The sequence below is a fragment of the Pleurodeles waltl genome, chromosome 3_1, assembly GCF_031143425.1.
Source record: "Pleurodeles waltl isolate 20211129_DDA chromosome 3_1, aPleWal1.hap1.20221129, whole genome shotgun sequence".
Taxonomy (NCBI): Eukaryota; Metazoa; Chordata; class Amphibia; order Caudata; family Salamandridae; genus Pleurodeles; species Pleurodeles waltl.
Window position 1 is genome coordinate 536783111 of NC_090440.1, and position 72089 is coordinate 536855199.

General features: G+C 44.2%; 1 long non-coding RNA gene across 1 annotated transcript; it reads right to left on the reverse strand.

The window, feature by feature from the left end:
* Window positions 1–6658: 6658 nt before the first annotated feature.
* LOC138284275 (uncharacterized) lies at window positions 6659–44739 on the reverse strand. Its single transcript, XR_011201372.1, has 3 exons — window positions 44602–44739; window positions 15557–15599; window positions 6659–14894 (listed from the first exon to the last, which is right to left on the reverse strand). It is a non-coding gene; the product is annotated as an uncharacterized lncRNA (long non-coding RNA).
* Between the last annotated feature and the right edge of the window lie 27350 nt (window positions 44740–72089).

The following is a 72089-nucleotide window of genomic DNA, read 5'->3' on the forward strand; positions in this document are numbered from 1 at the left end:
GGGTGGCGAATGGGGGCCTGAGAGGGGCGGGCCTGAGGGGGGCGGGCCGCAGGGGACGCAGCAGCGGGAACGGAGAGACCGGGTAGGTCAAGCAAAGCAGAAACGGGCAGAAACAGGCAGAGACAGCAAAAAAGGCAAAAGCAGAAAAACGGCACACAAGCACAGAAAACAGATGGCAAGACAAACACAGAAGATAACAAGACCAACACACAATACTTACGTCTACCACTAGACACCAGGGATGAGGCGCAGGCGGGTGCCTGCGGGTGGTGGAGGGCCTCTAACTCGCGGCAGCAGCGAAAGCGGAGTTAGGAGCACTAGAGCAGTCTGGTGGAGCTGCTCGGCATGCAGAGTGGTTCCTGGCCTTAAGTCAGGTCAGGGATCACTCTGAGCACCGCGCAGGGCCTCCATTAAGAAGGGGAGGTGGGAGGGAGGAGCAGCTGGGAGGTGGGAGGGGTGGTGAATGGGGGCACGAGGGGGGCTGCAGGGGACGCAGCGGCGGGAACGGGGAGACCAGGCAGATCAAGTAAAGCAGAAATGGGCAGAAACAGGCAGAGACAGCAAAAAAGGCAAAAGCAGAAAAACGGCAAACAAGCACAGAAAATAGATGGCAAGACAAAAACACAAAAGATAACAAGATAAACACACAATACTTCTGTCTACCACTAGACACCAGGGATGAGGTGAAGGCGGGTGCCTGCGGGTGGTGGAGGGCCTCAAACTCACGGCAGCAGCGAGGGCGGGGTGAGGAGCACAAGGGCAGTCTGGTGGAACTGCTCAGCGTGCCGAGTGGTTCCTGGCTTTAAGTCAGGTGGGGGGTCACTTGCCCTATAATGTCTGGAGGCAAATCACTTCGGTAAGAGGGCATCTACGAACTTTAGAGTATGATAAGGCTAGCTACATACTTGCCACGGTAGGAGCTCATTTTCACAAAAAGACAACAAAGCAGGTACATTACAAGCTAATGAACTCAAGGCAATTCAAGGCTGTAGATAGATTGTAGAAATTAGAGACTGGAATGAGGAGGCATAGGTGAGTGAGTAAAGGAAATTACAGGCCTTCCCTGCAGATTGTCAGACTCCGTTCACTTCACAACTAACCCTAATTATCCAATAGCTATAAGCTTGTGTCTTAGCTTCTTATACCTCCACACTCTAACCAAGCCTGAGGCAGAACAACTGGCGGACACTCTAACGAAAACCCAGAGGCAAAATAAAGTCTGAAAGTAGACAGGGCCACTGGACTTGATGTCTACATACTCACTTTCTACAAGCAGTTTCATTGCCTCCTCTATCTTCCCCACCCCCACACACACTCCTGTTAATTCTCATACTGTCAGGGCTACAACAGCTTCAACCATGAACAAAAATGTCTCACACAATGGCAGAAGCAATGATTACACTAATAGCAATCACCTGCTGCACATCTATCGCCCAATTTCCAAGTTGAACATTGTTAGAATCCTCACCAAAACATTAGTGAACTTGCTTGACCTGGTCATGCCCTTCTTAATCCACACTGATATACAGGTTTCATATTAAACTTGTAGACCAGTGGCGACACCAGAAAAGTCCTCCAGGTTATAGACATTTTGCAAAAGCACAGCAAGGAAGCAGTGCTTTTTCCCCTCAACATGGAGAAAGTGTTCAACATAGTGGATTGTGGCACGACAGCTGCACTGAATAGAGTTTCCTTTGGAAGCAGTTTTTTGGAGCTGGGTGATTGCCTTCTATTACTCCCCTTGGCCCACAATACAGGTGAATGGCAGGCATAAACCTATTGAGAGCCACAGGGGACCTCATCAGGGGAGTCCCCTCTCCCCACTCCCTACTGGCTTCTATCTAGAACTTTTCCTGAAAAAGATTAGCGAACACTCATCGATTTAGGAGAACACCTTACGCCTGGAAACTTTCAAACTGTCAGCATTCACAGATGACATCCTGCTGTGGCTCATGGACCGAAAACAATCCCTGAGGGAACTGGTCTCTCTTTTGGAAGAATATCAAACACTAGAGGGTCTCTGAATTAACTTTAGTAAGTGAGTAGGGCTGATCCTAGTTGAGTGCCCCCCTTCCCTGTCTCACAACTCCAGGCCATATCCCTGTTGAGATGTTTGCTGCAAGACATACACCTTTGCAAATCTAACTGAAATGTAATATCTATCTATATGTGAGTGGAAACCTCAGGACTCTCCTTAAAGAAGTTAAGGCCTCTTTAACTTCCTGATGTAAGTATACTATCATAGATGGGTAGAATAGCAGCACTTAAGATGATGCTGGTGCTCATGTTACAAACCCTCCCACTCACCCTTATGAAAGATATGATTGCACTTTTGCAAGCTATATTTAACCCATTTATTTTGACTAGGGGGAGGCCATGACTTTGACAAAGCATGCTCAAAACATTCCAGATAGAGTGGACTGGGGATATTACAGTTACATCACAGTAATTACATGTTTTATAATTACATAATAAGTAGGTTCTAACTTAATATATATTTTCATTTATATTTATATTTTCGCCTATTGAAATAGTTTAATTTAACATTGTTTTCTGTTGAGTTTTATTATAAATTCCTGTCTCCATTATTTTCTTTGAGAGGGTGTCGCAGTGTCAGTAGTTGGCCAGGTGCAGTGTTGGACTTACTACAAAAGTGTTAGGTAAAACAAAAGTGCCATTTGTGAATACCAAAAAGTAGTAAATCTACTCAAAAGTGTAAACTTACTTGAAAGTGTAAGCTACCTTTGTGAATCAGGCCCTTGGTGTTCAATATATACGCAGTCATTAATACATGCTAGCCCTTCCTAATTACGTATCCTAAAGGGAACCGGAAAAGGATCATAATATTAACTTAGACCACAAACAGTTGGAAGAAATATGCATTCAATAGACCAGTTTTGCTCATCACGCACACGGGAAGAAAGTGTTATGTAAGATATTATTTAGATGGCAGTGGACCCCCGGTCTGCAGAACAAAATAGATAGGACCAAACCCAACACCTGTTGGAGGCACTGTGCGGATACAGGGACTATATTGCACATGAAGGACACAAAGATTGATTGGCGGTGGAGTGAGGTCCTAATAACTATGTCTCAGATTGTAGTCAGAGGGATTGATAAAGCCAAGAGATGGCCATTCTAGACATCACACCTCAAGGACTATACACTGTATGCTTGATCACGGGGAAGAGTTTCTACATTTGCTACTGGCTGCAAAACAAATTACCCTATCATTATGGGGGCAAAACCTACTTCCAGCATTTGATATTTGGATTTAAAGACCATGGACTCTTCTGGGTCACAAAAAGGTAGCCATTTGACTTGAAAGTCGAGGCACAGAAGTTTAATAATCTGTGGTATCTAGTGTTAAGTTATTTAAAAAACAATAATAGGGATCTCACATGTCCAAACGGACTACGAGCCCCAAGATGGACAGAGAGATTTCTATTGTATATGGTAACCAACACAGCACGCAATCTTGTGGTGGTTTGAGGCTTGTGGATGCAGATGTAGATTGTAGTCAGAGTGACTGATAAATGCCAGGAGATGGTCATTCTAGACATCACACCTCAAGGACTATACACTTTATGCTCGATCACCGGGAAGAGTTTCTCACATTTGCTCCTGGCTGCAAAACAAGTTATCCTATCATTATGGGAGCAAAACTTACTTCCAGCATTTGCTATTTAGATTCAAAGACCATGGACTCCTCTAGTCCATGAAAAGCTAGCCATTTGACACGAAAGGCAAGGCACAGATGGTTAATAATCTATTGTATACAGTAACCAACATCGTGCATAATCATGTGGTGGTTTGGGTTTTGGGGAAGCAGGCATTCAGATTCTCTATGTGGATCATAGAGGGGAGATAAAGTGCTGCATCTTATCTGGTTTGCAATTGGTTGTTTTGTTTCTCATCAAGGTGGAAATTCCCACCTCAAGTGTGTTGCCATGAGAGCCAATAAAAATGACTGAAACTTAAAGTTAAAAATGGGACAAGAAGGTGCAAGGATGACAGCGGGACAGCTTTTGGGGGGTGAAGTTTGTTGCAAAGCATTGCTTAGGAGACAGAGGCTCGGGAGCAACGGAGGAGCCGGGGAGGAATATTTTAAAAAGCTAAGTATGATGAGGGGTAGGTAAAGCAACAGACAGGTTTAGGGATGGGGAAAATGAGGAGGGAGGTAGTGGTAGGGATGTGAAGGGTAAGCTGCCCATGGGAGGGGCTAGGTCAGAGAGCAAGAAAGCACTAGCACTCTCATGGAGTGCTGCAAGTGAAAGAAAAAAGTAGTTCCCTAATGTAAGCCATGGGAGGATACAAATGATCCAATCAAAAGGATGGTAAATAAGCTGTTTCAGGGGATTGACAAACACAAGAAGAATTTAACCATTAAATATAAAGCAAGCAAATTAGATTGACAAGAAGGGCAACCAGTGAAAAGCAAAGGCTCGACCCAAAGCCCGCTGTAGCTCTTGGTTTGGTACACAAGTGTTTCGACAAAGCTGTCTGCAGACGAGACCTCAATGGACAAAGTACAGATCAAACACTCCACAGGAAGCTAGCACAAAGGATTTTTAACTCGCAGGGTTGGGGAGGGAGTTGATGTTCTTGTTTCAGAGCAATGGTATTGTTGAAGGCCTGGATTTCAAGGTGGTACTTGCAACCAGTGGCGGACTGTAATTTTAAGAGGGAGGGGGGGGAAACAGGACACACGCACACCTGCACACTCACTTACAGTTATTCATTCACACACTTATGCGCACACACATCCATTCACAACACTCATTACCAAATATTCAATCATGAACACATGCTCCAGACATTCATTAAAAAAAACAACACACACACTTACCCGCAGCTCAGCCTGGGAGGTCCCAGGAGGGTTGGGAGTACTGCCTCCCTCGTTGGTTGACTTTAGGTTAGCCAGTGAAGGAAGGCAGCAGTCCCAACCTTGTCACAGAGTAGGATGGGGTCAGCAAGACTGCTGACCTCACCCCACTCTGTGTTGAGGTGTCACTGATTGACACTCGAATTCGGTGCTTCAGGGTTTAAAACTGAAGCATCCAGGTTGGAGGCAATGTACCACTCGTCACCGAGGGGGAGGGTCTTGAGGACTTTTGCTGAGCTGAGGAGGCCCACCAGAGGAGCCGTGACCTCCTCAGCCCAGCAAAGTTAGTACATGTTTAGCTCCTGGATTCCTGACCTGAAAATGAAGTGTGTCTGTCAGGCTGACCTTGGCTCAGCCTGACAGACACTCTTCTTGAGGGGCAAAAGGCGAGGGGGCATGGCCCCTCAGCCTCAAAGGATGGGCTGTGGCTGCTTGCAACCCTCCATCTATTGCCCACCTTAGAATATTCATATTTATGGATTAAAGCATACAGCATTGGGCCTCAAACAGATGAACTGGCCCACAGGTAACCCAGACATAGGGGTCACATCTTTAGTCACCCAGTCTTTCTAGGCTAATTTGGATTTACATGATTACTCATAAGACAACATTGGCTTTAAAGAGCAAGTTTATCCAAACGTTTACCAATATCATACAGGCATTGCATTCAGATTACAGAACTTTATCACTTGATTCCAGACCATACCGGTTCAGGTTTTACACAAAAGTATAGTCCCTCACTCCCAGAAAATGTAAGTTCTCTGGTGTTTGCCTCAAGAGAGCAGAGCTAGAGCCAACCATCAGGTTACACAGATCAGGCAATATTAAGCTTATCCAATACTCTCTTAAGTCTCCTCAGGGAAGTCATGGTGGAACAGATCTTACCCCTTTCTCTTAGTTATACGTCTCATAAATGCAAAGACAAACAGAAGCAGGATTTGTTCAAAAGACTTATCGAAGCAACTACATTCTGTGAAAAAAGACATGATACCATACTGTCACAATAGTGAATCTAAAATCCCTACCTGCAATACTAAGATTCTACATGAGAGCAATAGAAATGTTAGCCATAATCTGCCCATCTAGTCACTGGAAGGAAACCCAATCTCCATACCTGTGCTATAGGTAGAGAAGAGGCCTTCCACTTGGATGAAGAGAAGACGCAGAGTCTCAGCAGAAACTGCGACAACAGCATGCAACATAAGATGGCAGGCTGGCTGAAATGTCTCCTCTGAGGTGATGGGGCAGTGTAGTGTTTTATAATAAAATACTGGATGTCCTAAGAGCTGCCCTGATGTGACAACACTTTTTTTCCTGTGTAGGGTAGACACCTTACTCTTTGTACTGGCAATGCACATTTAACTATTGTGTGCAGCCTTGGGTTGAGCACTGGATGAAAATGTTGTGCAAAGAAATGAATAACAAATTCTGCATGGAAGGGCAACTAATAAAAATAATAAAACATCTCCACTAAAATGAAGCTTTGATAATATATTAAGAGGAATGAAAATGAAATATAACTAGGTGAAAGGGCACAGGCTGCAGGCCCAGAGCTAAAATAATGTGCCAGTATAAATGTTAAAATACCCTCAAAACACCCTTCCCATTGTTGGTTTAAAAATGCAGAGGTCTACAATTACAAAACAAAAATGTTCATGTTGATAATCAGGAAAGACCAAAGCTGAGCCAAATTAAAAAAAGGGTAAATTAAGAATTTGAATAATAATCGTGATCCTTTCAGAATTTGCCAGCGTCATCAATGGCTATTGAATCCAGGAAAGACCACACTTCAGTAGGTGATATATCAACCAGTTTGTTTACAAGGAACATGACATGAGGGAGCGCTCAGGTTCTGTTGCCTCAGTCATTGCTCTGGCTGATGCAGCAGCATCCTGTGCAGTGCCAGGCGTTGTAGCACCAGGAGTCACTTGATCCACAAGGGGCAGCTCACGGGAAGCTTCTCAGTGCGCTCGCAATCTCAATGTACATGTTTGATGATGAACCCTCATCAAGAACACCATCAGTCCTCCTTGTTGAATTGGGGCAGCCTTTGCGAAGGAAAGGTAGCAACAATAAAATGCAGCCAAGTAATGCCAAAGTAACAGGGCATCCCCCAATTGAAATCATTGAGTGTATGGCTGAAGGTTTTATGCCAAAGATAGAAGAGAAGGTGCTGACCAAATCAGAACTGGCAGCCCTACAGAAATGTACAATCACAGCAGTGTTAGACACATTGAAAAAGCGACTTATACGTTCACCAAAATGTTTTATAAAGTTGGTATGCAAAAGAGACTGTATCTCTGCGGGTCACCTCGCCACTTGGAGAGCATAGGTCTCGAGGGCAGATGTGAGTGCCATGTGTTTTTGAAACAAAAGAGCCTTCAGTCTTGCCAAAGAAGTCTTGCATTCGCTTCCGCTAAGAAAAATCTCTTTCATGCCATTGAAACATTTGTGCGTAAAGGGTAACTTCTACACCTCAGGAATGTGCTTCAAGCCAGAGGTGGATTGAAGTGTTGAAGTGTTGAAACGGGCAGATTAATAACCCCGTGTATTAATCAAACTGGATATGGTATTTCCACCACAGGAAAAGGCAACTTTTCTAACTTTTCATTGTTGAGCATTAGATAAGTCACTTCTTTCTTAGCCATTATCTGTTGATTTGGCTTCAAGTTAAGCTCAGCAAGTAGGTCCCTGGAGCTGACGTGTTTCCAGGGCACTCAGCCACTTTTCAGAACTTGTAACGTCCAACCTACTTTATAATGGACCTAAGTTAGCTTTGTCTATGGTTTAAAAATGACATATTGTTTTGTATGATGTCTATTGCAGATGAAACAATGTTGTTAAGTGGGTATATGCGGTTGGACAAAGTGTTCATTCCATTATCTACAACGGCTCATGCTTTCTGCAAGTTTTCCTGATCTAGCTGCTTCAACCGGGCGGCGGCTTCCATTTGGGATAATTTCCAAATTTCCATTATATATTGCATATAAGAAGCACTTTGAGCATGATTTTCTAGGACCTCACAAGAAGTCTTGTAAGTCAGTGTTTTCTGACAGGATACTAAGGCTCTCATTATATACATGGCGGTGTTTACCGCCGTGTTCAGGCTGGTGGTCATTTAACTGGCCGCCAGCCCCCCTGGTACTCCGCCGGCCGCATAATGAATATTCTGCTGGGCCGGGACATTGCCGGTGGCTCCACATGGAGCCCTCATCAATGCCCCTGTGCAGCGGGTGCAGCTGTACCCGTCGCGCAGATCACTGCCCGTAAATCGGGCATTGACCTGCGCGATGGGGCACTGCACAGGGGCCCCCAAATCGCCCCAAGATACCCATTCCTCCAGCCATTCCCTGGCGGTGTGAACCGCTGGGAAAAGGCTGGCGGAATGGGTATCATTATCCGGAGGGCAGTGCTGATTGCATCGCTGACCTGTCGGATAGGAATACACCGCCCGCCAGCATTACCGGTGGCGGTGTATTCCGCCGTGGGGTTTTGGGCCGGTCATTATATGGTGGTCTGGACCGCCATGCCGTATAGCGGTATTTACCACCACCGCTGGCATGGCGGCCCAGACTGTTCTTTACCAGCTGTTACTGTGGAAGATTTCAACCATCTTTGACATAGTTTTCTCTCACTATATGTGGTGATGATGTCAGAGTATTATTGTGAGATGTAATGAGGGTCAGGTCAGCTTCCTCTAAAACCCCTTGTAGAGTTTACAAAACACACGTGACAACTATTTGTGTCCACTGCTGTTGAAATAAATGTTCCATTTTGGACCCACCCTTTGAGCTGTTCTTCAATGACATTTAAAATATTTTTCCATTTAGCATATTTAGCTGAAGACCGAATACTGGGTGGATTCAGTTCCTTAATTTTTACCGAGCCCAAACAACTTGTTTGCTGTACAGTTTCATTTAGAAACATAATTTGCAACAGAGTAAAGTAAGGCATGCTGTAAACAAAGCTTCCCTTCCCTGTATTTGCCAGTCTGTAGTTCCCCACAACCTCTTTAAGTCAATCGACTTCGACCAGTATTCATAGCCTTCTATAGCGAACTGGGAAAAAACACGAATCAGAATAAATGAATTTGGTGTCTGTTAACAGAATGTTCTGCAGTTTAATTGGTGGCAATTTAAAATAATAAGACTCAGCTTTTTTGACGTCATGCCTATTAAAATATGCAAACATTTCAACGTATGTTTTAGAACTCCCCATTGGTGGAGTTAGACAATGTTCTCATTGTATATAGTTATAAACAGTTCTCGGGGTGCTGGCTTTATGTATAAAATGATGTCCATAATGATAGAAACAGAAAATTTCCCCATAATTTGCTGTTGTTTGCTGAACATCTTCACTTTCAAACGTAGTGTAATATTCAAGCTGAGAAAGCATAGAATCAACTGTTTTTACATCCCAATCATCAGAAACAACCCCTGGTGTTAAGTAATTCATAGAAACCTTGAATACATATAGAATTTGAATCATTTCCGTTGGTCCAAATATATCGAATGGCACTTTATCCCAAACAGTCCCATCAGGAATCGGAATAGCTGAAATGTTCACTAGGGACAAGTCTCTTGGACCTTGTGGGAGAATAGGCAAGGCTTCAAAACATTCATCCACCAGTTCAGCAGCAGAGAGTTAAAGAAGATAATGACCATGTATCAGCAAAAAGAAAACAATGACAAAACGAATATAGAGAAGGAAGGCAGGCAAAGTTATCCACAGATAATTCCATGGGCGAATTAGATAGTTTAAATCTAACTGAGTAGCTTATGTGATTTTGATAGAGATGCTGCAGAAGATGCTGAAGAGTTTAAAACTGAGTCGTTTGTATGCAAAATATCCACAAGCAGTTCATTCAAACACTGGAGCTAATGTCAGAGAAGGAGAACTGGCAGATGTATCCCTTGGTGGTTCGTAGTAAACAATTATATCAGTTTGTGTAGAATTTGAGTAAAGTAGCTTAGAACTTTGGACATTTCTTGTCGTAGATGTAGTGACAGGTACTAATGAAAGTTCATTTTCCACCCTCCTTAATCTTGGGGAAGTTTCATCCGTGTTGCTTAAAATTTGTAGACGTACACCCTGATTGACAGTGAGAGAGGTGCGAGAACTACCCAGTAGTCCTTGTGGTCTACTGTGTGAGACTGGCGACATGGTGTAGTTTGACAGAACCAGGCAGCAGTGGTCGGATGACAGTTCTGGTACTGTGTATACCCAAGGCTGGAACTGGTGCTCATTGTGAAGGGCCAAATTCATTTTTTACCGCAATCTTTTCTCGCACTAGATCCCCAACTTTTGTAATCCAGCCGGTTGGTGTTGGTGAACTGCTCATTCCCAATATGGCAGCACATGCAGATGAGTTTTCATCATGAAACTGTTGTAATTTCTGCAAGACAGTGACACATTCATTTATGTCAAAAGGTGTGTCTGCCGCTACCACACCAGGGACGACAAGATCCGGGACATAGATAGGCATGCCGAACAGTACCTCATATGGGTTACGCCCTCCCAAAGACCTTCTTGGCAGATCATCAAGTACTCTCTGGACTCCATACATGTGGTTAAGCCAACGGCAGCCCATACCTAGTACTTAGCTGTTAAGGATTGCTTTAAGTCTTGATTTTTCAGCTTGACAACCGCGTTTCCCTCAGCATGGTAGGGAAACGAGAAAAAGAGTTGAACACTCATCGTCACCATGGTGTCCCTGAATGCCCTGGAGGAAAAGGCAAGGGCCTGGTCTGAATTAAATGCCGTAGCTGCATATTGTAAGAGGCTGGCTTAATTTATGGTGTACACCTATTGTGTGGCACCCTATACTGAATCCAGGCAACCCTTAGTGATAGTGTTTTGGTTCCTAGACAACCAAAGCTCTCTAGGGGTAGCTGTGGAGAGCAGCTGAGGCTTATCAGGGAAGTGTGTAAAGCACTTGCAATATCACAGCAACCAGTCAGTGATGTTCACACAAAAAAGGACCACACCAAGTGTTACAAAAATACAGTATTCTTTATCATAACACTGGTACTATCCTAACTTTAGTATATCTCCGCTTGGAGATATCTACACACAAAAAATAGACTCAATAACAAGCAGGAAAAGCATAGAAATTCTCCTATGGGGGGGGCAAACTATGTACTAAGAAAGTGGTATAAGAATGGAGGTGTTTAACCAAGGTAAGTTGGTTAGGATCCCAGGAGCTAGGGGGTGTGGAAAGGCAAGTAGTAGAAATCCCCCAGGCGCCAGTGTGCAGAGTTGTTATCTAGCCGGGTGTCCCATAGACTAATACAGTACCATTGTGGTTGGAATTTTTAGGATTCAGGACCCTTCCTAGTGGATCCTGAGGAAACCTGTTGGCACAAGGAAGGTTCGATAGTGCCCACACCCCTGGAATACCTACACCAGGGAACCCGGGTGCATAGGGGTGAAGTGACAGCAGAAAACTTTGTTGGAGTCATTGGGGGCCTTGGTTGCCCAACTGCTGTCATGACCCGTGGACCAGGTTGGTGGAACCCAAGGGTGGATTCCAGAAAATTAAGAGGACAGAGTCCAGACCACTCAGAGATGTCGAGGTGGTGCAGGTAGGCAATGCCCACCCTTCTTGGAAAGAAGTTCCTGCAGGACGCTGATGGAAGGAGCAAAGCTGCGGAGCCCAAATGATGCTGGAAGATCCTTAGAGTCGCCCATGAGCTGTCCCACGTCCCAGTGGCTACAGCAAGGACCCACCATCTGCCAAGTGGCTCAGAAGACAGGTTGGACCTGTAGAGGGCCACAGAACCACCACCTGTGTTGCAGAGCCTTTTCAATGTCTGTTGGGCAGCAGGACCCACCACCCGGTTGTTGTCATCAAGATGCGTGAAATTATAGGGGAGTGACTCCTTCACTCCAAGGTGATTCCTTCTTGCTTCCTGATGCAGACAGAGTTCTTTTGATCCTGTAGGATGCACAGCCACGATGATTCAGAATTCTTGCAGGAACTGGAGAAACATTGTTGCAGTGGAAGCCCTCCCACTGGATACAGTCTTGTTTCAGTTCCTAAGGCAGACCAGCAGCAGTTTCAGAGGCCAGGTTGCAGAAGTGTTTTGCAGAGATTCCTTTGTTGAGTCTTGATTGACGAATCTTGGGTCCCACCCTCGGGGAAGCCCTTAAGTATCCCAGAAAGGGGGTTGGACACTGTCTGAGGTGACCCACCTATCAAAGGGTGTCTGTGATGTCACCTAGCTGGCCTAACTAGTCAGATGCTCTCAGGGGCCTCTGCCCATTGTGTTTCCAAGATGGCAGAATCAAGCAGCCACCTGGCAGAGCTCTGTGCACCTTTCTTTGGGAGGAGCTGGACAGGGGAGTTTTCACTCCCCTTTCCTTTGTGGAGTTTCGTACCAGTGCGGGAACCAAGGGTTCCTGTACTAGTGCAAACTGGTTTATGCAAGGAGGGCACCAAATGTACCCTTCAAAGCAGTCTGGTGGCGCTCAGAGGCCACCCCACCCCAGTCCAGAAACACCCATTTCAAAGGAAGAGATGGTCACACCTCTCTCCTACAGGAAATCATTTGTTTTGCCTTCTCCTGCTCGAGTTAGGCTCATCAGCAGGCGTGCAGAACAGTGTCTAGGGTCTGCAGCAGTACGGGCTGGTGTGCTGACCCTGCAAGGCTGTGCAGGCAGATAAGCGGGATCCTCTAAGGAACCCACTTAGTAACTGGTATCATGCAGCTAACACTGGAATCAGTGTAGTTGCATGATTCCAATATGTTTGATACCAAACATGCCTAGGTTCGGAGAAGCCATTATGTAGTTGGACATCTCGTCCTGACCATTGTCCACTAGATACCTTAAGTTGGCTTCCCCACAATTACAAACCCCAGAGAATGAAGTCGGGGGTTTGTAGGGGTACCACTGCTGATGCAGGGGTATCTGCTCACAGAAACATGCACCCTGCCCTTGAGTTGAAGGGCCTACCAAAAGGGGGATTTACAGCGTCCAAGTGCAGTGACCCCGGTATAAGGAAAGTCTTCTATCTATAGTGAAAGGTGCATGCACAATTTCCTGCAGGCTACAATGGCACGCCTGCAGACACAGTTTGCATGGGCTCCCATGGGTGGCATAATACTTGCTGCAGCCCATGAAAGACCCCTGGGGTACTAGTGCCCTGAGTACCTAAGTACCATTTACCAAAGGCTTACATGGGGACCCCAGTATGCCACTGGTGGGTAAAGAAATCACTTACCATTTCAGTTTAGGGGAGAGGGCACTGACACGGGTCCTGGTTAGCGGGATACCTGTATACTACAATCTAAACACACTGACACCAGGTGCAAAGTGGGGGTAACTATGTCAGAAAGAACCTACTTTCCTACATATATGTCCAGAGGAAGAATTGCAAATTTTTAATAACAGTTTGAGCTTCAACTGATCGTTGTGACTATACTCATAGAAATCGGGAGCAAGAATCAACAGCTATAAAGATGTATTTTTATGTGCCATCAGGTGTTAAGGAACCACAGTGGTCCAGGTATTCGCATTGTAGCGGTTTGTTGGAAATAAAGAGCGGTGTCTGCGCTGGGTTCTTGAGGGTGGTCTCTCTGATTTGTTGCCATATGTCACCACAAAGGACAAACTGATTGGTATGTTTGTATAGACCTGACCACCAGTAGTGTTTTTGGAATAACAAAATAGTAGCCGCCACACCCATGGCAGAAGCAACACCTTTGTGCGCTTCTTTTATGAGTTCTAATCTTTGCTCTTGGTTGGGGATCACACTCCCTGGTATGGTTGCAAATGCAACATTTAGGGTGCTTAGATGGTAGGATTATTTGGTGGCATATGCCTTTGGCAAGGGCATGCTGTCAGTCGAAGCTTTCACAGTAGCTAGTTTTCCTCATCCAACCTTGTACGAGAACGAGTAATCGCAGCAAGATAAGCTATAGCTACTGCTGACTTGGCTGCTTCATTAGTCAAAATGTTTCCCACATTGTGTACTCCTACATATTGATGGCCCAGAGTATGCACTACATGGGCATCTGGTAGTGTTTCCTTCAGGTTTGCTACCTTCCCCCACAGGATTCTGTGTTTGATGGTGTTCCCTCTTGAATCTCTGAATCCCAGTAACGCAGGTATTCTTTAAATGACTGGGCACAGTAGTATGAATCACACACAATCGGTGTCAGAATTTCAGGATCTGTATGTTCCAGTGCCAATATTAGAGCCTTAAGCTCCTCAAGTTGTGCAGTGCAATTCCCTAGGGCCTGCGTGTATGTGTAGTGAGGACGGAATTTACCATCCCTCTTGAAACCGCTCACAGCCACACAAGAGGCAGAGTATTGTTATTTAGTGCCTACTGCTGGTTGCGCTCAACCATCAGTGTAGAGGATCATTTGGTATTGATCATTGTTAGAAATAGGGTCTCTAGTTGGCGGTAGGCTGAGGTAAGTTCTCACCAGGTGTCAATGGGCGTTCAGGACATTAGGGCTGCAGGCAAGGTCGCATCAGGTGAGAACCGTTTGGCTGAAGAGACCGCCAGGCTCTGCTGGTGGTGTACTCCCTTTTTCTGCTATGGTGTACCCCTCTTTCGCCAGTCGTGCATGAGCCTATCAGGGGCAAGGAAAGCTGCTGGTGAGGCCCCCACCCCAGCCTGGCTTTAGACGACACAGGCTGTCACCCTAGTTGGAAGCGCAGTCGGCTCAGTTCCCAGTTGTCTGGTTTGTGGTGCGGGCTTAGAGGCATTGGTTATGGCCTGGCATGGGTATGATCACAACCACTTGAGATTCATGGCCGTCACCATGTTGTGCTCCCACGTGGCCGCAGAGTGATGGGTGCCAATCTGGCTCAATCTATCCCTCTCTGAGGGTTCACAGGGGTTCTCCATTCCTCTGGGTACCTCTCTCACCGATTGCAGTGTCAGCCTCCCGCAGGGATTTGTTAGGGCCGCATTGCAGGACAGACGGTCAGTGGAGCTGCACGGAAAAACTTCTACTTGGCTGCCATCTTTGCCAAGCCCCTCCAAATGTTCTTACTACATGAACGAAAGTAATGGAAAGACATCTGTCAGAAAGACAAGTTGACCTACATTTAGCAATAAAGCATAGTTTAATTTTGAAAAACAGTTCAGTTCTTACATTTGGAAATTTCCTCTTATAAGCATGAATATCAGCTGTAGCTTTCTATATTTTTTCACAAGCTCCCCTTTTAAAGATAAATACATATTACAGAAGTCAAGATCCCTCTAACCAGGGTATACATCAGTGGCCCGATAGATTTGAATGGAGACTCACATATTTGAATGATTGTAGACATTGAACCATCCTTTGACGAGGTGCCGTCCCTAATTATCTCTGAATTTAAACATAGAACCCACAGATATCTCTTCTTCCTGAATTCTATTTAACTGCTCCTGAGCTCAACCCCCCTGCTGATTGTAGCGCTGCTATTTTACACACCAACTGATATCCGCAATCATCTTTTACTTTATCATCATTTCTAGGTTGGCTCAAAGGATTCTTCACTTTAACTTAGATTTTTCTGCATACAATCAACATCCTGTACTATAAAGATGGAATTTTGTTTGTTTTATCCTTAATATATCGGAACCATATGTTGTGTAAAACAGAAATCAGTACATTAGTGTAACTATAACTCACTTCAACCATGTTCTGTGCTCATTCTTACAATGCTCACATGAGGTGCTCATCTCTGATGTTAAGCTGTGCCCACCGCTTGGCTGTAAAGGCAAGAAAACAAAGACTAGGTTGCGCAGCTTAAAGTTTTGATACTATTGTTCCATTTTACAGATTGTTTTACATATTCTCATGATTTCAGCTTAGTCACCTGCTTGTGTTTTTTGTAGAATCAGTCGCATAACTGTACAAATGCCAAAGTATAAACAAGTGCTTTGCTGTAGCTCCACAAGTTTTCTCTGTAGTGGAGGAAATGATTGCTACCTGACTCTCATTCACAGACCATAAATTTTTCTTTTCTTAATAAACTCTTTCAGACTTCGATTGGCATGTGAGGAAATTTCCTTTCACAGAACCTGGTGCTATTGTCTGAAAATTGCTTACTCTTGATCACACCATCTAGTACAGACCTTAGTGGATGAATGTTTCAATGAAAGGTATGCTGATCTAACCACCCTGAAATCTCTGTGAGCCCCAGCAGAATGTGGCTGAAGACCTTCACATGCTAGGTGGTCAGCGAGAAAGCATGAATACACACTTTCCTTCTTCCCTCCATAAGCACCATCACGAAGAGTTGTTAGACATCCTTTCCCTTCTTAAGCTTCCATCCAGCTCCCACAATTGGATAAGCTGCGGCACAAGGCCAGCAGGCACCTAAACATTTTCCTGATTGTGAATGAGGCGGTCCAAGGAGAAATAGGAGTAGAAAAATTAAAACTGGAGAAAGTCCCAGCCAGGAAACGAAGGGGTTCAATATGACCCCGGCAGTTGGCGATAATGTGGCAGCAGTACCACCAATAGACTGGCGGTACTTACTGCCACATTCTGACATTGGCGGGTTGGCTGAGGCCAACCCACCAATGTACCACTCCTACCGCCATGGCGGGAACAGCCGCCGGGCTGAAGATATCTATTTTGCCACCTGCGGGATTAGGACCCCGCCTACCGCCATGGTTTTCGTGGCATTCGTAATGCCACTAAAACCATGGCGGTAGGCCCTATCAGTGACAGGGAATTCCTTCGCTGTCACTGATAGGTGCTCCCCACCCTCCCTACCTTTCCAATGATCCCCCCAAACCCCTACCTTTCCAATGACCTCCCCCACCCCCCTTACCTCCACGCTCCCCACACACACACGCGCACAGACACACACTCATTCACACATTCATACACGCATGCATGCATCCAGTCACACACACATCTGCATACACTTCTACACATACACTCAGACACGCATCAAGATTACAATACATACACGCACTCACACTTCCTTACATTCACGTACGCAGTCAACATACAACACACACCCGCACTCACACCCATACATGCACACACACCCGCACATACACACAACACTCCCCACCCACCTCCCCTGTCGGAGACCCGACTTACCTGGATCCAGGGGGTCTTCTGGCAGGAGACGGAACGGGTGATGCTACCGCCAGCAGCGCCCGCAGGCAGAACACCGCCAGGCTGTATTATTTCTCATAATACGGCTGGCGGCGGTCTACTGCCGTGGTGCCGCTGGTGGTAGCAGCGCCACTTTAACACCATCCACCAGTATGGCCACAGTCAGATTTCTGCCCTTCCTGTGGCTGAAATCCGGCTGTGGTCATATTATGGCGAATGGCTGGTAGCTGTGGCGATGGTCTTTTGGCTTCTGTTGCCGCGGCGGTAGGTGGTTTTTACCGCCAATGTTATAATGAGGGCCTAAGTATCTTCTCACATCTAGGCTGTAGGCCAAAGTATTGCTTGTGTTAGAGTGATGGTGCAATCCATGGATAATGACAACCTAGAATGATGAAATACATGTAGTAGAAGGGGGATGCTTAGGGCTATGAGTTGTTTTAAGATGTAGAAAACCCCATCTTAAGATGGTCTCCTGAGAGTGCAGGGATGTGCAATTTTCTAAAATATCTACTTGTCCTAAGGCCTTGATGGTTCAGAAATCTAGTAGTCCTGTTAAAAAACACACTTTTCCTTTTGGTGCCATCCAGTAAGATGATACATTGTAACAGTATTCTTATTATGCAAGTACTCTAACAGTCTCTCTGATTATGTTAGGGTTCAATCCAGGATTTGGATTATAGCAAGGATCTGATTTTGACACCTTTCTTCAAATGTGCATGTAGGGGTTGGATGTAGGTGTGAAGCAGTAGTTTGTTGTTTGGAAGTCTCTGTGCACACACAACCCAATATTTTAAAGGGTATCCTTTGACTTCTGTCAGATCTCTTCCCATACTGATTTTTTTGGGGGAAATTTACTCCTGACAAAGGCAGCAGTAAAACGTTTTCCAGAGTATGGAAAAAGGGCTTGTAAGCAAAGTGAATTTACAAAAGCTTCACTGATTTTCGCATGAGCATATTTAACTGGGTATATTTGCTCATGCTACTACTGAATTCAAAAGGTATGTTAAGTATACGCTTTCCAGGCCTGCTTCTTTAAACTGTTGTGAACCCCTTAGTTGTAAATCTCCCCCAGTGCGAGGGCGTATACTTAAGGGTCACTTTTGTGACCTTTTTTTTTTTTAAAACAAACAGGGCCCTAATTTTTTTCATGTTGCCTATAATGGTTTTACATAGGCTGGGCGAAATTTAATTTGTGCTGGTGTGATCTAGCCTAATTTCTGGCATTTCATGTTACGCTTGTTACACAAAATGCTTGATATTATGCCACCCTTCTTATTGAGAAGTCATTCAGGTAAAAATTCTGTCATGTGAGCATGGGAACAATGCGAGCATCACACACCATTTTAACTTATTTGTTACTGTGATATAAGTCCTCGCCTCAAAATATAGCGCAAAATAACAGACCGGCATTGCAAAGTAAATTATGCACATTTCATCCAGACCTAGCTTTATGCTAATTCTCTTTTATTATTCTTTTCCCCGTTTCGATATGTATCAAACATGTTTTGCTAAATGATATTTTGGGTAAAGTGAATTTAAGTTTGCATAACGGTTTAACAATTTGTGATTATTTTCAAGTTGCAAACTTTATGCGTAGATTGTACTTTGAAAGGAAATAATCAGCAATCCTTCTGTCAAGCATATGCATACCCTTACTATATGCATTTGCATATAGTAGGGGTATATTCTGAAAGCATTTTAGGGATCCTCAGGTTGTAAAATTTTGCAAATGTGTGCATAGGTTTTCATATTGGAACCACTGTACCCAATACAAGCTGAGTTCATAGCACACAGCATTTTCTTAGAGCGCGCATCCTAATAGTAACGTCTTTAGTATTAGTGAATCATAAACACACATTTAACCCCTTCCCCGCCACGGACGTAATGGTTACGTCCATGGCAGCGCCCGTGTGGCGCCATGGACGTAACCATTACGTCCAGGGACTGGCAGTCGGGGGAAGCCCTAGCGCTTCCCCCGAGGGCCGCCCCCCAACACCCCCAGGCCAGGGCTGAAAGGGGAATCCCTTCCCCTTTCACGCCCACAACCATGACGTCAGCGCGCGATCGCGCGCTGATTTCATGGAAAGGGGGAATGACGCGCTGGAAGCCATTTGCTTCCAGCGCGTCAAGGGAGAAGGTGAGTATTTCACCTTCCTGCGGGGTGGGGGTGCTCTCAGAGAGGCATCGAGGGAAAGGAAAGGGTTTTCCTTTCCCTCGATGTCTCTTTGAGCATTCCTGCTGCCCGATCGCGATGCGATCGGGCAGCAGGAATGCCCACTAGACACCAGGGATTTCTGTATGTGTGTGTGTGTGAGTGAATATTAGTGTAGGGGAGCGACCCCTTGGGCAAGGGTCGCTCCCCTTTGGGGGCACATGCTTTTTACGTCGTTTCTGCCCCCCCTGGGGGCAGATTGGCCCTATTTTTAGGCCGATCTGCCCCCAAGGGGGGCAGAAAGCCACTAGACACCAGGGATTTTATTGTTGCTGTGTATTTTTTGTGTTGGGGGGCGGCCCCTTGGGCAAGGGTCGCTCCCCTTTGGGGGCACATGTATTTTAACGTCGTTTCTGCCCCCCCTGGGGGCAGATTGGCCCTATTTTTAGGCCGATCTGCCCCCAAGGGGGGCAGAAAGCCACTAGACACCAGGGATTTTATTGTTGATTTGTATTTTTTGTGTTGGGGGGCGGCCCCTTGGGCAAGGGTCGCTCCCCTTTGGGGGCAAATGTATTTTACGTCGTTTCTGCCCCCCCTGGGGGCAGATTGGCCCTATTTTTAGGCCGATCTGCCCCCAAGGGGGGCAGAAAGCCACTAGACACCAGGGATTTTATTGTTGATGTGTATTTTTTGTGTTGGGGGGCGGCCCCTTGGGCAAGGGTCGCCCCCAGGGGCCCTCATGTATTTTTGGGCAGTTCTGCCCCCCTTGGGGGCAGAGAGGCCTATTTTTTTTAGGCCTTTCTGCCCCCAAGGGGGGCAGAATCCCAATAGCGCCAGAAATAGTATGTATGTATGTGTGCTTTGTGTTGGGGGGTGGCCCCTTGGGCAAGGGTCGCTCCCCCCAGGGGCGCAATGTATTTATTGTCGTTTCTGCCCCCCTTGGGGGCAGATTGGCCCTATTTTTAGGCCGATCTGCCCCCAAGGGGGCAGAAAGCCACTAGACACCAGGGATTTTATTGTTGATTTTTATTTTTTGTGTTGGGGGGTGGCCCCTTGGGCAAGGGTCGCCCCCAGGGGCCGACATGTATTTTTGGGCAGTTCTGCCCCCCTAGGGGGCAGATATGCCTATTTTTTAGGCCTTTCTGTCCCCAAGGGGGGCAGAATTCCCATAGCGCCAGGGATACTATGTATGTGTGTGTGTGCTTTGTGTGGGGGTGTGGCACCTTGGGCAAGGGTCGCCCCCCCCCAAAGGGTGCAATGTAATCTGGGTGATTTCTGCCCCCTCCCCTTGGGGGTAGATTGGCCTATTTTTTTTTTAGGCCCATCTTCCCCCAAGCAGAGAAGACTAGACACGGGAAAATGAAAAAATGGTTAGTGGCGGAGTGTTTGTCAACTGGCGAAGTATTTACTTTTATGATAATAACAGTTTTTCTCCTTTTTGTTTTAGTTCAAAGCTTTTGCTGACTTTGCTGTGGCTTGTTGCAGTTTTGGCAGTAGTTGTCCTGCGGTTTGCGTAGTTGCATGTTTTAGGTAAGTAAATAAATTTACTCCAAGTGAGTATTGTTGCAATGCATGAATGACATGTTTGTAGGTGGTGTACTGAATGCAGGATTGTGTGTGAAATTGTCCTTAGAGTTATGCACAATGATTATTGTGTTGTCTTATGTCTAATTTGCTTTTTTTTTTCTCTTTTTAGTGGGATATCGTTGGTGATTGCTGTGGCTGTGCAGAGTAGTTGCTGGTGAGTCAAGCTTTTTCAGGCAAGTGAGCAGTATAGTTTTTGAGTTTATAATTCTTAGTGATAAACCTATACTTTGTTACTTATCTTACACAGTGCTGGTTGTTGGTGGTGTATTTGTCCAGTTAATTTTAGTAGGAAGGATCATGGCCAGCCGTAGGATGACCGCTCAGCAGGTTGTTAGTGTGCTTTTTGAGTCATCTTCTGACCATGAATATGAGACTGACTCTGCATCTGAGGCAGAGGAGGAAGTGCAGGATTCTGGAAGTGAATTTTCTGTCAGAGATGAATCATCTGATGATGAAGCCACTCTCAGTGCTGATGAAGGGCCTGTTTTAGAGGAGGACAGTGATGTGCCAATGGTGCAGGAGCCAGCGGCTGAAAGGCTTCCCATTGGAAGACCTGACGCATGGGTTGCACCAAACATGGAGCAGCCACAGTTGCCTGCGTTTACTGGTTTTCCAGGGTGTCGAGTTAATACGGAAAACTTTTTGCCCGTCAACTTTTTTGAGTTGTTTATGGACGATATATTTTTGGAAGAGATTGTTGAGCAGACTAATTTGTATGCAGAGCAGTTTTTGAGGGACAACGCTGCCAGACTTAGGCCACACTCTAGAGCTAGCCGGTGGATTCCCACAAATCTGGAAGAGTTGAAAAAGTTCTTGGGTTTAACTTTTTTGATGGGGCTGATAAGGAAGCCGTCGCTGTCTTCATATTGGTCTACTAGTCCCTTGATGGCAACTGCTATATTTCCTGCCATCATGAGTCGTAACCGGTATGAGCTTCTTCTTCGGATGTTGCATTTTGTAGATAATGCTTTAGCCTTGCCACGAGATCATCCTGATTCTGACCGTCTTTTTAAGATTAGACCTGTCCTTGATCATTTGGTAGATCGGTTTTCAGAGATCTATGTTCCAGGGAAAGAAATATCTGTAGATGAGTCTTTGGTCCTGTTCAAGGGTCGTTTGTTTTTTAGGCAGTACATTCCTAGCAAGAGGGCACGGTATGGAATTAAATTGTATATGCTGTCAGAAAGTAGTACAGGATATGTTTATAATTTCCGGGTCTACACTGGTAGGGATTCCAATATTGACCCCCCTGGTTGTCCTCCCACTTTTGGAGTTAGTGAGAAAATTGTGTGGGAACTTGGTAGACGACTGTTTAACAAAGGTCACCATTTATATGTAGATAACTTCTACACTGGAGTTCGGTTGTTCAAGGAGTTGTTCAGAGTGGACACTGTTGCTTGTGGCACAATCCGCTCTAATCGGAAAGGCTATCCAAAAGAGCTTGTCTGTAAAAAACTTGAGAAGGGACAGTGCAGTGCCTTGCGGAATGATGAGCTGCTAGCTCTGAAATTTGTAGACAAGAGGGATGTATACATGCTAAGCACCATCCATGATGAGAGTACTTCACCTGTGGCTGTTTGGGGTCAGGTTGCCGAAGTGCGCAAACCTGTGTGCATCTTAGACTATAATAAGCACATGGGTGGTGTTGATAGAGTAGATCAGAGGTTAGAACCTTACACTGCTGCTCGTAAGTCTTATGTGTGGTATAAGAAATTAGCGCTTCACTTGTTCCACTTGGCAACTTTTAATGCTTTTGTTGTGTTTAAGGATAGTTCTCCAGAGTCAAGGATGACATTTGTGAAATTTCAGGAGTCTATCATAGCTAGCCTTGTTGTGCTGGAACAGGCAAGAGTTCCTAGAGAAGCAGTGGTGGAGGATGTGGCTAGATTGAAAGATCGTCACTTTGCTGAGCACATTCCTCCCACGGCCCAAAAAAACTTTCCTGCTAAGAGATGTAGAGTCTGTGCTCGAAGAGGTATCAGGAAGGAGACTAGGATGTACTGCCCTGATTGTCCTTCAAAGCCTGGGCTGTGTGTGGGTGGCTGTTTCAGGAGCTACCACACACAGAAGAATTATTGGGAAATTCCGTGAGCGTAAACTGGTGTTTTATATTTTTATATGTTCGGTTTCACGGTTGGCATTAGTCATGTATTCAGTTAGAGCTTTTGTGTTTGTAGTTTTGTACTAATTTATGATTAGTGGTTTCTTTGTTGTTTAAAAACAAAAAAAAGGGGATGGCATGTGTAGAGTGGCGCTTGGCTGGCGGCGTGGGTGTGGTGGCGCTTGGCTGGCGGTGTGTGTGGGGTGGCGCTTGGCTGGCGGTGTGTGTGGGGTGGCGCTTGGCTGGCGGTGTGTGTGGGGTGGCGCTTGGCTGGCGGTGTGTGTGGGGTGGCGCTTGGCTGGCGGTGTGTGTGGGGTGGCGCTGGGCTGGCGGTGTGTGTGGGGTGGCGCTTGGCTGGTGGTGTGGGTGGGGTGGCGCTTGGCTGGCAGTGCCGGCCAAACGCCAGTCCACACACTCATCAGCTGGTGTGATTGCTGTATCAGGCATGTGGGCGTATGAAAGTGATGGGCCCTTGACTGGCGCTGTCTGTGGATGCGAGTCTTGTAATGTGCTGGGCCCGTGGCTGGCGGCGTGAATGGTCTAGTGCATGTCATGTATGAAAGGTGTGTGAATGGACTGTAAAGCGGTTGGTGCCTTGTCGTGGCTTTACAGCTCACGAGCTGTGAGTCATTGGTTCAGTTTTTTGGCCTTTCAGTTATTACCAGTGCATTTCACTTTTGTGAAATCTCTTGTTAATAAAATTTGATCTACTGAACCATCACTCACCCTTGTGCCAAATCCAACCAGTATGTGTGGTACAAATGACAAAACCTGCTCCGCTGTAATCAGGCGTCGCAGCACACTTGAGACACGCTAGGTGCCTCAGGTGGGACCCCGATGATGAAGCATGCCACCAACTTGGTTGGTGGGTGAGGGGTCTTCTTCACATAACCTAAGTGTGTTTCTTTTCACAATTTTAGTGTTTGGCACATCACGGACGTATGTGCACACATCAAAGTGATATATTCCAAAAATACCTGTGTTTGGGGGGGAGGGCCCACCTATGTTTTTGGTCCTGGGTGCGGCCGTCATGTAGGGAAACCTACAAAACCCAGAAACTTTTTAAAACTAGGCACCCCAAGGAGTCTAGGGAGGTGTGGCTTGTGTGGCTCCCCCAACATTTTCTTACCCAGACTCCTCTGTAAACCTCACAATTTGCATAAAAAAGCATATTTTCCTGATTTTTCTTAGTAGGATCACCGCTCCAGCACAAAATTCCTACTCCCCAGTTTTCCCCTCAGTCTCCCAAGTAAAATGACACCTCACTTATGTGGGTCCCCAAAGCAGAGTCCGTCTAAAGATGTATAAAAGAATATGCCCTTATAAACTTGCTGTGCTATCCCTTCTATCCCTTCAGGTTTTGGGCCTTATTATGTTGCAGGCACCTGGGCCACCCACACAAGTGAGGTATCATTTTTATCGGGAGACTTGGGGGAACGCTGGGTGGAAGGAAATTTGTGGCTCCTATCAGATTCCAGAACTTTCTGCCACAGAAATGTGAGGAACATGTGTTTTTTTAGCCAAATTTTGAGGTTTGCAAAGGATTCTGGGTAACAGAACCTGGTCCGAGCCCCGCAAGTCACCCCTCCTTGGATTCCCCTAGGTCTCTAGTTTTCAGAAATGCACTGGTTTGGTAGGTTTCCCTAGGCGCCGGGTGAGCTACAGGCCAAAATCCGCAGGTAGGCACTGTTTTCTCCCAAAATTGTGGATGTGTCCACGTTGCGCTTTGGGGTGTTTCCTGTCGCAGGCGCTAGGCCTACCCACGCAAGTGAGGTATCATTTTTATCGGGAGACTTGGGGGAACGCTGGGTGGAAGGAAATTTGTAGCTCCTCTCAGATTCCAGAACTTTCTGCCACAGAAATGTGAGGAACATGTGTTTTTTTAGCCAAATTTTGAGGTTTGCAAAGGATTCTGGGTAACAGAACCTGGTCCGAGCCCCGCAAGTCACCCCTCCTTGGATTCCCCTAGGTCTCTAGTTTTCAGAAATGCACAGGTTTGGTAGGTTTCCCTAGGTGCCGGCTGAGCTAGAGGCCAAAATCTACAGGTAGGCACTTCGCAAAAAACACCTCTGTTTTTTTCCAAAATTTAGGATGTGTCCACGTTGCGCTTTGGGGTGTTTCCTGTCGCCGGCGCTAGGCCTACCCACGCAAGTGAGGTATCATTTTTATCGGGAGACTTGGGGGAACGCTGGGTGGAAGGAAATTTGTAGCTCCTCTCAGATTCCAGAACTTTCTGCCACAGAAATGTGAGGGACATGTGTTTTTTTAGCCAAATTTTGAGGTTTGCAAAGGATTCTGGGTAACAGAACCTGGTCCGAGCCCCGCAAGTCACCCCTCCTTGGATCCCCCTAGGTCTCTAGTTTTCAGAAATGCACAGGTTTGGTAGGTTTCCCTAGGTGGCGGCTGAGCTAGAGGCCAAAATCTACAGGTAGTCACTTTGCTAAAAACAGCTCTGTTTTCTGTGATATGTCCACGTTGTGTTTTGGGGCATATCCTGTCGCGGGCGCTAGGCCTACCCACACAAGTGAGGTATCATTTTTATCGGGAGACGTGGGGGAACGCTGGGTGGAAGGAAATTTGTAGCTCCTCTCAGATTCCAGAACTTTCTTCCACAGAAATGTGAGGAACATGTGTTATTTTAGCCAAATTTTGAGGTTTGCAAAGGATTCTGGGTAACAGAACCTGGTCCGAGCCCCGCAAGTCCCCCCTCCTTGGATTCCCCTAGGTCTCTAGTTTTCAGAAATGCACAGGTTTGGTAGGTTTCCCTAGGTGCCGGCTGAGCTAGAGGCCAAAATCTACAGGTAGGCACTTCGCAAAAAACACCTCTGTTTTTTTCCAAAATTTAGGATGTGTCCACGTTGCGCTTTGGGGTGTTTCCTGTCGCCGGCGCTAGGCCTACCCACGCAAGTGAGGTATCATTTTTATCGGGAGACTTGGGGGAACGCTGGGTGGAAGGAAATTTGTAGCTCCTCTCAGATTCCAGAACTTTCTGCCACAGAAATGTGAGGGACATGTGTTTTTTTAGCCAAATTTTGAGGTTTCCAAAGGATTCTGGGTAACAGAACCTGGTCCGAGCCCCGCAAGTCACCCCTCCTTGGATCCCCCTAGGTCTCTAGTTTTCAGAAATGCACAGGTTTGGTAGGTTTCCCTAGGTGCCGGCTGAGCTAGAGGCCAAAATCTACAGGTAGGCACTTCGCAAAAAACACCTCTGTTTTTTTCCAAAATTTAGGATGTGTCCACGTTGCGCTTTGGGGTGTTTCCTGTCGCCGGCGCTAGGCCTACCCACGCAAGTGAGGTATCATTTTTATCGGGAGACTTGGGGGAACGCTGGGTGGAAGGAAATTTGTAGCTCCTCTCAGATTCCAGAACTTTCTGCCACAGAAATGTGAGGGACATGTGTTTTTTTAGCCAAATTTTGAGGTTTGCAAAGGATTCTGGGTAACAGAACCTGGTCCGAGCCCCGCAAGTCACCCCTCCTTGGATCCCCCTAGGTCTCTAGTTTTCAGAAATGCACAGGTTTGGTAGGTTTCCCTAGGTGGCGGCTGAGCTAGAGGCCAAAATCTACAGGTAGTCACTTTGCTAAAAACAGCTCTGTTTTCTGTGATATGTCCACGTTGTGTTTTGGGGCATATCCTGTCGCGGGCGCTAGGCCTACCCACACAAGTGAGGTATCATTTTTATCGGGAGACGTGGGGGAACGCTGGGTGGAAGGAAATTTGTGGCTCCTCTCAGATTCCAGAACTTTCTGCCACAGAAATGTGAGGAACATGTGTTTTTTTAGCCAAATTTTGAGGTTTGCAAAGGATTCTGGGTAACAGAACCTGGTCCAAGCCCCGCAAGTCACCCCTCCTTGGATCCCCCTAGGTCTCTAGTTTTCAGAAATGCACAGGTTTGGTAGGTTTCCCTAGGTGGCGGCTGAGCTAGAGGCCAAAATCTACAGGTAGTCACTTTGCTAAAAACAGCTCTGTTTTCTGTGATATGTCCACGTTGTGTTTTGGGGCATATCTTGTCGCGGGCGCTAGGCCTACCCACACAAGTGAGGTATCATTTTTATCGGGAGACGTGGGGGAACGCTGGGTGGAAGGAAATTTGTAGCTCCTCTCAGATTCCAGAACTTTCTGCCACAGAAATGTGAGGAACATGTGTTTTTTTAGCCAAATTTTGAGGTTTGCAAAGGATTCTGGGTAACAGAACCTGGTCCGAGCCCCGCAAGTCACCCCTCCTTGGATCCCCCTAGGTCTCTAGTTTTCAGAAATGCACAGGTTTGGTAGGTTTCCCTAGGTGGCGGCTGAGCTAGAGGCCAAAATCCACAGGTAGTCACTTTGCTAAAAACAGCTCTGTTTTCTGTGATATGTCCACGTTGTGTTTTGGGGCATATCCTGTCGCGGGCGCTAGGCCTACCCACACAAGTGAGGTATCATTTTTATCGGGAGACGTGGGGGAACGCTGGGTGGAAGGAAATTTGTAGCTCCTCTCAGATTCCAGAACTTTCTGCCACAGAAATGTGAGGAACATGTGTTTTTTTAGCCAAATTTTGAGGTTTGCAAAGGATTCTGGGTAACAGAACCTGGTCCGAGCCCCGCAAGTCACCCCTCCTTGGATTCCCCTAGGTCTCTAGTTTTCAGAAATGCACAGGTTTGGTAGGTTTCCCTAGGTGCCGGCTGAGCTAGAGGCCAAAATCTACAGGTAGGCACTTCGCAAAAAACACCTCTGTTTTTTTCCAAAATTTAGGATGTGTCCACGTTGCGCTTTGGGGTGTTTCCTGTCGCCGGCGCTAGGCCTACCCACGCAAGTGAGGTATCATTTTTATCGGGAGACTTGGGGGAACACTGGGTGGAAGGAAATTTGTAGCTCCTCTCAGATTCCAGAACTTTCTGCCACAGAAATGTGAGGAACATGTGTTTTTTTAGCCAAATTTTGAGGTTTGCAAAGGATTCTGGGTAACAGAACCTCGTCCGAGCCACACAAGTCACCCCTCCTTGGATTCCCCTAGGTCTCTAGTTTTCAGAAATGCATAGGTTTGTTAGGTTTCCCTAGGTGGCGGCTGAGCTAGAGGCCAAAATCTACAGGTAGTCACTTTGCTAAAAACAGCTCTGTTTTCTGTGATATGTCCACGTTGTGTTTTGGGGCATATCCTGTCGCGGGCGCTAGGCCTACCCACACAAGTGAGGTATCATTTTTATCGGGAGACGTGGGGGAACGCTGGGTGGAAGGAAATTTGTGGCTCCTCTCAGATTCCAGAACTTTCTGCCACAGAAATGTGAGGAACATGTGTTTTTTTAGCCAAATTTTGAGGTTTGCAAAGGATTCTGGGTAACAGAACCTGGTCCGAGCCCCGCAAGTCACCCCTCCTTGGATTCCCCTAGGTCTCTAGTTTTCAGAAATGCACAGGTTTGGTAGGTTTCCCTAGGTGGCGGCTGAGCTAGAGGCCAAAATCTACAGGTAGTCACTATGCTAAAAACAGCTCTGTTTTCTGTGATGTGTCCAGGTTGTGTTTTGGGGCATATCCTGTCGCGGGCGCTAGGCCTACCCACACAAGTGAGGTATAATTTTTATCGGGAGACGTGGGGGAATGCTGGGTGGAAGGAAATTTGTCGCTCCTCTCAGATTCCAGAACTTTCTGCCACAGAAATGTGAGGAACATGTGTTTTTTTAGCCAAATTTTGAGGTTTGCAAAGGATTCTGGGTAACAGAACCTGGTCCGAGCCACACAAGTCACCCCTCCTTGGATTCCCCTAGGTCTCTAGTTTTCAGAAATGCACAGGTTTGGTAGGTTTCCCTAGGTGCCGGCTGAGCTAGAGGCCAAAATCTACAGGTAGTCACTTTGCTAAAAACAGCTCTGTTTTCTGTGATGTGTCCACGTTGTGTTTTGGGGCATATCCTGTCGCGGGCGCTAGGCCTACCCAAACAAGTGAGGTATCATTTTTATCGGGAGACTTGGGGGAACATAGAATAGCAAAACAAGTGTTATTGCCCCTTGTCTTTCTCTACATTTATTCCTTCCAAATATAGGGGTGTGTGTAAAAAAGACATCTATTTGAGAAATTCCATGTAATTCACGTGCTACTATGGTCACCCCGGAATTCAGAGATGTGCAAATAACCACTGCTCCTCAACACCTTATCTTGTGCCCTTTTTGGAAATGCAAAGGTTTTCTTGATAGCTATTTTTTACTCCTTATATTTCAGCAAATGAATTACTGTATACCCGGTATAGAATGAAAACGCACTGCAGGGTGCAGCTCATTTATTGGCTCTGGGTTCCTCGGGTTCTTGATGAACCTACAAACCCTATATATCCCCGCAACCAGAGGAGTCCAGCAGACGTAACGGTATATTGCTTTCGATAATCTGACATTGCAGGGAAAAGTTACAGAGTAAAAAGTAGAGAAAAATTGATGTTTTTTTCACCTCAATTTCAATATTTATCTTTTTCAGCTGTTATTTTCTGTAGGAAACCCTTGTAGGATCTACACAAATGACCCCTTGCTGAATTCAGAATTTTGTCTACTTTTCAGAAATGTTTAGGTTTCTGGGATCCAGCATTGGTTTCATGACCATTCCGGTCACTGACTGGAAGGAAGCTGAAAGCACAAAAAATTGCACAAATGGGGTATGCCCCAGTAAAATGCCAAAATTGTGTTGAAAAATTGGGTTTTCGGATTCAAGTCTGCCTGTTCCTGAAAGCTGGGAAGCTGCTGAGTTTAGCACCGCAAACCCTTTGTTGATGCCATTTTCAGGGGAAAAACCACAAGCCTTCTTCTGCAGCCCCTTTTTCCAATTTTTTTGAAAAAAACGAAATTTTCACTGTATTTTGGCCAATTTCTTGGCCTCCTTAGGGGAACCCACAAAGTCTGGGTACCTTTAGAATCGCTAGGATGTTGGAAAAAAAGGACGCAAATTTGGCTTGGTTAGCTTATGTGGACAAAAAGTTATGAGGGCCTAAGCGCGAACTGCCCCAAATAGGCAAAAAAAGGCCTGGCACAGGAGGGGGAAAAGGCCTGGCAGCGAAGTGGTTAAACAGTTTCTAGATATGGAATCCAGTCTTGCATTTAGTAGCAAGACGTCCTCTCTGAAAGAGCAGAACTGTGGAACTGTAAACAGTCAGCCAAAGAGTTTGTGGTGCAGGGGATTGGGCCTGCTTTTCCAAAGAACAAACTAAAATTGAAAAATAGTTGTGATTGATCCTAAACAATTGATCTTAGGCGTCTGGCCATAGGAATTCTACAACCCTGCTATGTGACAACAGAGTATGATATTGTCATGATTACACATAACGGTGTCAGGAATTTTAGAGTTACCTTAAACCAGGCCTCTAGAAAAATCATAAAAATATTGCAAGTTCTGCAGGTCTATTTACTTGTATGATCTGCTCGTCCTACCTGTACTAAGCGTGACCCATAAACTGGTCTCAGATTGTGTGAGCCTAGGTATTATCACATATGGGATCACCTTCAAATATGTAACTTCAGCATGTCTGCTATACAAAAAAATATTTTGTTTGATTCAATCGACTACATTTTTGCTTCATGCATAATAGGAATCTAGCCCAAATATGGTTTACACCTGACCACTGGTTTGCTTCTTAGTACACTAATAGCCTTGTCATCAGGGCAGGAATGTTTCTCAGTTCACGTTTAAAGTCAATTACTTTTAAATATTTTACTGAAGCGTGATGTGATATTGCAGTGCCATTTACAGATAGCACATTTTCCATTTAAATGACCATAATCTTTGCCACTGACATGCAGTTTTACTGATAAAACTACATAGCATACAAACGATATTGTGAGGACATCGGATTTCAGCAGATATGTATCATTTGTATATCACCCAAGCAAAGTATTATGATTTGTTCTGATCCTATTAAAATATTTGTTTTCATAATAATTCAGAATTTTCCCAAAACTTTTCTTTCCTAACTGCCTTTTTGAAAAACTATTTGTGCAGTTCATTTACAAGCTATTTTAATGTGTTAGAAAAAACCTAGCATGCTATTATAGCCTTTCATGTCACTCTGTTAGTTCATTTTAGAAAATCCTTTAACGTTGCAATCAGAGAAAGAAAAATAAACACAAATCTCCAGGTTAAAATGAGCAACAATTTGTAAGAAGCCATGAGCTGACATTTGACCTCTGTCTTTGAATGTACAGTGACAAGAAAGAAAAAAAAATTTAAGGCACTTTTTTTGCTCATTCACTTAAGACCTGTTCTTTGCTAGCTTGAGCTCCCACACCAGAAAAGACCAGTAGGCCCTACAACAAATAAGTTGCCATAAGTCGGAAGGGTGTATCCAGACGTGGCTCCCTTGCTCACTGTGCCACTGGATTCAAGCTAGGCTGGCTTATGAAGGGTGATACCCTTGTTTCCGGTTCAGGGAGGACTTGGCCTGGCAATTCGGGCTGGACTGTTCCCATGTGGAACATGGTCAAGACTCATTTGCATATGGCTGGGACGAAATGGGGTGGCATTGTGAGTAAAAGAACAATGGATTAAACCTAGATCTGTGACTGGGGGTGAGTGGTTGAAAAGTTTCAGCAGTCCGTCCTTTTGTGTTCCTAAAATACCTTGCCTTGATTAAATCTGACTCGCCATAAAGAGTGGGCAAGTAGGTTTTTCAAGGCCTGCTTAAACAAGTTTTAAATGGTGTTTTCTGAATGTCTACTGCAATTGGAGTACTAAGTATGATGACGGTCAGGGTCAGAGGAATTGTGGCGTGTGCAGCTGTGAACGTTGCAACAAAACAAAACTAAATTGAATCTTGTGAGAAGAGAGATTTCGGTATTGACGGCCATCTTGGATAATTGATTCAGAGTCTTTTGGGTTTTCGGGCACATTCTTATTTCACAGTTGGAGTCTCTCTGGCTTTCATTGTAGACATTGTACATATTCATTGGTTTTCTATATTTTCATTGAGAGAACATCTAAGTTTATAAAAGAAAAGGTTGAGTAGAAGGACTTGCTACTTAAGGTAATTGGGTAGACGGAGTGTATATTACACCGATAATACAGGGTTCTTTATTATCTGATGTTGTTTCTTGCAGACTTCCATAGCAGTCCAGGAAGAAGTGTGGCAAGCCTTGCATTAGTCTTTTCTCTCTCTTCTCCTTTCCCTTTTCCCCTCTGTATTGGCTGCTGTGATTTCTGTTGTAGGTAGTAGTCATGGTCTTTGTGGGGGTGAATGGGACTGGCTCTGTAGCACTCCTGCAGATTAGTAAATCCAAATCCAAATCCATGTACTATGAAAGTTTGGAAAGCCCACATTGTCTTATCTGCCTGAGAGCCAGGAATCCCTCCACATTTTCTCTAGATGACATTGGTAAAGCAATTTTAAGTTTATGAAAGGGTATCGGGTAAGCTAGGAGTGAGAATCAGTTGCTCAAACAGCAAATATTAAATATGTCACATCATGTTAATCAAGTGAGTAATAGTGGGGCCTCAAAATGAGGTCAAAATTTTGAAATAAAACTAGTAGGGGTAGTATCTTTGATCAGAATCCTCACATTGCTGTAACTGTACCTACAAATAAAGAGATGTCTTCAGGATGTGATGGTCCTTGACGTCATAGAGAAGACCTATTTTTAATCTTTCCCAAGACCTTACTTACTAAATAAGACATGTAGGATCTATGAGGCATTTTTAACTCGCACAAATCCCTTGCTTTTCACTTCCAAAGTGCTCCGCTTACAAACAACACCCCTTAGACGTGCAGTCGGGTGGCTCCATTCGGCTCCGCGTGGCATCGTTGGCACCAGAAGTGATGCCACGGTCACCAATATAGGTGCCCCACAGGCACATGGGCGTTACTGTTTTTTTCTTTCCACGCCAGTTAGCGCAGATTAGAAGAGAGCTTCCCCTTTATCACTTATGACAGGTCTTTTTTTGATTTTAAAAAAAATGTATTTTTTTTTCTTTGTGCATGTCGAGGATGTCATCAAGAAAGGCTGAGTTCAAAACGTGTGGTGCCTGTCACAGTGCCATGTCGGTTACAGACCCTCATCTTGTTTGCCTATGGGGCCTCAAGCACAGCCATGACTCCAAGCCATGCTCAGACTGCCGGGCCATGGCGCTGAAGGCTTTGAGGGAGCGGTCCCTAAAGCTGCTTGTGGCTCTGCAACACCGGCATGCATGACTCAGAGGACATCTTGGTCCCAGTCAAGAAGGAGGTTGCAGGACTGCTCCCGGAGCCCCAAGTCCTCTTCTCCCATTTAAGGTCCCCTGGACACTTGGGAAAAAGAGGCACAGGAAGAGAAAGACCAAGAGGTCTTTGACTTCACCTTGTCCATCGGCTGGTGAGATGAGTGGGGAACATCAGCATTCCTGGCACGGTTCAGCAGAGTTGCTGCTCAGTTCAACCCTCCATTTCCTGCATCCAGAGCGACCCTCGCCCAGACACTTGCTCCGCATTCGAGTGGGCAGACCCCTCTGGTGTGCCTTTGGGCCCCGCAGAGTAGGACGAGGCCCCAACCGGTTCCATGTCAGCAGCTTTGGCCTCAGCTCTGGGGGATACTCATGGATTTGATTCTGGATCCCAACAGCTGCCAGTTGTACTCAGGCAACCTTCTTCAGTGCCAGTCACAACACAAATTTTCCTGGCACCAGCCCCATTCTGATCCAGATGATCTGGAACAGCGTCACACAATGCTGATTCTGGTGCCAACAGATGCCAGATCATTACCTAAGCCTTATGTGTCACAGGCATGGGAGAAGAGTGGGAGGGGGTCACTGGACCCTTTAGAACACCAGTTGGAAGGATTTTTGGACAGATATGAGGAGCTAAGATAGGCCAGTGGGCTGGACACCGCTCCAGATACTGGCTTGCTCTCTCCCCCCACTGTGGCTATAGAGAAGGGAGCTTCCTAAGCAATGGTGGTGCATAGAGAGGTGGAGAAACTCTACCTTGAACTTCCCTCAGTGGTTGTCAAGACAAACATCTTGATGGAAGTGCTTTAACCTGGGGCTTCTACTACCTGCAATGAAACACTTACAGATGTCCCACTGGGAACTTGGTCCAAGCCCAGCACAGGTGCTCTGGTAAGTAGCACGATTACCCACTGCCATCACCCTGCTCTGGACGACCCTAGCTTCCTCAGCCAACACCCCACCTCTGAGAGCTTGGTAGTCCAAGCCTCTACATTCCATTAGCCATTCCCTTCCACTCCCCCAGACAGGGAATCCAAGAGGCTGGACCATCTTGGGAAGAAGTTGTGTTCTTTCACCAGCCTGGCACTGAGGTCAGTGAACACCTTGTGCTTTATTATTGTGCATTTCTCACATACCATTTCGGATACGGTTGGGCAAGTGCTGTCTTGGGTCCCGGAGGAGGCCGGGCCATACTCTGTATGAAAGGGTGGTGAAAGATGGGTAGGACGCAGTTAAGATCGACATTCGGTGTGGCTTAGATACGACTGACTTGCTAGGCAGAGCAGTTGCGTTGACAGTGGCCTTAAGGCGCCACGCCTGGCTGAGGACATCTGTTTTTTCAGAGGATGTCCAAGCAAACCTGATCGACATGCCCTTTGATGGCACTCACTTGTTTTGCAAGAAGGCAGACTCAGCGTTTGTGCACTTTATGGAATCTCTGGCTAGGGCCAAGTCCTTGGGCCTCTTCGTGACCCCTCGTCCATCTTTCACCCCTTTTGTGGCTACGGAAGGGGTGTGGTTCCATGCCAGCCCTAAACCAGCCACCGTCCCACGCAACCAGCCCAGGGTATGCAAGGACGTGGGAGTGGTTCCTGCAGATCTAGAAGGTCTGCAGGTCTGAAGTTGTCTGCTACACAGCCCCCCTGGAGCTACAGCCTCAAAGCCCTATTAGTTTGGATCTGCAGGACCATGCTTGCCCACTTGGAGGGGGAATACACCATCATCTCCTCCACTGGAAGTCAACATCGGACGCATGGGTACTGCAGATCATCAGGAAGGCTGGCGGAGGATCATTTGTCACTAATCTGAGAGGAAGTTACGGCTCTCTTGGCAAAGAGAGCCTTAGGAAGGCTCCCAATATCAGCAGTAGGCAGTGGTTGTTATTCTTGCTACATTCTGATACCCAAAAAGAACAATGGTCTTCGCCCTGTTCTAGACCTACAACCTTAAATCTATTCCTCAAGAAGAAGTTCAAGATGTTTACGTTGGCTCAGGCCTTATCTGCCCTAGACCTAGAAGACTGGTTGGTAGCGCTGGACTTGCAGAATGTGTATTTTCATATCCCCATCCTACCTTCCCACAGGCGTTGCCTGCGGTTCAGGGTAGGCCACAAACACTTTCAGTTCACTGCTGTGCCATTTGGCCTTACCAGTGCTTCTTAGGTGTTCACTGAGGTGGTGGTGGTGGTTGTTGCAGTTCATATGCGTAGGTCAGGGGTTTCAGTCTTCCCCTACCTCGACTGTTTGTTGAAGGTGGGCTCACCCCAGGCTGTCGTCTCACCAGACTATGATGAACCTGTTGCATTCGCAGGGGTTCACTATAAATGAACCAAAGTCACACCTGACTCCTTGTCAGATGCTCTCTTTCATAGAACCTGTTCTGGACACATTGCAGTTTCAGAATTATCCTCCTGCGCAGCAGGATAATCCGGCTGTGATACTGATGTTTCAGCCTCTGTCATGGACTTCAGTCAGAATGACTCTGAAGCTGCTGGGCCTCATGGCTTCCTGACTCCTGCTGGTAAAACATGCCAGATGACATATGTGGGCTCTGCAGTGGAACCTGAGGTTCCAGTGGACGCAGCATCAGGGAATTCTCTCCAACATGGTCCTGATCTCAGAGGAAACTGCGAAAGACCTTAGGTGGTGGATTATGAACTGCAGTTGGTCAGAGGCAGACTTCTCTCTATTCTACAACCAGATCTCACAGTAGTGACAAATGCGTCACTCCTGGGGTAGGACAGCCATCGGGGAAAGGTGGAGATCAGAGGACTCTGGTCTCCAGTGGAATCCAGACTCCACACAAACATGTTGGAGCTCAGGGCAATCCGACTAGTGTTGAAGACATTCCTTCGCTCTGTCAAGGGGAAGTTAGTGCAGGTGTTCATGAACAACACTCCCGCCATGTACTGCATCAAACAGGGTGGAGCGGGGTCGAGGACCCTTTGTCAAGAGGCCCTGCATCTCTGGACATAGCTGGGTCAGCAGGACATAACCCTGCTGGTTCAACACCTGGCAAGTTCTTTGAACACGTATGAACTCAGCAGTCGATGCCTAGCGGATCACGAGTGGCATCTCCATTCGGAGGTGGTACAAGGTCTCTTTTACCTGTGGGGAGAGCCTTGGTTAGATCTATTGCCTCCAAATAGAACACGCAATGTCAGCAGTATTAATGCGTTGGAATTTCCTAGGCGGCAATCGCTCAGCAATGGTTTTCGTTGTGAGTGGAGCTCAGGCCTCCTGTATGCCTTTTCCCCCATACCACTCCTGCCCAGAGTTCTCAAGAAGATCAAGAATGACTGGTCTCAAGTAAACCTTCTGGCTCTGGAATGGGCACAGAGAGTCTGGTATAGCGAGCTTCTGAAAATGAGCATCAATCCTCTGATCTGGCTGCCCCTTTGGGAGGATCTTCTGTCTCTGTAGCAGGGGAGGGTTCTCTACCCGAACCTGTAAACTCTGCGCATTCACATGTGGAGATTGAGCAGCTGCACTTGACAGCTGTTGACCTTCCTCCTGAAGTCTGTAACATTATCTTGGCAGTCAGGTGTTCCTCCACAAAAACTGTATACACCTGCCATTGGAAAAGATTTGTGAGATATTGTACAGAGAAGTCTAAAGATCCTCTGTTTCTCTATCTGATATTCTTCTTTTCATTTTTCTTTTGCCCAACAGAGTTCCACTCTGGGTACTCTGAAGGGCTATCTCTCTACTCTGTCTGCGTTTCTGCAGCTGCCTGATCAATCTTCTCTTTTCAAGTCCCCTTTTGTAAATTGGTTTCCTAAAGGGCTTGTACATATGTTTCCCCCATGCCCTTTTTCATTCCTCAGTGGGATATTAGCCTAATTCTTACTAAACTTATTTGTGCTCCCTTCGAGCCATTGCACAATTGTTCCCCTCTGGCTGCTCACCATCAAGACAGCCTTCTTAGTGGCAATAACATCCGCCCGGAGGGAGAGTGAGATACGTGCCTTATCATCTAAGCCACCATATCTCATGATATTTCCATACAAGGTAGTGCTGCACCCCTGTGCCTCTTTCCTTCCTAAGGTGGTGACCCCATTCCATCTGGGTCAAACTGTCACTGTGTCCACCTTCTTTGCTCCTTGACATCCCTCTAAGGAAGAGGAGCGACTCCACCGGCTAGACCCAAAAAGAGCGTTATCGTTCTGTCTTGACCGCAAAGAGTTCTGGGCGGATGGCCAACTCTTTGTGGGGTATGTGGGAGCAAAGAAGGGGTGGTACAGAAACAGACCATTTTGTGCTGGGTCGTTTTCTGTAGTAAGATCTGCTGTGCCTTGGCCAGGAAGCAGCCTCCCGTGCGCTTCTGAGCCCATTTCGCCGGTGAAAAAGCTGCAACCACAGTGTTATACATCTGCCAGGAAGCAACGTGGGCATCATCGCACACATTTGCCAAACATTACTGCCTGGACAGTCAGGTCTGCAGGGATGGGCATTTCGCCCAATCGGTCCTGCAGGAATTTCTAATCTGAAATCATTTGTCTGCAACCCACCTCAGGGAGGATATGGCTTGGTTGTCTAATCAAAGGTAAGGAATCTGCAGCTAAAAGTCTCTATCAGATGAACAAGTTACTTACCTTCTGTAACACATTATCTGGTAGAGACTCTAGCTGCAAATTCCTTACAGCCATCCATGCCTCCCCACTCTGCGGACTTGTTTACTAGGGTGATCCCTTTTTTTTCAGGGCCCTAGTTTGGACATACACATGCGCCAGTTCTTACCATGGCTCTGCGCTTCAGGCTTGGAAAGTTGTTAATAAAGTAACTGCAATCCATATGCCTATATATATATATATATATATATATATATATATATATATATATATATATATATATATATGTGGCCACAATGTCACTTCTGACACCAATAACGCCATGCGGAGCCGAATTGTGCCACCCGAAGGCGCGAGCAAGGGGTATTGCTCAGAAAAAGTTTCCAGATCCATCCTGATGGCTGGGAAAATCAAAGGTAAGGAATCTGATGCTAGAGTCTCAAACAAGTTATGTGTTACTGAAAGTAAGCAACTTGTTCTTTACTACTTGGCTAAAATCCTGTATCACTGACCGAAAGTTACTGTGCCTTGTGTTGCAGAGGGCCTACTAGTCCTTGATGTTCATGACCTGACCCGTGCCCTATCAGCATGAGACTCCTTAACTATATCAACAGACACTATCCTTCACATTACCAAATAACAAAAAATCTTTTGTGTGACTTAATCATGGTTCTCCCACTCTGGGTATACAAGGGATTCCAGTAGAGTATTGATCCTTTTTTTACAGCTCCTTGCCCTTTGAACTGAGGGACTCATCAGTGACCCTTGGGTCAAGGGTGGTAATCTCAGGACAAATAGAGGGTAGCCCGTGGTCCATTTGCAGTTATATATGCCCCTACCACCCTGATAGAAGATACATTTCCAGGTTTGTCTAAGTTGATGCAGAATGCCGAACCAGAATTAATGATATGGGGAGAGGAGTTAACTAGGTTGTAGATGTCAGACTTCATTCCACCGGCTCCCACTCCTATGTTAGGAACAGGTCCCTTAAGGTTTGGGCACCGTCCCTGGGCCTCTGATATCTACAGAACCATGTATTTTCAAGACAAAAGATGTACTTATTTCTTCATACATCATTCCCAATCCAGACTGGAGTATTTTCTCGCTCCGACTGAACTGCTCCAGGAGGTCACAGATCCCACAATCCTTTCTGATGCTTATCGGATCATCCCTTTGAATTGATCACTCAACTCCATATGGGAAGGGACTGGTCTCACTGGCTTATGAATACTTGGGTCCTCTCAGATGAGGAATTTGAAGCGATCCTTTGAAAGGTAATTGATTAATTTCTTGAGATAAGCAAAGGGTCTTTCCTCTGATACTATACTATGTTAATCTCTCCTGCTCTACCTCCTACTGCCTATTTTTCATTCTGTAAATTTCACCATATGAATTGGTCTATACTGTATACACAATGAAAAAATATTGTACGGTGCAGCTCAGTTGTTGACTCTGGGTAGCGTGGGTTCTGGGAGAACCTATAAACCCTATATATCTCCACCACCAAAAAGGTCTAGTGAACGTAATGGTACATTTGTTTTGTAAAACGGCTATCATGACGAAAAGTTACAGATGAACAACATGACTGTTTTTTATACTCTTTTTCAATATTTTCTTTATCTCAAAACTTTGGGAAAATCTTGAGGGATCTACACATATGACCCCTTGCTGAATTCACAATTATGTCCACTTTTCAGAAATATGTAGCTTTCCTGGATCACCTATGGGGTTCATACTGGTTTCCAATTCAAACTGGTCGTAGGTTGAAAGCACGAAAAAGAGGAAAAATAGCCTACCTCTTTGAAAAATGCCAGAACTCTGGTAAAAAAGTGTTTTTCAATTCAGCTGTGCAGGGTCCTGAAAGTTGGAAAGATGGTGATTTATGCACAGCAAATCGTTTGTTGATGCCAATTTTATGGAAGAAATCAAAATTCAGCTATATTTTGGCCGTGTTCTCAGTCCCCTTAAGGGGGTTCAACAAACCCTGGGTACCTTTAGAATCCCCAGGATGATGGAAAAAAGGACACAAATTTGCCATGGATACCTTATGTGGACAAAGCGTAATGGAGTCCTAAGCACAAACTACCCCAAATACCCCAAAAAGGGCTCAGCACGGTGGGGGACAGCAGCTAAGGGGTTAAGACGGTCATATGGAGGGGAACTCATCCTATATGTCATGAAATGCAGAAAAAAGCTCTTGAAGTATATTCTCCTTGAAAGTGAAACCACACACCTTGAGGAGGAGGCTGTCCAGTCACCCAGGAGCTTGGTGCGCGAGGCTCAGAGATAACGTTTGGTGCTCTGAAGAGTAATCTATTGAAAATGGCAGTCTGGGCTTCAGCATATAGAATATATGAAGCTGGAGGCAAGTCCAGCAAGCTACTGTATTGACTCACCATAGGGATGCACATTCAGGACCCTGATAAGGGCCTTTTGCCCAGTCCCTGGGAGGAAGCAACTGCTTTCACTGATTATTATGCAAAACTCTACGCACTACACAAAATAATCACCCAAGCAGATTATAAGACCATCATTGCAGATCTTCACCTCCCCAGACTAATTCCCGAGGATAGAGCAGTTCTGGACCACCGAATAACGGAGGAGGAAATCCTGGAGGCCATCAGTGGCATATCCACAGGTAAAACTCTATGCCTTAAAGTATTCCTTACAGAGTTCCACAAGTACTGTGCCTCCTGCCTGGTCCGTAGCTGAGACCGATGTCTGAAGAATCTCTCCAGGCAAGGATCCTCTTGTATGACCTCAGAGGGGCCACCATTGTGGTCATACACAAACATGATAAAAACCTGATGGAGTATGCCTGCTACAGGCCCATGTCACTGATAAATACCAGTACAAATCATGGCTAAGGTATTGGCTGATCTCCTGGTGGGAGTGAACCAAATTTTGTATTGGGACCAAAATGGATTTATGCTCAATCTGGGGATAAGACACTGTGGGGGTCATTCTGACTCCCGCCGGCCGCGGTAACCGCGGTGCCGGCGTGAGCCGCCAGAATACCGATGCGCGGTCAGAAGACCGCCGCGGTTATTCTGTGTTTCCCGCTGGGCTGGCGGGCGACCGCCAGAAGGCCGCCCGCCAGCCCAGCGGAAAACCCCTTCCCACGAGGAAGCCGGCTCCGAATGGAGCCGGCGGAGTGGGAAGGGTGCGACGGGTGCAGTAGCACCCGTCGCGATTTTCAGTGTCTGCATGGCAGAAACTGAAAATCTTTTAGGGGCCCTCTTACGGGGGCCTCTGCAGTGCCCATGCCATTGGCATGGGCACTGCAGGGGCCTCCAGGGGCCCCACGACACTCCTTACCGCCATCCTGTTCCTGGTGGTCAAAACCGCCAGGAACAGGATGGCGGTGAGGGGGTCGGAATCCCCATGGCGGCGCAGCAAGCTGCGCCGCCATGGAGGATTCCACAGGGCAGCGGAAAACCGGCAGGAGACCGCCGGTTTTCCGTCTCTGACTGCGGCCATACCGACGCGGTCAGAATGCCCTTGGGAGCACCGCCAGCCTGTTGGCGGTGCTCCCACGGTCCCCGGCCATGACCGCCAGGGTCAGAATGACCGCCTGTTTCTCCAATAGTCATAGTTTGTTTTTTGTCATACAAGGATTCCACCCACATTTATGACTGATATACCACTCCCAGGTACTAACAATCCATCTATTGAGAAAAGAATTCAGCAATTGGATGATATTCATGAATGTGTAATAGATGGTTTAACATAAGCCAAATAAAAAAGCATTTGCAGTGCAATGGTTTTTGCGTTTGCTCGAGTTAGAGCTAATAGAGCTATTAAATTCCTAACTGGACTATTCTTGCCACATAAATTGAAAATTAAAATTAAAACAGTTGACATGAACAAGTCAATTCAAAGTGCCACAGCCGCCATGAGGATGAGCGTGAAAGAGAGACACAAAAGAAAAAAAAAAATTCTCGCAGTCAAACGTATTGGCAAATGTGCAATTATCCTTGTAACAGGGTCGATGACCAAGCAGGGACAAACAGAAAGCATTTACCAACGATAACCAGGTCTCGAAAAATCCACTCGACCACTTGAATTGGCGACTCTTATTTCATCAGGTCCAGCTATTTTTAATACTTACTCTTCCCTTCTGGCCAGTTGACACTGGAGGGGCAATAAAAGATGCCTTTAAATCTTCTTCTATGTGACATTTGCTCTGTGTTCACAGACAGAGGTCAAACGTCAGTTTTTCTTAAAAATAATTTTCCTTCTGACTGCAGAGTTCCAGGACTTTGTAAGGTGAACTGTGTAACTTGTTGCTTAGAATGTAAAATAAAAGGATATAGGGTGTAAGGGTTTTCCTAACACACAACATTTAATTGACTAAGTCAACTGTGGAAACATTTGAAAATATATTTCAGTAGTTGTGAAAGTCCTTTTGTATATTTCTGTGTGATTAAAAAATATTTTAATAGGATAAAAACAATTCAGAATACTTTACTTGTTGATGTGCAAAGGATATGTTTTCTGAAACCCAATTTTCACAGATTGTTAATACACTATATAGTTTTATCAGTAAAGCTGCAAGTTAGTGGAGAGGTGTTTGGACATTGCTTGGAAAGTTTAGTGTGTTGATGACAATATGTTACCACATCATGATTTAGTGATATATTTATTAAAAATGAGTGTTTAAACAAGCAGAGAAACACTCCTGCCCTGATGACAATGTTGTTAGTAAACTAAAAAAAGTCCTAGGTTATGTGGGCTAGATTCTTGTGATTCATGCAGCAAACCTCAGTTTACTTTATCAAACAAAAGATGTTTTTTTGTACTGCAGGAATGCTGAGCTCACATATTGAAACTTGCAGTCATATGTAAGAATTAAGAAGGCAACTCTGTAAACTATTTGCCTAGGATCACACAGTTTGAGATCCTTTTATGGGTCAAGTACATTATAGTTAGGTCGAGTAGATTATTTAAGTTACTCGACCTGCAGGTCTAGTAACATTTTTATGATTTTTCTAGCACTGATAACAAAAGATTTTTGAAAGGGAAGACCATGATCGAGTGATAGTGGTGGCTGTGCGGTGGGTGTGGTTAAAAGCTCATGGATAGATTACAACAAGCTGGGGCGCTTGCGTGCTCGACCGAAAAAAGAAATAAAGACATTATTCTGGAACCAACCACTAGATGGCTCAATCATGCACAGCATGTGAATTCAGAAAATATTCATGCTGCAAAAGCAAAATCTGCATTTACTTATTGCATTGGTCCCACTGACTACTGCACAATGTTTAAATGGGGCACCTAGCAGTCATAAAAGAGGGCATTCCAAGAAATATGTTACCAAAACTTGACAGGGTTGAAAACATTGCAGTCTACTTAATCTTTGGTCTACAATATATAAATCTCATCTCTGCACCAAGGTAACTTCAGTACTGACAACCAATTGCGAGCACTCAGACTTCAAAGCACTGAGAGTTATCCAAAAAGCAATTTCCAATTTTGCACCAGGTGACGTTTGCCACGCCTTCCTGTGGCCAACCACATGTGAAACGTCAGTTGCTATAAGCTTGCTGTCCCCTCTGAAAACAAAGGTACATGTGCCAATGGGATAGGTCCCTGCACAGTAAGGGCTTCACACTCTTACACCACACGAAAAGTGCCACCAGACGAAAAGTGACCATCTGGAATTCAGAATAGCACTGAAAATCCACTTGTTCTACCTGCAGACGGAAATAGCTTAGATATGACTAGCTGCTCTTCTTGTAAAAACCTGAATCTATATTTCTTCCGCCTACTACTGCCCCTCCTCCCCCAACAAAATGCTCCATTACTACCTTAGATCGATGTGGGAAATAACAAAACCTAAAAATCAAAAATCAATATCTCAGTATAGAGCATTGAAGTAACTTCACTCAGCTCCTAGCATCCTAAGATTTGAATTAATTTGCAGTTAAGGGTTTTGTATTCCGGACAGAATTTACAAGAGGCATGAATGTAAATATTTCACAGAACAATCCCAATATTGATGCAGCAAAAATCAATTACATGAAAACATTTAAGAAAGGAGTCTTGTTTCCAAGTATAATTGTAACTTAAATGTACTTATGCAAAGTCTCCACCCAGACTACACAGAAGATATGCCCCAAAAACACTCCATAAGGAAAGGCCACCGCATTCCCACGTCACCATAACAACACTACAATCAGGCGACCATCTGATCAATTTGACAGCTCCCGTTTTGTTCCAAATATCTATAAAAACGAGAAGCAACCTGATAAGTAAATTACTATTTGCCAAATGAAAAGTGGACAGCTTCAGACAACAATTTTCACACACAAAAAAGCAGCTTGTTAAGTATTTAGTCTACTTGTTTTACATGAACATGCTGAGAATTCCATGTTGACAAAAACAACACTAACTACACTCTGTGGCATTTGCATGTACGAGCACCGTTTGCAGCCTCGGGATGCTCTGAAGTGCTCTCGAGGGCATCCCACTCCATTCAAGCCAATCCTCAAGTTGATGGTAAAATATTTATTAAGTTTAAGGTTCAGCTTTTTACATAATAGATGGAAAGAAAACGGTCAGCGTGAAATGGAATTTTACCTATCCTCCTTCCAGTAGCCTTTATTGCTTTTGAATTGTTGCTATATATAGGAGTTGTATACAACCTTGTGACATATAAAGATGTTGTTTATTACTGTCAGTCTTTTTTCGTTAGATTTAATCAAGCAATAATATCCTCGTATTCCATATACGAGTATTGAAGAAAACACCTTTCTTTGGTTCTTCAGTTTACTATTCCGTCTGTATTGGTATATATATTAATAATATATATTCTCAAACTCGCTGTGGTTTCTCATGCTCTAATTCAGAAGGGAAGCGCCTCCCTAGACTTGTGAAGATCTGCTCTATTCCTGTAGAAAGATGCTATTCTCTGACTGTCTGAATATAGCACTGTTTTGTTCAGGAAAGACACTACTGTCTGGTTCTCTGAATATTTCTGAAGAAACACTATTCCCTGTGTTACTAAATGCTCTTATTCTCATTTGCAGATAATACACACTGATCAACTTTTTACATCAACAAACTATTGTCTGTGGCTTACTTGTGTTCTTCTTGTAATTTCCGAGTAAGAAGGACATTTACTGGAATTTTTTACCACACGAAAAGCACTCTCCCAGAACACTACCGGATTTCAGTCAGAACACAATTGAAGTGTGCAGCACAGAAGTAGCGCGCGCATTAGCCATCATCTCGAATCTCAAGAGTACAAACACTAGACCAGTGAACTTGTAACTGCACAACATGACGGCCATCTTGGATTTCCCTTGCTGTTTATTCCTTGTATTTTCTGTAGAAGAATTCGAAGAACAATCTTCCAATAAGGACATTGCCTTTTCCACTGTAGATACTTCTTGACCTTTAGGTATTTTGTTTTTCTTTTTAAACCCTACAGAAGTTAGGACATAGCAACTCTGGGGGTTCTTGACAGGCACAGGCAGATAGAAAACAAAGGAAAGAACTTCAGTATCCAATAGGAGATTCAGTACTGCCCATATTTATTGGACCTTTGTTTGTAAGCAAGGTGGTTAGTCCATTGACATTATCAAAGGCAACTAAAATTCACCCAATATTGAATGTTTCTTGATTAAAACCAGTTAAGGAAGGCCCTCAAAGTGAAAAACCACCAGACTCTGAAATTGAATACGAGGTACAGGCTATCCTTGACCACAAACAGAAATAAATAAATTGCAATATTTGGTAAAATTGAAGGTTTGTGGTGTAGGGTTAAGGGGTAGAAGAAAATCATTCTCAAGAGCCAGCACAGAATATTCATGCCCCTCAAGAAATAAAGAAGTGCTATGAAGGCAATTGTGAAAAACTTAAAGAAGACCATAATGAGGTGTGTAACATCATGATCACACCACATAGTGTCTGGAACTTTAGAGTTACAAGAGATACATTTAAATTATGTTTGCTGAATGGTTACTGTAATTGGAGTATTAAATATGCTGATGGTCAGGATTGGAGGAATGGTGGCATGTGTTTATCAGAAGAGTGAACAATAAAAAATATTGTCGCAAATATTGTGGCATGTTGATGATATTTTAAAGCTTTATTTATAATAATAACTCCCGCTCCACCCTCTGTTCTTTCGTTCACTAAGCTAAATGTAGTACCAAAATGGGTTTAGTTTGAGTTTCAAAGATGGCTCACACCCTTGCACCTCTTCTGAAAAATGCACCCAGTGTTCAGCTAAGGAATAGCACCTGCTTTTCTCATCTCTGTCAGCAGACAAGCAGATAAGCCCACTGAGCGAAGGCTAGATTTGCCTCTGGGTAGCCTTTAGTGAAGGAAGATTATTACAACTCTGTAGGACGTTTATCTTATGTCTCTGGTACAAAGTTCCTCTCTACCTTCCACATTAATTTCCATTTCATACAAATAATCATTACTGATGCTCATAGCCACTTCCATTCACTAGCCCCACATCCCTCCCAGCCCACCTTGAATTGAATACCCTTCTCCATACATCTCCCAAAGCCTCAGCTATACATCACTTATTACAGCAACCTTCCGTGGACAGAGTCAGAACTGACATTGAGCTGGCCTGGGAAAGAGATTTGGATGTAATCTGGCCTACATCTATCTAGACATAGATTTGAACTAAACTGCGGAAAACCTTGCAGGCTGCCAATACAACCCAAACTCTACGTTTATAACAGACTTTTATTCTTCCCTACTACTGTTCACCTCATAAACCCTGACCTCTCTATTAGTTGGTGGTCATGTCACTCACCACCAGATTTATTACATCTATCATTTCCCTGTCCCTTAGTGCATGCTTTCTGGATATACATTTGGAACCAAATAAATTCTGTTTTCAACTCATCAGTACCCTTTTCCATTAGTAATATTTTTTAAAGTAGTTTATCGAGCAATTGGAGAGATGTTTCACCAAATACAAAAATCATAGATCTGATGTTAGCAGTGGCCTTCCACACAATATCAAAGAATTGGAAAGATTTTACCCAGCTTTCTTTTCAGTACTGGTTGTATGCTGTTTGTTACAATCACAGACTTGACCTCACTTATGTTCACTCTCTTTCACTTGTTTTTAAATGTGCTGCCCTATGGTCTCCTGTTAATACTTTTTTAGTTCGACAAGCCAAGTCTTCTTTTCAACGCCAGCCTCTCAAAGAAGTGTCTCAACCCCCTTGATTTTCCTATCTTTTATACATAAAACATATGTATTTCTTCTTTTTGCTCTAATTACTAAAATACATTAATTTAATTTCATACTGCTATCAGATTAGATGCATTTTGGTCCTGTATATTATTCATCCCATATTACTCATATTTTATGTCTCCCCTTTCTCTTCCTTCAGTTGTATTTTGCATAATTTGATTTGACTGCATTTTCTTGTACCTTTACAAGAAAACTATTATTATAACTAATAAACAATTTAAACTAAAACAAATCCAGTGGTTAAGTCAGGTTGTTAATGGATATTAAGGAAAAGTAACTTTTAGAAAATTACTTTTTCCCTGCATGAAGTTCCTGAAGGCTGAATTTGCATTTGCTCTCCCAGTTCTGTCAACCAATAATTAGCATTTGAGTAGTTTTGAAAAAGGTGCAAAGTGCCTTCCAGGAGCAAACAATAGACCTACCGAAAGAGGCAGAGATGACATATCTGAACCTGCCAGAACGTGTAAGGTCGGGCTGTGAGTATCTTTGTTGACATTAAGTTGTCAAATCCTGCTTTATTGTTAGATCCTTCATCACAGGTCAGCTGAGTTTACAAATAACACTGGGGGTGTGTTTGAAAGACTGGAAAACAGGATGCCAAAGCAGTCCTTGTGTAATTACTGTCTGGTTGCTAAAATCCTGTTTTGTCCTAACTGACATCTATCTCTGAGTTTAAAGTGGGTACAGTGAGCCAAACTCGCTTTAAGTTTTAGATGTAGGAGGACACTAGGAATACCATATTAAACTTTCTCTGTGGACCCCAGCCCAAAATTAGAGCGGATGAAGACATTCACCATCTGGAAAATGCCCAAAGTGGATAGAGCTGACCTGGGGAACATTTATCTTGTTGTTTAGGGTGCTCCCAGGAATCAGTCATATCCACCAGCTCGTACCAAGCATAAATGTGGCACCCTCTTGAGAACACTGTTGGACCTGAGGATGATCAGAAAGGGACTGAGCCTGCTGTCTTTGCCCACGGGGAAAGCCCTGAAGTAATGCACCTGCTTTCTCTTGTACCCAGCACAAAGAAATGGGCTCCAAAGGTCATAAGGCCGACCTCCCATTAAAGCTTCAGGGACACATTATCAATAAGAGGTCTTTTCCTACAACTGCCCACCTGCCCAGTAGCAACAGGACCTGGACTGGACCCTGCCGTTTGGCCTCTGCCTAACAACCGGTGCGTCTCTAAGTACCTCCCTAGGGTCCTGGGGGGCTTTAGAAGTCTTCTCCTGTGGTGGATTGGTACTAAAGAGATAAGGTAAGATCTTTGACCAGGACAGGCGTGGATGGTGCACCTAACCAGCAGTCCATAGCGGTCAGTGTCAAAGTGGTGTTATTCCCAATTAAAATGTTTAAAAAACGTATCTCTCGTTTCTCTCATTGGATTTTTTACAATTTTGGTGTAATTTTGTTTATTAATTTTTACTTTTTTTCTAATTTGGTTTAGGATTTGTATTTTTTGCATTTCGACCATTAGCACTGTTTTGGTACTGCACTTTACACATTGCCCTAAGGTGAGCCTGCCTGCTCTGTGCCATAGCTACCAGGGGGTTGAGCCCCGGTTATTTTAGTGACTTTGAGGGTTCACCCTGAAAGGGTTGTGACTATTCATGGAGGTGGGTAGTCACCCATCGCAAATTATAATCCTATTCCGTAGTGTTCATTTAACATAAAAATATAATCATGAATAGTATCATATTATTTTTATTTGCACAAATTTAAATAAATATTTTTGAATTGTAAAATATATGTTTGTTATAGTCACAGTATTTTAAGAATTGTAATACATTTCATAATTTCACAACATAAGTTAAAAACTTTGAGTATCTAAATGAATCTCTTTTTTTAACATAAAAATGCTTTTATTAATTAATTTTTGGGGTTAACTTACATAATGTGTTTTGTAACTTACTAATACATTGTTAATTTTGATTCAATAAAATATACACTTTAAATATATTAAAAAGTAACATAACATGTTATTGTTTTATTTAAATGTTTGCACATATAACATTTTGTTTTTTTTGTAATATACAAGAAATTGTTTAGTTAAAACAGAATTTTGTTTACCAGTAATACTGTATTGTAGTCCTTTCTTTGTGTTTCATTCTGCAGTGGTTGGTCAACCAAGTGGAGTTTGAATTGTGGCTCTTTTGAAGGTGTAAAGTTGATTTAACTTATGTTTTACTACTTATTTTAGGTTGTGGTATGGTTTTCTATGTTCTCTATGGTTTTTAAGCATTGTTTAATTTAGAAGTAGTTTGTTGTTGCTTTTGGTGATGTTTTAGCGTACTATCATTAGTGTTTTTTAAGGAGTTAGGTAATGCATTTTATATTATGAATATTTGTGTTTTTTTTGTATTATATATATATATATATATATATATATATATATATATATATATATATATATATATCACACAACACTAGTCCCAGAATGCGGGAGCACAGCACAGCGGTCCTAGAAAGGCCCGAGGCACCCTACATATCCTTCTTCACTCCTTTGACATAACAGGAGAACCAGGACACCTCCGATGTAAGAAATTCAATTTATTACAGCAAAAATGTAGAAGTCTTCTCCTGTGGTGGATTAGTACTAAAGAGAGAAGATAAGATCTTTGACCAGGACAGGCGTGGATGGTGCACCTAAAAATTTGCTGTAATAAATTGAATTCCTTACATCGGAGGTGTCCTGGTTCTGCTGTTATGTCAAAGGAGTGAAGAAGGATATATATATATATATATATATATACATATATATATATATATATATATATATATGTATATTTATATATATATATATATATATATATATATATATATATATGTATGTATATATATATATATATATATATATATATATATATATATTTGTTAACATCTGTTTTAGTGGAAATTTATTTGTGCTTTCTCATTAAGACAGATAAATACTCCAATCAAGATATTTTTTACCTCGCATCCCAATATTTTGTTTTTGCTTTGAAAATGAATTATTTTTTTGTGTGTTCTAGCTAACATTTTCAAAGTAATTCCTTTTTTTAGGTTTGCATTATTGTGGTGTATTTTTTCCCTTTGTTTTTTTTAAGGTAACTGGCATATCCAGGATGGATGAACTGTTTCAATGTTTCCACTTTTTTGTTGGGGTTCACCTTTGTGGATTCTTGGCAGTGGAAGAGGATGGATTTTTGAAGGCACTCTGCTGCTACAAAATTGTAAAAAAATATTTTCATTTATAAATTATTTTTGGGAGGGATTTTTTTGCTTTATGGTATGTAAAAAAAAGTCATGTTTGCATTTTGATTTGTGTTTGATTTTTATTTATTTTTATTGTAAATAAGTAATGCTCTGTATTTATAGTTTTAATGTTTTTGATTGCAGTAAGTGTATTTTTAAAAAAAAAATGTTTGCGGAGGAGGACATTCATCCCAAAAACCCTATTGCTTTGTTTTTGACTCCAGTGCAGTTTACATACCAGTATTGCTTATATACATTCTCCCTCTTCTTTTCTACAATCCCCAGATGACCCCCATAGCGTACAAGACAAAATGCTATACTTCTGCACATATATATTTCTGGGTTAATCTTGCCAAATTTCAACATTTGGTACAGGTATAGTGAAGAAGCTGCAGTCTCTTTACCTGCATCAACTTAAAAGCCTGATCTAGTAGTCAGGACCCCAGACACTGCCATTGATTTGTCACTTCTGTTTGCACTGATGCCTTCAGGTCAAAGTAGGTATATAATGGCAATTAGAGATATTTTAGTAACCTGGCATGAAAGTCCTGCGTCATAGTGTAACATTGAAATGATATACCTTAGCTGTATCTCTATGGAACCTCCTCTTTGTGGTTTGATGTGAAAAGTATTACTCCTGAAACTAAAGCATTCAATGGCTGTTCAACACCTCTCTATTTGTAAAATAACTACCTTAATCTTCGTTAGTATGCACTTTCTATGGAAGATTATTTAGTTTTTACTTGTCTGTTGTGCCACTTCAAAATATAATATGCAAAAACAAGTATTGTTTGATCTTAGCAATTCTGATTCCCTTACTAGATCTCTGAATACTGTATGTGTAATCCTATGTGCATATCATGAGTAACACTGTCTTGTCCTGAGAGTTTCTACCTATTTTGTCACAGGATTACCCATAAGTGAAATGCAAACGTCTTCAAAATCTTTAGAAAATTTCAAAGTTAAATGTTCAAAATAGTTCTAAGTTCATTTTCACATCACATCTTAAATTTCAGAATTCTTTTCTTTCTCCAGTATTGCATCTTTCATAGATTCACATGCTTGAATCTTCCCCTTTCTCATGGTGGGAGTCCCACTGTAACAGTAATAAAAGTAGTGCTAATACAGAAGCATTAGAAAACCCATTGATAAAAATAGACATTGCTAGCCAGTTTACATTGTTCTAAAGAATCCAAACTTTAACCAAACAGAGCAAAGACCTTGAAGCGCTCAACCCCTGCAGTGCCACCATAACTCAGATTTCAAGCACATGTGCAATTAAAGAGTGGTGATACTTAAAAGGGAGGCAGGAGGGTCGCATGTGAATCTATGAAAGATATCAATACTAGAGAACCACAGTGTACAGGTAAGTAACTTGTTTGTTCACCAGTCTTGTATCTCTCATAGATTCACATTCTTGTACCAGGTTGTGTGCTAGGGAGTCTCCCTGAGCTCTGCTCAGTCACAATGTTACTTCTGTCTACTTTTGACCTGCCAGTTCTTCAACTTATTGCTGAACCTTCAACCAGTGCCTGAGGTACAGTTTTTTGGGTTTTGACCTTAATTCCCATTTTTTGAACATGTCAGAGGGATCTTAAAAAAGGCTTTTCCAGCCTTGTAAATCCTCTGGAAAATCTAGACTCTTCTCTGAGGACCCTCATAAGGCATGTTTGTATTGCCTTTATCGTCAGCACAAGCCTAAAGAATATAAATAATGTTGCTCCCTTTCTGATAAAACCTTCAAGGACTGTGAAGCAAGGATTTTTCTTTGGCTCCAGAAGAAAAAAGCTTGTTCTGACTCAGAGGGTGAGGAAAAAGGACACTCTCCTTCAAAGAAACGTAAACATGAGATTGGAAAAGGCACTAAAAAGGTAAAATCACATAGTAGGGATACTAGTTTTGAGAGGTCTAAAATCAGGAACCTACTGAACTTCTTCTCTCAGAAAAACTTCTCCATTGCCTTCTTCGTTTTTTGTTACAGCTTTCAAGAATCCTTGTATGAAGAAGATTTGTCTGTCGACGGACCCGTCGGCAAAAATCATCCCGTTGACGGTCGCATCATCAGCGAGGAAATCGTCAATGCAGGTATCCTCTTCAGTGGCAGAGGCTATGGCGGCATCTAGCACACCAACAACCAGGATAACGACCACAAGAATCATGATGCCAACAACATCAACATTCTTAGCTCCATCTCAGCTGCTCCCTTCGATGAAGGTTCCATCCGGGGCAATGTCATGGACCACCCTGTCAGTGGCCCCATCGACAACCTTGTCAAGGGTGGTGAAAGAGACTATATTTATATATGAAGATGGTATTGCAGCGCCTGTCCCTGATATTTCAGAACTGTCTCATTTACCTCCAGTGCACCTCCTGGAGATGCAGGAATCTGGTGATGAAGGTCTCTTTGGCCCTGCATACAGCTCTACTCAGTTTATAGTGAACTGACAGGAAACAGGATGATGAGGAGGCAGAACAAGACACTTCTAGATATCTAGAAGTTGATTTTTTCTTTTTGATGAAGATGCCAGAAGTCGATTCAGGAATATGACACCTTGCAAGAACATTACTCATATGATGAGACTGAGGAAGAAGAGCATTGCAGCCAAGGGGACCTTGTTTCTGTCCCTACCTGATTAGTCACCGATCTACGCATGATGATTAATGATTACTATAAAAGGCTTCCGGAAGCCAATGCCTAGACACAGCTTACTTCAATGCGTTTGGATGCACCTGAAGTGGTATCTCTTCCAAAGAGCCATGTAAGACCTCAACAAAAGGAAAAGCGAGTGGTACTGCCTATTACAACCCATGACACTTTTGCCGATAGTGATGGGGATCAACAGCCTGAAGAAGGTGAAATTCCTTCTGATTCAGCAGGGTATCTTCCGGAATGGGATGACTATGTGGCACTATTATCCACGTTGCCTACATTACCTCTGTTGGATTCACTTCCAGATGACATTGGAGGATTTCATGAGATCCTTGAACAAGCGTCATAGGGCTTCAGCTTACCTCTCACGGCCAAATAAATTTGATGCTTCTTCTATGACTTCAGAGTAAGCTCAAGGCTCTGTCAGATGCATCTCCATAGTGGAGTATATCTGGCAAGAGGAATTGATGCTAATGAAGCCATTGAATTCAATGGTTGCTGTTGTTCCGAAGCAGGACAAGAGGTATAAGGCACCTGACGACTCGCCAACTTGTCTTATAGGTCAGCCTCGCCCTGACTTGTTATTATGCAACAACACAACGGAGTTCCAAAAGCCTAGCTACCTTGCTCTGCCACTCCAGATAAGGAGGGTAGAAGATTGGATAATATGGACAAATGGTTCTCAGCCATGGCTGCAACATTGATTATAGCGTCTAATGCACTGGCCATATTGGGAAGTTATGACCAACAGATGTGGTCTGACATTCAGCTTTTCTGGACTATCTTTCTGAAGACAAGAAAAAGGAATCAAAGGTAATCTTGCTGGAAGGGGAAAAGGCCTCCTTGGAGATCATTGATGTGCCATGGACAATTCATCTACAGCCTTTCGCCAGATGGCAGGAGTCTCTGTTTTACATCACCAGGGTTGGCTGAAGGCGACATTGTTCTGCCAAGACGTGTAGGCTAAAATCATTAAATTGTCATTTGATGGAGAAAATCTCTTTGGGAAGCATGTGGATGAGGCCTTACACTCTATAAAATCAGACACTGAGACAGCCCACTCCTTAGGCACTTTACAACAGCAATGCTTCCAAGGTTTTTGAGGGGGCAAAGGGAGAAGGCAGATTTACATCTAGAGTATCCTACAAACAAAATAGGTGCCAGCCTTATTCCTAGTGTTAGAAATGGGGTCTCTGGTTGGCAGTCAGTTTGCACTCTGTCCAAGCAGGGACCCTCACTCCAGTCAGGGTAAGGGAGATAATACACCTAGGATAACCCCTGCTCACCCCTTGATAGCTTGGCACAAGCAGTGAGGCTTATCTCAGAGGCAATGTGCAAAGTATTTGTACCAAAACACCACAAAAGCACTCAACACCAGTTTAGAAACATAGCCATTATTTATCTGATTAAAACAAGACCAAAACAACAAATATCCAACATATACAAGCAACGTTATGAATTTTCAAAGATTAAACTTCAATATAGCACTTAGAAACACAAATGCCACAATTTGGTGTTATCACAGCCTAGTGACAGAATCGTTCCCAACAATCCAGCACCAATGGCGCCGGTCACAGAGTTGCATGGACCCCCAGGTTTAGTACATTTTGAAAGTGAGGAACAAGTCGGGGAAGCAGGGTATCAAGGGATCTGCTGTGACATCAGTTCAGGTGAGGCAGAGCAATGGAGTGGAGGCGTTGGTGCGAAGCATCGGGTACTTGCTGCAGAGCAGGGGAGATGAAGTGGCGGCAGTGCAAAGCGTCAATCCTTATGCTCCGGCGGGGTCGATGTCTGGCGGGTCAAGATGCAGTGGTGTGACCTCATGGGGTTGCGGTCATGCCACGGAGCTGCAGGCGCCATGACAGAGATGGGTGTCACGGACCTCAGTGACACAAAACTTGGGACTCACAAAGTCATGGAACATTAGTGGGGCTGCAGCGGCATCAGGCCTGCGATGTTAGTCGGGGTTGTTGCACCCCAGCAGAGACCCCGGCTTTGGTTGCAGGTGGCGGCATGGGGTCAGGCAGCGGCATCAGTCCGGGTGTCGTTCTGCATCGGTGTACTTGGTTTTTCTTGTTTTTCAACCAACTTTCACTCCCAAGGGCCCAGAAACTGGAATAGGCACCACCTGGTGAGTTAGGGTCCACAGCAAGTGAACCCAGAGTTTGGTAGGTGAAGGTTTTGCTATCCCTGAGACTTCTTAACAGTAGGCAAACTCAGTCCGAGCCCTTGGAGAAAGTTCATAAGCAGGATACACAGCAAAGTCCAGTCTTTGTCCTCTCTAAGGAAGAAGCAGCAACTACAGGCCAACCCAGTGAAGCACACACAGCAAAGAGGCAGTACTCCAGCTCTTCTCTTGATCCAGAAGTGTTCTAAAAATCTGGGGTTTTGGGTCCACTACTTAAACTCATTTCTGCCTTTGAAGTAGGCAAACTTCAAAGGAAAGTCTCTGTTGTTCACAAGCTCCTGCCTTTGCCAGGCCTGGCTCCAGACTCACTCCAGGGGGTCAGAGACTGCATTGTGTGAGGACAGGCGCAGCCCTTTCAGCTCCTCCCTTCCCACTCTAGCCCAGGAGACTCAACAGGATATGCAGGACACACCTCAGCTCCATTTGTGTCGCTGTCTAGAGGGAATTCGCAAAAATCCCAACTGTCAGTCTGACCCAGATGTGAATTCCACAGGCAGGCAGAGACACTTAATGGTCAAGCATGAAAATGTCCACTTTCTAAAAGTGGCATTTTCAAATGGACAATCTAAAAAACAACTCTGCAGAAGGATGCATTTTTAAATTGTGAGTTCAGGGACCCCGAGCTCCATATCTTTATCAGCTCCCAATAGGAAACTGCACTTAAAAGTGCATTCCCCATGTTAACCTATGGGAGAGGTATGCCTTGCAATAGTGAAAATCAAATTTGCAGTATTTCACTATCAGGACATGTAAAATACATCAGTACATGTCCTACCTTTTAAATACACTGCACCCTGTACATGGGGCTACTTAGGACCTACCTTAGGGGTGCCTTACATGTACAAAAAGGGAAGGTTTGGGTTTGGCAAGTGGGTACACTTGCCAGGTCGAATTGGCAGTTTAAAACTGCGCACACAGGCACTGCAGTGTCAGGTCTGAGTCATGTTTATAGGGACACTCATGTGGGTGGCACAATCAGTGCTGCAGGCCCACTAGTAGCCTTTACAGGCCCTGGGCACCTGTAGTGCACTTTACTAGGGACTTACTAGTAAACCAAATATGCCAATGATGGAAAAGCCAGTCACCAATATAATTTACACAGAGAGCATATGCACTTTAGCACTGGTTAGCAGTGATAAAGTGCCCAGTGTCCTAAAGCGAACAAAAACTGGTCCGAAAAAATATGAGGAAGGAGGCAAAATGTTTGGGGATGACCCTGCAAAAAGGGCCAGGTGCTACACTGAGCAGGGGTTTGTTCACCATACCCATCCCAGCAGCCATTCAGGGCGGCAGCAGTGTCCTCTTATGCTAAACAGCCACCTTGAAGATGTCCTCCGGCTGGAGGAAAGTGACAGGAGGCTTCTAGGCGGCATTGATGCATCACAGGAACCAGTCACCTCAGTCCCACCTCAGCAATTCAGAAATCACCTCGCCAAATTTTACAGTCCTTGCAGAAGCCTATCTTCTGCCAAATGTGTGTTAGACGTAATCCAGCACGGTCACACCCTAAAATGTGTTCAAAAGCCTTCCAACTTTCAACCATTCAGAACATCTCATCGACGTCTGTCTATGCTGAAACAAGACATCTGTTTACCTCTCTCCAAAGGTGCGATAGAGGAAGTTCCGAAGTGTCAATGCAGCATGGGGTTCTACTCCACCTTCTTCCCCATCAAGAAGAAGTCAGGAAAATGGAAACAGGTGCTGGATTTGAGGCTACTAAACAAATTCATCAAGAAACAATCTTTCAGGATGCTGTCCTTAAAAGAAATCCTGCAGCTCGTAGATACAGGGGATTACATGAGATCCCTGGATCTTCTAGATGTGTACTTCCACATCCATATCCATATCCAAGTGAAACAACAAAAGTTCCTGCAGTTCGAGGTGACAAGGTGCCATTACCGATTCAAAGTGATTCTTTCTGGGCTGTGTTCAGCCTCCAGGCTCTTCACCAAATGCATGGCCACTGTAGCGGCTTTCCTGAGGAGTATGAGGCACCAGGTGTTACCATACCTGGATGATTGGCTAATAAAAGGACGCAAATTCCACTCTACAAGAAAATGGACTTAGGCCTGTCTGAGGCTATTCAGGGAGCTTGGCATCAAGCTGAACAAAGAAAAAACGTATTTTACCCCATCCCGGTCAGCTGTTTTTCTGGGGGCAGCCCGGGACACAAAGGTTTCCAAGGCTTTCCCAGCAGCTGAAAGGATTAATCAGCTCAAATCAATAACAACTTTCCTCTCTGCAAGACAGTTCACTTCTATCTGGAAGTACATATCAAAGTTTGGAATGATGTCATCTTGCATGCCATTTCTACCAAACTGTTGTCTTCTTATGTGGCCGTTGCATGAACAACCAGATGTTCAGTGGGTCCAGTGCCAGGGAACCTTTGAGGAAGCAATTTCAAATGCCTCCACGATGAAGTTAGCAATGCCTTGGTGGATGGACACAGCCAATATATCTAAGGGTCTCTCATTTGTTCCTGAGCTGCCCCAAGTAGGAATTACATCAGATGCTCTCCCTAGAAGGGAAGACTTGGAGGTTGATGGGAAATGGACAGCTCAGGAGACATTATCACACACAAACCTTCTGGAGTTGAAAGCTGTTTTCCTAGACCTTCAAGCTTTTCTTCCCAGGCTCCACAACTCTTCAGTCTTGGTGAAAACAGACAACACTATAACAGTGTTTCATCACACCAAACAGTGAGGAACACGATTGCAGACCGTCGCCGCAAAGTGAACGAATCAGGGAATGGCTGATCCCCACAAAATCACCTTGAAGGTGGAGCATGTTCAAGGGGTGGAGAATGAATGGGCAGAATCCTTAAGCAGAACAGACAAACATTGCCACAAGTAGAAACTAAATCAAAAGCAGTTAAAGCAAATTGTCCAACTTTGGGGTACTCCAAATCTGGTTCTCTTCTCTACTTTACAGAACAAGAAATACAGAGTGTTTGCCAGAAAATACCCGCAAACAGGATCTCTGAGGAATGCATTCCACCTAGCATGGACTGGAATATTTGTGTACACTTTCCCTCCTTTTCCGCTAATCCCCAAGGTAATTTGCAGAATGAAGCAGGATCATTGCCATCTTATACTCAATGGTCCAGCATGGCCCGGACAGTACTGGTTCACCAGAGCTGCTTTGTCTGTGAGAGTGCACACATCTTCCACTCCATCCATCGGAGGATCTTCTGTCAATGAACGTGGGACAGGTTGTACATTCAAAGATACGTCCACTCAGCTTGGCTCCTCACGACAATGACTTCAGGACAATAAGGTGGTCATTTTGGGACCGCTGTGCGGAAGACCGCCAGTGGTGGCGGTCTGCCGCTCGGCCTATTATGACCGTTGGCAGCTCTCTGTCCTTTTACGGACGGAGAGCCGCCAACAGCCATACTGGCGGGAGGCGGGGAAGTGGAGGTTGCTCCACCGCCATGCCAACAGAACACCGCCCAGCGAATCACGTCCTGTGATTCGCCGTGGCGGTGTTCTGTTGACGGTGTGGTGTCGGCGGAGCAGCCCCCATGGCTCCCGTCCCCTCCTGGAGGATCGTCGGACCAGGTAAGTCGATCGTCCGTGAGGGGAGGGGGGTGTTGTGTGTTGTGGGCGTGCATGGGGTGTGCGTGTGTGTATGTTGAGGGGGTGTGTGAGTGCGTGTATGCTTGCGGGGGTGTTGTGTTTTTGGGAATGAGTGCGTGTATGTCTGTAGGTATGTCTGTATGGATGTGTGCGTGTATGTTTGAAAGTGGGTGTGCGTGTCTGACTGTGTGTGGATGTTGGCATGTATGTCGGTGTGTGTGCGTGTATGTGTGTTGGTGGTGCCTGCGTGCGTGTCGTGTGTGTATGAATGATGTTATGTTGGGGGTCAGGGTGGGGAGGGGGGTCCTGCCACCTTTGGGTGGCGGCAGGGGTGGTGGGGGGGGTAGGGGAGGGAGTTGGGGTTGAGACCTCTATCAGTGTCAGGGAAGGAATTCCCTGGCACTGATAGTGCTTACCGCCATGGATTTCATGGCGGTTTCAAGCCGCATGAAATCCATGGCGGTCAGCAGGGTCCAAATCCCGCCGGCGGTATAGTGATGGCTGCCGGGCTGGAGACCCAAGTCTCCAGCCCAGCGGGCGGAACGGAGAAGCGGCGGATGAACATGGCGGTAACCGCCATGGTCATAATACAAAAAAAAGACCGCCAGCCTGTTGGCGGTCTTACAGCCGCTTCTTCGCCTTCCGCCAGGGTCATAATTACCCCCTAAATCTGCCTGAGGACTGCAGAGCAATTCTCGATGATTGAGCTAACTCTACAAGCAAATGCTACACTGCAAAATCGAAGAGATTCTGTCCCTAGTGTCGCTCTCAGTCTCTGCATCCTCTCTCCTCCACTCCAGAGCAGATAATTCCCCATCAGCTATGCGTAGCAATATCAGGGCTGACTCACTTCTCCATTAAAGTCCATGTGGTGGCTGTTTCCAGATTTAGAAGGCGTAGAGAGGAACCCTCATTATGGTCCAACAGACTGGTTAAAGAGTTCATAAAGGGCATGTTTTGAGTTTACTCTCAAGTGAAGTCCCAGCTCGTGCTATAGCAGCTTAACACAATCTTGTACCAGCTCATTAGAGCTCCTTTCGAACCAATTCATAAAACTGATTTGAACTTGTTTCTGTTGGCACTTACCTCAGTAAGGAGAATAAGTGAAATTCTTGCGTGACATTTCAGGAACCATAGTTACAGTTTCAGGATAACAGAGACATTTTACGAACTAACCCTATGTTCATTCCAAAAGTGCCAACATCTCTTCACCTAAGTGAATCTATTGTATTGCCAACTTTCTTTAGTAACCCATCATTGACAGGAGAGAGACCCTTGCATTCTCTGGACATCTGACATTGTCTCAAGTTCTACCTAGAACAAAGACTTTCAGGAAATCTGATCAAATCCTGATTCAATTTACTCCACTGAGGACAGGGCAGGCTCTGTCACGGGCAAGTATTGCTTCTTGGGTATCTGCAGCCATCACCTTCTGTCACGAGAAAGCTAGACGACCAATAACTGCAACAGTGTCTGCACATTCTACGAGAAAAGTTGTTGCTTCTTTGGCCCTGCTTGCATATGTATTGCTACCAGGCATCTGCAGGGCGGAGACGTTGGTTAATGCCCATACCTTCACGAAGCATTACTGTCTGGATTCACTGAGAAAGGCAGATGTGGCATTTGGACAGGCTGTGTTACGGCACCTGTTGCACTAAGGAATGCAATGTTTAGTTATCTTCATATGCATTATAATTTTGTGATGTTTCTCTCCTTTAACTTTATTGTGGTCTGTCACATAATGTTTCCAGATCTTTGTTCTAAATTCATCCTAATTGGTTTATTCTTCCTGTATTATTTTGTCATGGTTGGATGGTTTGCCTTACCCACCTCCATGGTTACTTTGTTAGTGCTTACTAGTCTGATTCAAGGATGTCAATCTATGAAAGATACAGCACTGGAGAAAAAAACAAGTTACTTACCCGTACGCTGTGCAGCGCCTCCAGCATTTTGCGATTCACTAAATAATCACAAAACCAGTGGTGGAGCACAAAGGCTGCAAAATTCAAAGAAGAATAGTCTCTTAGCAGTGAAAAGAAAATGTTTTACCATCTCAGACAGCTTTGTTTACTTAATTTAATGAATGCCTCTGCACAGAATTACCTGACTTGATACAGCCGTGAATAGTAGCTGTTTCCTTTTTCAGCGTAGTTGACCCAAACTGAAAGTCAAGAGCATGAGGAGGCCTAATAACGGATTTGGGAAGTCACCCTCACGGCCTCAAAAACATGACCATCTTCAGGCTTAGTGCATCAGCACAGTGGTGAGGAAAAAAAGCATGTAATGTTAACATGTGGGTGCTTTCACATTAATACTTCACATTATAGCACTGGACTGAGAATATTTATTTAACGTGAGTTTTAAACATGAATGTAGAACTAGTCCTGCTCCCGCCCCCACCCTGGTGACAGTGCCATTAGTAAACTAAGAGGCAAGACAGTTGTCTTGTAAACCCTGTATGTGGCCCAGATTATTGTAGACAGAGCAACATAAGTCTATTAAATCAAGTACAACAGGTTTTGTACAGCTGGTATTCTGAAGTTATGTATTTGATTGTACTTTGATTTGTAAAGTTGAAGAAACAGGAGAATCAGTAAAATAAAATACTTTCTAAGATCCCAGTTTGATTAAGCAGGTAAGCTGCGATTAGTCCAGGTTTTTTGGTTTCACCTTGTACAATCTGCTGCTAAATGTCTCTCCTTTTTATTTCAAAGGTTGCGGTTCCATTTTTACTGCTTGTTGCTTGAGTATAGACGAGGGTGGCAGGCAGAAGACATATGAAAGCTCGGCTTGTCAATGGGCCTGAGGTTCGATCGATACCTCAAGCCAAGCCAGAGCCATCCTTTAGGCTTGATCCTGCCTTGAGCTTTTAGTTGCTCACCAACCTCTTCACATAGGCATCATTCTGTTGTGGGAGAGAATGCGTAGCTGAGGCTGTGATCAAGACAAGGGTCACTGCCACATAGACGTTTCCTCCTGCTGGGAGGGCTCTGAGAGGTGTTGGAAGGAGGATGAGAGATGCAGGGAGTGAGTGAAACTTTACTTCTGCTAATGAATGGACAAGGGCAAATAATGCAATGAGCTCCTGCAGGAAGGGAAGCAAGGGGTGCTATGAGTGCAGGGAAATGAGTGAGAGTTGTAGGGTGCTCCTGCAGGAAGCATTTGAAGGTTGCATCGAATTGATGCAGGGAAGAGAATGAGAATGAATGTTATGAGGGGTGGAGGGAGCTCCTGCAAGGAGAGAGGGATGGGTGCAAAGTGCTCCTTCTGGGAGATGAAAGAGTGGTGCAAGAAGCTCCTTTAATGAGAGCTGTGATGGGTGCAGGGAGCTTGTGCAGTGATGGAGGGTTGTGAGTTTGTGCAGGGAGGAAAGTGAGGACTGCAGTGGTCTGCTGGAGAGTGGGGGGTGCTGTGAGCTCTTGCAGGAAACATTTGAGCATGCAGCAGTGTCCCTGCAGGGAGTGTTGCTATGATTTTGCGTCAGGTATGTGCTAAAAAAGTTACACAAACCTGATGCAAAACCTTTAGAAATCTAGGCCCAGGTGTTTTAGCACAAAGTAACATGAGGAGTTAAACCCTTGTGCTTTACTTTTTAGGATAACTAGCAGGCTATGAATTTGAATCCTGGCAGAATCAGTTCAGGCTTTCACCGTTCTGATGTTGATAAAATAAATTACAATAGAAAACACACACCCTCAATTAGCTTAAACATGCCTATACCTAGGTGGAATACACTGATGGAGTAGTTTCCATTAATTTAAGGCTGAAAAGAAATGATTGCAAGTAAAATAAAGTGCCACAATTGTAAGAAAGTACAATTTTTGTTGGCATGGTTACCCCTACTTTTTGCCTGCTATCAGTATGCTAAGACTGTTTTCACTGGGATCCTGCGAACCAGGATCCCAGTGATTGTGCTCTCGCCCTCTAAATTTGGTTGCCTGGGATTTTGAACACCCCACATTTGGCATACTGGTGCCCCGTTGCTTGTCCATAGTACATGGTACTTAGGTACCCAGGGCATTGGGGCACCATGGGTTCCCCATGGGCTGTAGCATGTTTTGTGCCACCCAGGGGAGCCCATGCAAAATATGTCTGCAGGTCTGCCATTGCAGCCTGCATGAAGAGGTGCATGCACCCTTTCACCACAGGTTACTGCACCAGGTTACCGTAAGTCACCCCTATGGTAGACCCTCCTAGCCCAGAGGGCAGGGTAGAGGTCCCTGTGTGTGAGGGCACACCTGCATGAGCACAGGTGCCCCTGCAAAATCCAGTACCATCGCACTGGACTTCATAAGTGCGGGGAAGCCATTTTACCCGTATACTGGACATAAACCGGTTTGCACCAGTCCAGGGACCCCCAGTCCCTGCTCTGGTGTAAAACTGGACAAAGGAATGGGGAGTGACCACTCCCCTGTCCATCAAATCCCCAGGGGTGGTGCCCAGAGCTCCTCCAGTTGGCCACTTCATTCTGCCATCTTGAAACCAAGATGTGCAGAAGCCCCTGGGAGCATCTGAATTGCCAGATCAGGCATGTGACATCACAGACCCCTCCTGATAAGTGGTCACCTTGCTAGGTGACCAATCCTCCTTTTAGAGCTATTTAGAGACTTTCTTGCGGGTGGGTCCTCACATTCAACATGCAAGACTCTACCAGGACCCCTCTGCATTGTTTACTTTGACTTCTGGCCTCTGGAACAGCAACTGGACTCTTGACGAACCGACAATCTGCAAATCCGGCAACGACTTTGCTTTGCAACATTGCTTCTCCGGCTCCTTCCAGCAATTGCAACATTTCCCGAGCTGTGCATCCTCTGGGATTGACAAGACTTCAGCCTGCCCCAAGAAGCAAGAAACAATCTCCCTTGGAGTAAAGAAGTCACTCCACTGCATCTGCAGGCACCTACAGCAACGACACCTGGCTGTGTAGATCTGCTCTCATCTGGAACTGCATGGATCCTGCATCACAGGTGGTGGTCTGGAGTGGTCCCCTTGGTCCTCTCTGCCAGTTGTACAACTTTGGAGACAGTGGGCCCTTGCCTCTCCTTGCAGGAGAGTACCCAATGTGCACGGCAACTCTTGCAGCTACCAAAGCTTGTTGTCTCCTGCTCTAAGGGATCTTCAGGCCCGAGTAGCCCTGGCCCCCAGCACTTCTTCCTGCCAAGCACAGTCTCTTCTCTGATGCTCCAGCGATCAGGTGTGCTGACTGGGCCTCACTACAACTTACTGTGCCTGCTTCCAGTAGGTTGCCTGTGGGGGCTGCAACTGTTTCTATTTCCCATCTTTTCCTAGCTGCATTTACGAAGGGGAAGTTTTCCATGTTACAGCTCTGTTGGATTCTGGGGCAAGTGGAATGTATATTGAGTCAAAATGGTTTCAATTGTGCTCAAGAAAGATCCTGACCATGGGTAGACTGTTGATGGTACATCACAGTCTTCTGGACCAGTCAGTGAGATTACAGCTCCCCCCTCAGTGACCATTGATGAGCATAAAGGACCCATGCCCTTCAATATCATTACTACAGCTAATTAAATACCAGCTGTAATTTTTAGATAACCTGCAAAGTTATAACCTCTTATGAACTGGGGGAAAGGAAACCACATTGCTCGCTTGTCATAATCGTTTCTCTTTTGAGGTCTATTGGGCCCTAAAGGCTGAACTTAACAGAAATACGTTTAAGGTGGTTTGTAATCTTGCTATGATTGGATGTTTTCAAGAAACCTAAAGACTTGACCCTGCTTCCTCATATGGAGTTTGACTATGGTTCCACTGTACCCTTTGGCTTGCATGTACTCCCTATCAGAAATTGCAAAAAAAAGGTTGAAGACCTGTTTACAAGAAAATCTAGAAAGTTGATTAATGCCCAAATCTTCAACTCCTGTTGGTGTGTCTTTGTTCTTCTTACCTGAGAAGTCCCAGGAACGCAGACCTTGTGTGTACTGTTGAGGACTTATTAAGATGGCCATCAAAGATGCTTATTCTCATAAAAGACCTCCTTGAGTGCCTAAGAGGTACCACAAAATTTACAAAATTACTTTTTTTCTTGCCCTATCATCTTCTTACAATCTTACCTTGTGATGAATAAAAGATGGCCTTTTGTGGTCGCTTTTTATGATTGTATCCTAAACAAATATCTGTGAAACTAGACTGGTCTTTTCTCACCTCAGTTGCTTCCTAGGCTTCAATGTAAGTTTACTCCCAACATTGCAATTTTAACTAGTCATATCACACAGACATTAAAAATAAGAACATTTATAGGAAGGTTTTCATTGGGATTCTCAAGCAGAACAAGCCATCTGTAAAGTCAGGAAGCCTTAACTGAAGCACCTGTTTTAGTCCCTCTGAAGCCTGCTAATAAGTTCATCTTAGAGACCTATACCTCATAGAGATGAAGGAACAATATTGTTGCAGTCTTAGCACAATGAGGGCCTTGAATGTGCCATCATGTTAGCGTTTGCACTGAACGGCTGCAAACTAGCCTAGTTGGTCTTAAAAAGAGAACTTATTGTAATCAAACTAGCATGCACAGAATGGAAACATTGTTTAGTTGGAACTCAATGACCTTTCAGGATCCAAACTGACTAAATACATCTACAATGACGCCATAACCTGCAGTGCAGGAACAGTCACCAAGCTTGATGGGCATGCTTTTTTGTTCAGTATGCCTTCAACATTGCTTAAATTGGTGGATCCAAGAATGCTATCTGATGCCCTGTCGCAAAGGTCTCCTGAAATTCCTATTACCTTCGATCAACCTATTGTTCAGCCTCATCGAATCATCGATGCTGTTCTTACAGAAGGTATGTCTAGCTCAGTTCCAATTAGGTCCAGAGGAGTTAAAGATCTGACAATAAAAATTGACTGGCATGATCTGTACTCTCAGTAAAGACAGTGTACATTCCACCAAGCTATTCCAAGACGAACTATTAAGAAAGTGTTGTGCTACAACCATCACCAGCAATTTGCGACCCCCTTGCGAATGGCGGCCCTCACAGGGATGGTGGCCTGCTGCGGACAGGAAAGGAAAACGAGATGCATTACAAAAACAAAAAATGAAACGTTTTCGTTTCATTTATTCAGAGCAGGCAGTGGTCCTACTCACCACTGCCTGCTCTGAAAAAATGTTCACAGTGACATTCACAACGGGGAAGGGGTCCTATGGGGACCCCTTCCCTTTTGCGAATGAGTTAGCACACATTTAAAATGGATGCAAACTGCGATTGGTTTGCGACTGCGTTCGCGGTCACAAAACAATCCTACATTGCACTGCAAGTCGCAATTAGGAAGGGAACACCCCTTCCTAATTGCGAGTTGCAATCCCATTTTGCGATTCAGTAAACTGGTTACCGAATCGTAAAACGGGGTTTATGCATTGCGATGTGCTTTTTGCATGTCGCCAACAGCTAAATTCACTGTTTGCGATGTGCAAACAGCTACCTACATGTGGCCCCAAATTCTTTATAAACTATTTTTACTTGATTTCTATAGAAATCAGCTAATCTGTATACAAAATACCTGATTGGAGGGGTGACTAGAAGGAGGAGTTGGGGTTATTAGAGATTTAACTACTTTGAAAAGTTCTTTTGAGGAATTTGAGGCCAATTCAATTTTCATCCATATAAAATTTGGACTTCTCATTCCAAATTAATTTTTTGTATTCACCAATGGCTCTTGTGTATCTATTTTTATCTGCTTTGCTGTAATTGCGTCTCCACGCTCTCTCCAGTCTGCAGCATTTTTGTTTCATGACTGTAAGTGCTGGGGAGAACCATGGGGCAGATGGTTGTTTCCTGTAAGATTTAAATCTTTTTTGTGGTACTAGTTTTGAGACTTCCCTAATCAGCCATTTGTGATAACAAATTGCTGCTACATTTGGCTCAGTGCAGAGATTAGGTTTAGCCCGATCCAGGCTCTCTATCAGGGTGTTTTTATCTAGCTTATTCCATAAGTAAATAGTTTTGCTCTTTGCTGGTGTTTTAGTATGTTTTATCAAAGATGAGGTGTTCAAATGAAACTGAACTGCCATGTGATCTGACCAGATCAAAGGTAGTATAGCCTCACAACTTAGATTAGGATCATTTGAGAAGATATCCAGAATATGACCAATGTTATGTGTAGCAGACTTTACTCTCTGTGCCAACTCAAAACAGCATAAAGATTCTGTTAAAGATAGGGGATCTTTATCATTCATATTTTCCAAATGGATATTGAAATCACCTAATATAGTACAGTATAATATCATTAGGTTATTTGTATACCAATATGAATGTGATTACAGATATCCTCTAAAAAAGAGGCCTTGGGTCCCAGAGGTCTATAGATCAAAAGTCCATGAAAAGTATAGTTATCTGTAATCTTTCATTTAAAAGAGAGAGTCTCACAATTTGAAATGGTAAAAGAATCAAAAAGTCATGAAACACTATCGCAAGGCCTCTACTTCGTGTACATTGTCAGTCTTGTCTGCTAATGGAATTGCTAATGGAATAGCCTGCTGGCATTGCAGAAACTTGTGTTTAGTAAGATAACGCACATTAATTAAGAAACAATTCAACAAATAGACTTTATGCCCAACGTGCTCAGGATTCTTATGCAACTTGACGATCTAGTCAAGATGTCAGAGCTATCAGAACATGTGGTAAACTTACACTCTGTACAATAAAAATGGTTTGATATTGCCACAGGGTCTAATAGACTGCACTCTGGTCGCCTACCTGGAATATTATAACCAAGCAAGGTTTCCTTTGAGTATAGATCTGCTTTGAAACAACCAGAGATCTTGGTGCATTCAAACCTTCTGGTTCCAGGTTCTTTGACTCCATCTTGGGTAGTTGTTTTCTGATACTTAACCTTTAAACCTCTTCTTCATCTGCCTCTTCTTTAGCTGGAGGTTTTTTCCTTTCAGTGTTTTTCCTCTCTTGCACCCCTTCTTGTTAAATTTCTTCAGGGCACGTGATTACTATGCTATATGTGCTGTGCATAGGTAGCACTGTAGCTACACAAAGGAACTGTGTTAAAGTTACTGAGCACAGAAGTCAAGACAGAAGCCTTAGTGCAGCTTGAAACTTGTCCCTGCTATTTGTCCACTTTCATACATCTCCTTTTTGGCTAGCTGATTCCAAGTTCCTGCCTCTCTGCCACTAAACAGTCTTCATCACTTCACACTAAAATAAGTATTTGAAGTAAAGGCCATGCAGAGATACAGAAATTGAGCACCCAACAGTTCAAGAGTCAGTCCTCAATGACTCACACCCCCATCCCACCAGCTGTCTCTCCCAGGTGGGTGCAACTAGTGAGCATGACAACTTGAACCATTCAACAGGATATTTTCGAGGTACTGTACTGGTGGAAACGTCATTAACCAACTTTTAGCTACTTCCTTCCTACTATCCTGCAGTTTCTGTGTAAGAACTTCATCCATCATCATCTTGAAGGAATTAAACGTTTGATGAAACCCAGTGGATGAGCAATAACCAGGTGCTTAAAAATCATTGCTAGGTAATCATTCTGAAGTGTTAGAGGCATGTTGTAAACTCTTCATCACTTCTCAGAGACCTGCTGCTATAGCTTGTCAAGAAAATATAACCTGTATGTAATATGGCACCTACGTATGATGTAATTTGTAAATGTGCCAATGCCATTGTAACAAGAATAATAAAAAATACAATACGTACACATTTGGATACAAATATTCAGTCATAGAGGAAATGCAAGATGTGAAAAACAACAAAAACAGTACTGTCACTGCACTAATGTGGGAGAAGTACTAGCATATTTAAAGGGCTGACCACAGCAACCATCATCTTTTTGAAAATGCTTACATCCGTGGCTACCTGTCATCAGTATGCAGTGTCAAAGCTAAATATGTTCCTTTTCATTTCACCATGTTAAGAGGAGCATTAATGATGTCTTACAACTGTAAAGGATAAATCATTACAGGATCATCCTGTCGGCTACTCAGAGTGAACAAACACTGTGTTTCGTATTACAAATATAAGAACTATCATACTAGACCAGTAAAAGGAGCATCATACTGTTCTTATCCCCATTACATTGCTGACCTGGCACTCTGCCACATTTGTGGTGAAGTGCCCTGTCTGCCAAACTGTAAATAAGGGCCCATGTTGTTATTAGAGGTGTTTAAGAGTACATTTCAGAACATCATTAAGGAATCATTGTGAATATACAGTATTTAATGGATTAATTTGCATTAACACAGTATTGTGTATACTGCCAAATACATATAACACCAATAAATCCCCGATGAGACCTATTGTCTCAGAAGTAAATTCACTGTTTCCTCTGTTTGTAAAATAAGTGGATTTTCACTTCCAGCAATAATTGCCGGATACTGAAAACTTAATGAAAAATACCACTGATGTCCTTTTACAAATTCTATTTACTTGTGATGTGAAATATCTTCATGGCAAGATATGATAAGAAAAAAATAGAGAGGCAGTTGAGTGGATTTTGATGACGTCAATGTGATATTCATTAGAGAAAATAAATTTTCTTTTGGAATTGATGGATCATCATTTTCCTTTTGAATGTGAATTCTGTCCTCAAACCCTTGGTTTGGCTGCAAATAGTAACATGGTACCGGTATGTGCTAATATTAACATGAACATGATTCAGCAAAAGCTCATATATAATTCTACAATGCAACAAAACATAGAAGCCTGGACAGGTTCAAGGATGATATATTTTAACTCTTTAGAGACCCAAAGTGCTCATAAGTACATTTGTGGAATTCTTGAAATTCTTTAATCAAATGCATTCAGCATTTAAACATTAGATAACCTTGAGGTGATCTGCCTAGATTTAATGGTGGAAATAAAAGCTAGAACCTTTTGAAACAGTTATTCACAAAGAGTACTGTAAAAAATAATTTCCTATTGGCAACAACCTTTTATCCTAAGTCAACTAAGGGGGGGGCTGTCAGGGTACAGAGAAGCGATTGGGGAATGGGTTACAAGATGTCCTGCTTAGAGGTAGGTCTGTGAAAGCCAGTAACCCATGGGGATATTGCAGAGACTCTGGGGGATATTGCAGAGACTCTGGAAGACTGGACAATAGCATCTAAAAGAAACTAGACTGCTACATCCCCTGAGGTAGAACTTTCTAATGGTAGTTATTTCCAGGTCAACATGAGTAGAAGATACTTAACACCACTACAATCATGACCTTGCATCCAAAAACCTTTTCCTGTTTTTGCCGCTTACAGGTTTCCTCTTGGGTCAGAGTTTGCTCTTGTTGCTTTGTGTCTGTTGTCCGTTAATTGTTGTTTGCATACCACCTTGTTGACACTGCTGTTCAAGTCCTTCCTGCTGTCTTACATCTTGGGGATCAGTGCTGGTACCTGGTCAGTACTTGGTCTTATCAGTGTTCCATTGGTTTTAGAGCAGGGTAAGAATAGGTTGTGATCTTGAAAGGCTTTATTGCGTCTGCTTCTTGTCTGTATACTTACTCCCTGTCACTTACCATTACTATTCAGAACATACTCAACCTTGTGCTTGTGATTCAGATAGCATAGCAGTCTGAAGTCTGATACAAATATTGACATCCACAGAATACACTTTATATACAGAAAACATATATTACTGCAACATAGTAACCAACATTATTACATGCAACTATTTATACTCTTTTCAACTTTTCAAAGAGTTTCATCATTAACTTGAAAATTTGTTAGCTACCCATGCCACAGTCCTTAGATTAGCTCTTCTATAAAGATTACCGGGGCATTTTTCACTTGTAGCCCTAACAATATTGTGCCATTCCTTATGTGCTCTAAAAGTACTTCTCCATGAAGCTGGGTTCGAATCTGCTTTTTTTTTTTAACAAATCAACTTCTTTGCCTCTGTTTGTTCTCTTATATTAGATGTATCGCCTGCTGGGTTCAAACCTGATAGTCTCTTTAATAACTCCCATAATTTTCTTCTTCTTTGAACCTAGTGCTTGCAAGCCTGACAGATCACTGCTTAAGGGTAGAAAGGAAAATGAAACAAGGAGTATTGTGTCCAACCTAAAAGCCCATTTTTTTTCTTTGTAAGGAACTAACTTAAATGACTCTAATTTACACACCCTCAAGGAAAAGTAAAAGAACAATGGGGTCAATCAATCAATCAATCAAGGATTTATAGAGCGCACTAATCACCTGTTAGGGTCTCCAGGCGCTGGGGTGGAGCTACTGGTCGTAGAGCCATGTCTTGAGGCGTTTCCTGAATGTCAAGAGGTCTTGGGTCTGGCGAAGGTGGAGCGGTAGGGAGTTCCAGGTCTTGGCGGCTAGGTGAGAGAAGGATCTTCTTCCAGCGGTGGTGCGGCAGATGCTGGGGATGGAGGCAAGGGCGAGGCTGGCGGAGCGAAGATTGCAGGTGGGGGTGTGGAAGGTGAGTCTGTCGTTGAGGTAGGCTGGGCCTGTGTCATGGAGGGCCTTGTGTGCGTGGACGAGGAGTTTGAAGGTGATCCTCTTTGATACTGGTAGCCAGTGAAGGTCTCTGAGGTGGGGGGAAATGTGGTCGCGGCGTGGGATGTCCAGAATGAGGCGGGTGGATGCTTTCTGGATTCTTTGCAGCTTTGTTAGGAGTTTGGTTGTTATTCCTGCATATGCCGGCTGCTGACCAGGGCGTGGGTGACAGTTTTCCTGGTTTCGACGGGAATCCACTTGAAGATTTTGCAGAGCATGTAGAGAGTGTTGTAGCAGGAAGAGGAGATGGCATTGACCTGCTGAGTCATGCTGAGTGTGGAGTCCAAGATGAAGCCTAGGTTGCGTGCGTGGGTTTGTGGGTGAGGGCGCGGTTCCTAGGGAAGCAAAGTTAGCCCTTTGTTAGTTTCTACTAAGGAGGGGGAGCTGTCTTGTAAAGCTGGAATTAAACATGCCATGACCATATATTGTCACTTGAAATCATTACTGTAAAAGAAAAGTGCTAATTACGGTAATTTTGAAGGGATTCCACCGGACTTCCTTAGAGCTTTAGTAGGGATAAAAATGTGCGCTATATTGTAGGTGTTCTCTTTTTAATTATATGGTCGTAAGTCCCTTTTTACTTTTACCTACGGTAGGGAGGGAGAAGAGGAGGGCTGGCACTGGTAGTGCAAGCAAGATTTGTCCTCTGTAGGTGTCTGTACACACAGCGCCATCTTGGAAGAATGGTTTAAGGGCATGCAATCCATTGATAGTAAGGCAGATATCATTCACTGAATCTATTCTTAAAAGGCCATAGACTTAAACTAGATGACTGTTAATTTAGCCCATTCTAATACTCATTAAAATGGGTAAGTGACAACCCAATTGCTGGAATTTGAGTTCAGAATTGTGTTTGACATCATGTGGAAAGAGTGTTGTTTAATTTTGTTTATTATATGGTAGTTGAGATGGAGTGATGGCCTAATTTTTTTATTTTTTATTCATTGTTGCTGATTGGCCTACATTATTGGGTGGAGTCAGTACCTTTATCAATAACTGTGTTGGGATAATAAAGCACCAGTTGTCAACATATATAGAGGAAATCAAGCCGTAATGGCATGTTATTCCCTGATACCTAATAGGTGCCCCGGGGGAAAGTCGGTGAACAGCTCTGCCAGAAGGGAGACCTGCTTCCGGAGTAACTCTCCTCAAAAAGACTATCACGGACACCGGTAGAGATTGGGATCAGTAACTACCACTATCCGTACACGTAGTCAATCCTCCACCTGCCAT